This window comes from Rhineura floridana, chromosome 11, assembly GCF_030035675.1.
Source record: "Rhineura floridana isolate rRhiFlo1 chromosome 11, rRhiFlo1.hap2, whole genome shotgun sequence".
In the NCBI taxonomy this organism is placed as follows: domain Eukaryota; kingdom Metazoa; phylum Chordata; class Lepidosauria; order Squamata; family Rhineuridae; genus Rhineura; species Rhineura floridana.
In genome coordinates, this window is record NC_084490.1 from 49,233,125 (window position 1) to 49,305,213 (window position 72,089).

The following is a 72,089-nucleotide window of genomic DNA, read 5'->3' on the forward strand; positions in this document are numbered from 1 at the left end:
AAATGAAAGACTCTCTGCACATGCTCACAGGCACTCAACCCTAGCCACAGAACTTTAGGCAACAAAAGGGGGCAATCAGCTATGAGATGCATCACATCAGCAATGAGTGAGTGCTTTATACCAGTCTTCACACCCTGTTCTGTCAGTTCTGCCCACAATCTCCCTGCCAGGACAGGTGCTAAAGGCAAGTTACACAGCTCAAGCCAGCCATGGATTTGTGCTTTGATTCCTCCACAGAAAATCACTCACTGGCAAGGAAATCCTAGCACACTAAGATGATACACAGGGACCACATTTCTTAAAGGGGCTGCCTGTTCAGAAAGAGCACGAGAAATGCATGGGATCCACTGACACAGAAAAGAAAGTGTCATTTGTCAGATCTGGCAACCTTTTAAGAATAACAGAACATAGCTGTAAGCCTAGGACAAGTCAGAATTTGTTTGGACAAGGCTTTGCAGAGCTTTGCCATTCTCTCTGCTGCTTTATAATTAGAAACCACACTGGGATTTTCTTCCTAACTGTTCTTAGCAACTCCACCATGGAGATAACACTTTCAGCCATAAAGGAACTGGTGGGAGTGTGGGAGAGTGAAATTAAAGGAAGAAAAAGCATCACAAGGCATTCTCCAGAAATGGAGGGTCAGGTATTTTGCTTTATTAGAAAAATATCTGCAAGTTCTTTAGCTGCCCTGTATTCCCAACAGCTGGCCTCATATCAAAGCGTTTTCTAACCATGTTTCCTGATGTGAATGTTTTATACATTGCTTGCCTGGAGAACTGCACTGCAAAATTTGAGATGTGTATATCTTAAAGAACAACTGTATTTCAGTTTGGGTATTGGGTATTGGGTATTGTTCAGACAGCGTGGATTAGATAGGTTCACCTTTAAGTGTGAAGTGCATTGAATTTCTCCCCCATCCCTATGATAGGCAAACTCCCTTGAACCTGACTCAAAATCAGTTCAGTGTTTAGGAGCTTTCTCCAAAAGCTTTCAAGGGGGAAGGGCAGGGGAAGCGCATTTTGTTTTAGAATTCTATCCCAGCTCATAATGTAGGATTGGATTCCTGCACTGAGTAGGGGGTTGGACTCGATGGCCTGATAGGCCCCTTCCAACTCCATGATTCTAGGCTCCAATGTATCATACTGCCATTTAAACAAATTAGACACTCAAAACTTAATCAATCTTCCATCCAAGTCCAGGTCACTAATTAGAGCTTAGGGGCTGATGCAACAGTGCTAGGGTTGCCAGGTGTCCAGTTTTTGCCCGGAGACTCCAGATTTGAGGGGGGGGTCCTCTCTGGGTGAGTCACCTTAATCTCCAGACTCTCAGCTTTCATTAAAAAAAAGTTTATATCTGGTTCATGAGATATACACCAAAACAGCAGCCTCCGCCCCCCACAACTTCTGTTAAATCAGCTCGTAGCAGGCTGCTCTAACCCTGCCCTTTCAGGGTTGTAACCAATAGGTGAAGTCAGGGTTGTGATTTGTTGACCTCCAGGCAGTGCCTAGACCCCATTGCAATGCCAGAAAATGGATGGTTTTTTCTGTTTATCTGAAAGTCTCATAAATTGAGTAAGTATATAGCTTTCAGTTTTTCTCTCTCTTATGTGCAGGAGTCAAACAAGTTTAAATTTTCCTGGGCTGTTGAAGAGGGGCAGTGTTTTGAAAACCTTCCCAATATGAAGCTTTATTCCAGTACTTGCTTTTCTGGGAGTAAAGCTGCAATGCTAATCCCACATACCTGGAGTAAACCCCATTGAATTCAATAGGACTTGCTTTGGAGTAGACATGGTTAGGATTATACTGTAAATTAATGGGACTTTTGAGTGAACATAGCAAAGAATTGTGTTTGTTGTAAATCTTTCTCTTCCCCTCCAATCCTATTTTTTAATGCAATTACGCCAGGCTTAGGTATCACAGTTTTTATTATGTAGGAAACTAATACTGATTTAAAAAAAAACATTCTGCAATGACCAACTGGTTTGACAATAAACTATTACATGGGGTGTATGTATTTTTACATCTGCTGTGTGTATGGAGTCTTTCCAACAACGCTGTGAGGAAAAGTTGGTGATTGGAAAACCAAGGCAGATCACAATAAGAAATAAATCTCTTTAAAATCCAATAACCATAAAAACAAGTATAAATAGTTACAGAACAGGTTAAAGTGGCATAATTCTGAATTTTGGGTTGGGTGAATGAAGTTCCTTATTACTTGAGGTTGCAGTTCTGTGCATGCTTCCCTGTTTGAGTAAGCCCTATTGAATGCATTGGGACTTGCTTCTGAGTAAACAAACATAGGATTGCACTATAAATTTATTTATTATTTATTTATTTAATAAATTTATACCCCGCCTTATGGCCAAAGGGCCCTCAAGGTGGCTTACAAAAACACAAATATAACAACACATCATAATACATCAATACAATAATGCAATTCTCAAAATTAAATAACAAATAACATTATTAAAAGCAAAGAAAAAACATTTAAATGATAAGAGAACTGCATTCAGCCAGGTTTTTTATACTAGATATGCTCTGCTCCGGAGGTAAGACAGTGTCAATTTGAAAGGACACAAATTGGCTCTTCTTCAGTTTTTCAAGACCTGATCTACAGGTTGTGGAAATAATAAACAAATTTGATAGTCATGCTTATATAAATATTTCTTCATACTGTGTCCCAATAAGTATTTGATTTCACACTATGGTTGTAGATTATTTCCTCTACATTTTAAGTGTGCCCTTCTTCCTCGGGGTGGTCATGGTTCCCCTCCGTTATTTTCATCCTGAGGGGCAGATATGCTGTGAGATAGTGAGTAACCCATGGTCACCCAGTACACTTTATAGCTCATTTCCATTTTGAAAAAAATAATTAAAACAATTTACATGCTGGCAAAGTTTATTAAGAAGATCCACACAATACATTTAAAGCACATCCAACTTGCATTTAAAGTGCATGACTTCCCCTAAAGAATCCTGGGACGTGTAGTTTCTCTCTCATGGTTATAGTTCTCACCACCCTTAACAAACTACAATTCCCATGATTCTGTGGTGGGATTCATGTGCTTCAAATGTATGTTGAATGTGCTTTAAGTGCATAGTGTGGATCTGCCCTAGTAAGCTGTGCCCTAGTAAGCTGAATTCACGAATTCAATTAGTGAATTGAAAAGAACAATGTTAAAAGATACTTTTTTAAACAGGGGAAGGGTTGTAGCTCAGTGGTAGGGCATATTCTTTGCATGCTAAGGTCCAAACTTCAATTTCTGGAAAAGGCTATTGCCAGGAATCCTGGAGAGCCATGTCATCAGTACTGAGCTAATGGCCTAAGTCGGTATAAGGCAGATTCCTTTGTTCCTAAAACAGGGAAGAGACTCAAGGACCACAGTGACTCCAAAATTTATTGATATATTTTATTTACAACATATATATACCACGTTATTGTAAAAAATCTCAAAGGGGTTTACAGAAGGAATTAAAACAATAAAATTATTGTCAAAAACAGTTAAATACAGGTATTTTAAAACATTCAAAATAATAAAACCAACAATGAGTTAAAAACATAAAAAAACACAATAGCTTCTACATGCCTGGATAGGCTTACCTAAACAAAAATGATTTCAGGAAATGCTGAAAAGAGTGCAAGGAAGGCATATGCCTAACGTCACAAGGCAGGGGGTTCCAAAGCATAGGTGCTGCCACACTAAAGGACTGATTTCTTACAAGAGCAGAACCATTACTATGTGGGACCCGTAACATGGAAAGCACACCTTGAACTTGGCCTGGTAGCAAATTGCCAACCAGAGCAGAGGCATTATGTGCTGATAGGATGTCACCCACGTGAGCAATCGTGCCGTATCATTCTGCACTAACTTCAGCCCCTGATCAGGCTGTGCTGCATGGAGATTTCTTTGACCTTGGCTGAATGGCTGACAGGATTTTTTTAGTTTTGGTTTTTGGTTAGGGATCCTGACTGGTTGTGGAATGCTGAGGTTTCTGCTTTACTCATAGGAATCTTGGTGTGGTTGGGATGGTATTGCATTTAGGAAATCATCACTGTCTTTTGTTTTTCTTTTCTATTTGTATTTCGTTTACCTTTAACTTCACTCCTTTACATCCATAAAAGCAACAACAGTGGTTCCATGTGCTCAGCTCAACCCCCTTAAACCCACTGACAATGCACCTCATTGGTTGCATGATGGTTTGTTTCTTGCCCAGTAGTGGTAAAAGAGAATTCACATACTGGGCAGTGTGGCTGCAATTGTTGTTGTTCCCAAGCTGCTGCCTGTGAAGGTAGACCAAACCATGTGTGTTTTCTCTCTGTCAATTATTACTCACTGGAATTGGGTTGGCAGTCAAAGTGAGTTTATAGCAGCCCACAGGGTAGACAGAAAAGGTTAGAGAATCTTCTTACTCATTTCTCAAACCTCTTTCTGAAGTCATGGTCAAATTTGTAAAGAGGTTTGGAGCAGCCATGTTAAAATATAAGGGCAGGGCATTCCAGACAGGGGGTTGCCAACCCTGCTTGGTATGGATATCTTTGCAGATGATCCCTAGTCAAGCTTTACAACAGCACAATCCAAACTATATCTACTCAAAAGTAAGTCCTGTGGAGTTCTGTGGGGCTTAGTCCCTTAGCGCGTTTAATACTGCAGCCTTCAGGGGCATCCATCTTTACTCCTGAGTGCTCCCATCTAACATCTCCACAGCACTAGGCTCCTTTCTTCCTACAGTGGCCTTCTGGCGACTGGCCTGGTGACTGAGGGCACTGGAACCCTTCTTGCCAGGCTAGATTAAATATTCCCTACCCAGTAGGCTAGATTAAATATTCTCAACCCAGGCTCCATTTTTAGCTAAGATTTCTATCTTAATTTCCAATTGGAGAAATATTTTTGTTTGAGTGGTATGCTCCAAGCACCTGTGGTTGCTGCTTAATGTATCATGCTTAATGACATCACTCAGGCCCACCCCTGTGACATCACTCAGGCCTGCCCCTGAAATCTCAGGATATGAAATGATTCTGACCTGGCAAACCTATGCAACACCCACATGAGGCAAAGATATGTTTGGGCTTTTTAGTTTTGAAAAAAAAAGAAAAGAAAAGTAAGGGGTGATGACATGCATATAGAGGTGCATAAAATTATGCACGGTGTGGAAAAAATGGACAGAGATAAGTTTTTCTCTGTACAGGCTCTAGTATTATGGCCCATTCAATGAACCTTAATATTGGAAGATTCAGGACAGACAAAAGGAGATACTTCTTCACACAGAACATAGTTAAAGAATGGAATTTGCTATCATAAGAGACGGTGATGTCCACCAATCTGAGTGCCTTTAAAAGGGGATTAGACATGCTCATGGAGGATAAAGCTATCAGTGGTTACTGGTAGGGATGGGCCAGAAATTCAATTCACTTTGCATTTCAAGTTGAATCTATCAAATTCACACTTTCCAAAACAATATGAGAACTGAAACAAAGTTATCCTTCAATATTTGCCCTTACTCGAATTTTGCAATGCAGTTCACCAACCAACCATTGTTTACAAAAATGCATATGTTAGGGGAAATTGTGCATAAAAAATTAATATATGAGTGAAAATCATACAAAATGAATTAGATGAGGAGACATTGCTTGAAAAAATGTGTAAATTAGTCACAACTGCCTACAAAAATGTGTTTATTAGAAGAAATACACACCAAAATGCTGGTGAACTTTCATTAGGATTTTTTAAAAATTGCAAAGTGCTGCAGAAATGTGGAGAACTTAATTTAAGATGGGGAAACTGAGAAACTGAGAGAACAGAACTGACAGATCTTTCCATCCCTAGTTACTAGTCATGTTTCTAGTTATGTTTCCCTGTTGCTGGGATACATGAACGGGAGAGTGATGTTGCCCCCATGCTCTGCTTGTGAGCTCCCCATAGGCCTCTGGTTTCATCCAGGAAGGCCCTTCTTATGTTTTTATGTTCTTCAAAGGATACTTTGCAAAGGTGCCCAAAAACTGAATAAGCCTGAGCTTTGGAAATAAGGGAGCTGGACAATGAACTGACCTAAGATAGGGAAGTTCCCTAACCCAAATGCCCTGAGGTTTAGATATTTTATACTCTCTGTAAGCTCTCCACCTAGCCTCTGTTTCCTTGCTCTTTTTAATGTTACAGTGATACCACAACGTTTCTTCATCAAGGTCTCAGTGTTAGATGTAAATTTGATTATTATTATTTTTTACTACTAGATCTATAGGAAAAGCATCAACTGTAATCAGCAGCCATTATATCAGGCTGTAATAGAGGAGAGAAGAGGAAGGTTGTAGGGTGACTCCATTGGTTCAGCTAAGAGACCAGGAACTTTTGGTACCTCCTCACCTTGAACTTTTCCATCCGAGATGGTCATGAGAAGAACTTGTATCTCTGTTTATTTCCTCCTCCTTTCAAATCCATTTTCCTTTTGTGTTGTATCTGTTTATCCTGTAAGCCTGAGGGACTGTATCATTTGTAGCAATCTGTAAATTGGTCTGGGAGCCTTTTTTTTTTTTTTTTGGCTGAAAATGGAAAATGGAAATTGACTGCCTTCAAGTCAATTCCGACTTATGGCTTAGGGTTTTCATGGTAAGTGGTATTCAGAGGGGGTTTACCATTGCCTTCCTCTGAGGCTGAGAGGCAGTCACTGGCCCAAGGTCACCCAGTGGGCTTCATGGCTGTGTGGGGATTCAAACCCTGGTCTCCCAGGTCATAGTCCAACACCTTAACCACTATACAGAGCCAGATAAAAATTATTTAAACAAACAAACAATGTACATTTAACAGTGAGATCTTGGGGAAGGAAGGAAACGATTGAGGTTGGCTATCCCAGTGACAGAGGAAGGGTACCTGACAGAATACAGACAGACTCCATGTAGAATAAACTACTCTCACAAGGGGCTAAGTTCATAGCATCATAGAATTGTAGAGTTGGAAGGGGCCTATAAGACCATTGAGTCCAGCCCCTGCTCAATGCAGGAATCCAATTTCAAGCATACCCAATAGGTTGCTGTCCAGCTGCCTCTTGAAGGCCTCCAGTGTTGGAGAGCTCACCACCTCCCTAGGCAATTGGTTCCATTTGTGGTACTGCTGTAACGGTTTTTTCTGATGTTCAGTCAAAATCTGGCTTCCTGTAAGTTGAGCCCATTATTCCATGTCCTGCATTCTGGGACAACTGAGAAGAGATCCTGGCCCTCCTCTGTGAGACAACCTTCAAGTACCTTGCCGCCCTGGGCTACTACTGGGAGAAGGGGCGGGTTATAAATCTAATAAATAAATAATAAATAATACTTTATGAGTGCTATCACATCTCCCTTCAGTCTTCTCTTCTCAGGGCTAAACATGCCCAATTCTTTCAGTCTCTCCTCACAGAGCTTTGTTTCCAGTCCCCTGGAACTTGAGTATCCATAACTGCAAGGACCTACAACTACAGGGTGGCTTGCTACCCATCCATCATTTGTATTCGGCACCTGTCACCTCCCCGGTAACCTCAGACATGCACAGGGAGCATGAGAGAAAGGCAGGGACATATTATATTTGCATAGGAAAGGAGAAAACAAGATGGAGCAGATTTGTTCTCTGCTGCTCATATGAGCCAGCTGGTGTCCTGGCCCACCCTGTTGGATTCAGACTCAGACTCACGGGTGTGTTTTTCTCCATTTTGTTTAATGTGAAATCTCAGCTTAGAGCGTTTCATAGATCAGCTTACAGATTATACAGGTCTCTGTGTCTCTGCAGAGCATAACTAGGCACGACTATTCAACCTAAGACATTGTCACAGCAATTAGACAAGCCCCTTGAGACTTGGAGCAGGCCAAAATGCTAGGAGAATTTTTCTAACAATGAGCACTGTTCAACAGTGGAACAAACTCAACAGTGGAACAGAAGTAGTACATTAAAATGCATTATATTCGGGAAATTGCTTACAAAAATGTAAACTTGCATATAAGATTGCGTATATTAGGAGAAATATGCACTAAAACACTAAGAAATTTTCACGAGGACTTCAAAAAAAATACAAGCCAATGTGGAGAACTGAACTTAAGACTAGAAAACTGAAAAACAGAAAGAAGCCAAAAAGGACAGAGTATTCCATCCCTAGAGAGATTGCAGTTGACAAAGATCTCCTGAATTGGTCTAAAGAACTTTTTTTTGTTCCTAAAAGGTTTATATAACCTTCTGTTTTTAAAAGGATTTATAATAGCTTGATAAGTATATATTGTGCTTTGGGGAATTGTGAGTTGTTAAAAAATGCCAAACACAAACATGCACGTTATAAAAGATCATTTAAAAAGGAGCACAAAGGGTTTGTCCCTCAAAGCAAGACGCAGGAAGCCTAGCCCCTTTTCTGGCCTTTGGTGTTGTGTGTGTGATTCAGGCAGTTTTTCTTGCTACTGCAAACAGGTAAACATAACACATTGAGCCAAGGGATTGAAAGAAACCTGAAGCAGACGCTTGGGCTCTTTCAGCTCGGCTCCACCCCTCCCTTGAGTGGCCACACCTCATTGATATAATGCAAAAAGCAACATAAAAAGGAAGAGAGGGAGAGAAAGGGAGGGAGGAAGAAATGAAGAGAACCCTTGGTATGTTGCCGTCGTTCCAAAGAATGACAATCATATTTGCAGGCTAATCAGGGTTTCAGAATTGACCAAGAGGAAGCGCATGTTTTGTGATGACACAGTCCTTGTTGGCATAGTTGTTTAACGTGAGGGAACTCCCACAGGGAAAGGCTTAAAAGCACTTAAGGAGGGCTGAGACGCTTCTCAGACGGTGCCAGGAAATCAAGAGAGAGAGAGAGAGAAAGTTTTTGTGTACATTCAGTCCCTAACAGACGTCAAGATGAGCTCCGGCCAAGGCCTCTACCACTTTTCTTCTGGGTCTCTCAGGGGTGCTGCGGGATGCAGCTTTGCACATGTTGGAGAGCCCTACAGAGCTGCCAGCTTGCATGGAGGAAGTAGCGGTGTGCATCTCCCCATGTCCTTTGGAAGACCCATCTGGATGGCTTCTGATGCAGGGGAAAATTGGGGAGGCTTTGGTGGGAGCCAGGGGGACCTCCTCATGGGGAGGAACGAGAAGCAGGCCATGCAGGAGCTAAATGACCGCCTGGCTGCCTACCTGGAGAAGGTGCGCTCTTTGGAGGAGGCCAACACTCAGCTGGAAGGCTGCATCCGGGAGTGGCACAAGAAGAAATCTCATGGCATCAAGCATGACTTCAAGGATTATGAGCAAAACATCTCAGACATGCATGAGCGGGTAAGTTAGAGGAGATGCAGATTGTTTTACCTTCCTCTCCAGGGGGAATTCATGTACTCATTTAGCTCAGCAGTATAAATCCTTGAAAGACTACCCCAAATGACCGCTTCTGACAGATGTTATGTATATGAAATGTCCTCAAGGAAAGGTGTGGACTCAGAGGGTAGGAAAGGGTGAAGAGTCAGGGGAGGTATCCCTGAAATTAATTTTTTAAAACATGCAGACACACTGAAGCAAATTCTCTTACCTACAATGTTGCTTGGGGGAAAAAAAATCATATTTACATTTTCTTAATTCAACATTTTTATCACATCCCAGTTATTGATGCTGCAGAATGTAGAGACTGAAGAACACAAAATATTAAATTTGGCATGTTAATGCTTATCACTATTTTTTGGATGTTGTATTAATAATTCAATTTTTTTATTATACAAGCTTTTATTATATTATACAAGCTTCTCTAAAACTGTGGGTTTGAGGGGGGTTGATATTCACCATTTAAGATTTAAATGATGCACTGCATTTTCAATATGCATGAAACATGATTTGAATTCTAAACCAAGAAGAGAATGTGCTAGTTTGCTCTTACTTCTAATATACCAAAATTAAAATGATGCCAGCTATTTCTATATACTATATTATACTATACCATACTATTACTGTTTCTATATTTCTGTGTATAGATCTCATGCATATATTTTAAAGCATAATTTTGTATGATCTACTTGTGTGCTGAAGAGCACAGTTGGTTGAAATATTAGTTTTAGGAGTGAATTGTAAATTCCTGCCAAATACCCATTTAGTAGGATTGTCTTTGAGCAAGGTAAATGGATGACACACTCTGACAAAATATGGCTATGGGACAAGCCACCCAATGGATGCAACACATTCAATGATATCCAACTGATATAATGAATATATGCATTTAAATCAATGCAAAAAGGCAATTTAAGTCCATTGATTTCAGTAGGGTTACTCTAAGTATGACTTATTTATTTAATTAATTAAAAGCATGTACAAACCTCTTGATTTAAAAAAAAATAAAGCTCTAAGCAGTAGATATAAAAACAAACAACAGCATTAAAACAAAAATTCATCAAACTAATTAAACAGTAGTATAATAAAAGCATATTAAAACAAATCCATAGGGACTCCAGAGGAATCAAACATATAGGGACATATGAAGCTGCCTTATCCTTAGTCAGACCCTTGGGCCATCTAGCTCAGTGTTGTCTACACTGACTGGCAGCAGCTCTCCAGGGTTTCAGACCAGAGTTTATTCCAGCCCTAACCAGGGATTAGACCCTGAGACTTTCTGCATACAAAGCAGATGCTCTACCACTGAGCTATGGCTCTTGCTCACATAGAAGAGGGTCTGATTTTAAGAGTCAGGGAAAGCCTTGGCAAAAAGATATGACTTCACATGATGTCTGAAGCAGTAGATGGTTACTGCTTCACACATGGCAAACTTAGTTGGATATCATTCAGTACGCTGAACGTGATCTTGAGCAGCAAATAGCTGAGATATGGGAAGTCTCTCTTTATGTTAGCAAGTAGAGTAGCCAACACTGCTGAGGAAAATTAATTCACTAGTTATCGTCATTAGTAAAGATATCCCTGCTTTACAGTCCGCAACTCATTCATCCCCTTGCATTAGCCAAGTTCTCAGGAACAGTAGGCAGAGATAATCCTGAGTCTGGACTATACCACTTCAGAATGGTGGCAGGGGCTCTCCTAACTGAATGCTCTTCCGTTAAAAAAAGAAAGCTCATAGAAAGTTCTGAGATGTCTGAGTGAATGCTTTCCACCCAAGCCATCTCTGTGACATTCTAGCTTTCTAATCATAAGCATCTTGGAGGGGTGCATTCCATCAGATAAGCCCCCAGCTACAGTCTAAAGTAATACCATCCAGACACAGGTTAACTATCTCTTCTGCTACATGTGATAACTAAGCTGCTGTCATAGGAAGGTAGAGATGGGTGAATCTGTCCATTTTGGGTTCTCATTTTTCAATCTTAAGTTCAGTTCTTCACATTTTCACATCAGTTTGCAATCAGGAACATTCAACAGCATTTTCATGTAAATTTCTCATAAATTTTTGTACAGTCGGGCCCCGCTTACCGGCGCTCCGCTTACTGGCGTTCCGCTAATGCGGCGGCTTTCCTCCCCTCTTTTAAAGCCGATTTTGCTGCTTTTGCAGCATTTTCGTGCGACGCACCCCATTAAAGTCAACGGAGTTCCACTTTACGGCAATTTCCGCTTTACGGCGGGGGTCCGGAACAGAACCCGCCGTATAAGCGGGGCCCTTCTGTATGCAATTTTTCCTAACAGACACATGTTTGCAAATCAAATTTTCCCTAATATTTACATTTCCCCACATTTTTGTATGGGATTCTCACCAATATATGCATTGTTAGGCACATTTTATCTTAGTTTATGCATTTTTGTACACATTATTTGGCTGGAGAACTGCATTGCAAAATTTAGGGAAGTGCAAATTTTGAAACATGGCCACATTTTGATTCACATATTGTTCCAGAAAATGAAAAATGAGTGGATTTGTCTTTAAATGTGAACTGAATCAAATTTCTCTCCCAACTTTAATAATTTACCTATATAACACAGAGGGAACCAAACCTGGTATATAGTAACTCCACAATACTTTTTGGTCTATTCTCTTGTCACCGTTATTTGTTCCAGAGCTGCTTCTAAGAGCTGTTTCTGTTATATCATTTCACTACTTATAAATATGTATAGAAAAAAGGCCAAAAAACTGCTGGAGGCATGGATTGGATGAACTGCTGTGGAGAGTTCAGAAAGGCTGCAAGACACATGCCTCTTAGCATGCTTGACTCATTCAGCGCTAAAGATGTAGCCATATCCCAGCTATATGTGTCGTTCCATACTACAAGTTAGGAAACATAACATCAGAACTGGCCAATTTGGCCTGACCTATAAAGTGTAAACCTTGGTCTATGAGTACACAGTGGACAATCAGACAGGAAAATGGGCCAATGTCTCCATGAAGAAGTGGGATGTTAATTGGGACCCACAATAAAGCCCATTTAACTAGGCAATAAACCCTGTGACTAATCACATTAATTACTTTTAACTTCACACTGCCATATAAGGCAAGAAGGCAGGCTTTTCACAATGTTGTGGTTTAGGTTATGAAGAGCATTCTGGTTCGGAGTGAAGTATCTCCCTTAACCTTTGTAAGAGGTTTTCACAAAGAGCTCTGTAAAATGGCATCGAGTGGCACTACTCCAGAGGTTAGACATATATGCAAGCTGTGGTTCCATTGGAGCAGGACTTTGGGTCAGATGATCAGGGTCCCACTCAGCAGAAAGAGCAAGAAGTCCTGGTTTACCTCATAAGTAAGTGAAGTAATACATATTACCATCTCAAAAGCAGCCCCCTGTAAGATCACAGTCAAGATGCTTCATGGGAAATGTAGGAAGTCATTCATAAATGATGATGATGATACCTAACTGTACCGCTGTATGTAAGGTAATGCTGGCCTATGTGGGATTCAAATGTTGTTGGACTACAACTTCCATCATTCATGACTATTGGCCATGTTGGCTGGGGCTGATGGGAGTTGTGGTCCAACATTATCTGAAGGGCGCCATGCTGACTACTCCGGAGCAAGAAGCCTGAACTTGGCAAACATGAAGTTCTCTTGAGCTTACAGATCTCCTCAGCATTTCTCCAACCAGGCTTAGAGTGAAAACACAAAACACATATGAGATCAAGGAAACTTACTGGTTCACGACAGAGTTCTATGAATATGGGTTCTACATTGTTGATATGTTTTATCTTACTGTGAAGGTCTTCATCTCCCCATATGCTCATGGGGATGTCCTTTTCCTGTGGAGCATCATGGATAAGTTCAACAAAAGCCAGACATATTGCAGGATATAATCTCAATAGCACCCATCACACCACCACCTAGTTTTCTTTTGGCGTGACTCTAAATGAGTTTTGTTCAACATTCTCTGCTGTATATGTGTGTTCTCCTGTAACATATGGCTTTGCCCTCTTGCTCAAATTTATCTGGAGATATTTGCTGTGCAGACTCTTTATTTATGGCACTCTCTGTGTTGTATACATGGAGGGAAGGAGAGGAAGAAGCCAACAGGTAGATTAGATAGTCCTTTGATACAATAGTAGTTGGTATGTCATTGTGATTTTCAGCCACACAAAGATTTTGTATGCAACTTTTAGGGTAAGTGACTTTGCCCAATACAATCTGTTATATAGGATGCCTTCAGAATCCTGAGCAGAACTTTTTTTATGGCCCATCAAATTGGGAACTATGAAAATACAGGTCATTAATTCCAAGGCTTCAACCACTGCCTTTTACCTGTTCTACAGTTCAACAACCACACACCTTAGAACTTGGAATGAAAAGTGTGTTAATTGTATTTCTGAACTAGCCTTTCAGGCCTTTTTCATTGCACCTTCCAGCAACACCTGAGGTGTACTCTGCGTGCCCAGGAATGTTCCATCTCACTGTTAATGAATACATTAACAACATGGATCCTCCTGGTTCTGTGATACTAGTGAGGTCTTTCAAGAAAAGGCTGGAGAGGCTACCTGAAGGACAGATTCTGGGTATCTCAAGTTCCTACCCAAAAATTATATTAAATATTATATTATAAAAATTATATTAAAAAACAGTATTTTGCAGAGAGCGACCCTGCAACTAAGGATGAGGGAGAAATTCAGTTCGGTTCACATTTTAATGTGAACGTATATAATTTGCACTCCTCTAAACAATGAGTGAAGTGAAAGTAAGGATATTCCTTATGTAAAGGAATATCACAGTAGCTTTTCAAACTTCCCAGAGCACTTTGAACACTGATATATCTCATGGAACATCTCTGACAGCAGTAGGGATGGGATCCATTGGCCAGTGAAGGTTTGAAAGCATTCTGTCAACCTAACAGGCAGGTATCTGTTGGAGTTCATTCTTTGTCCACTAGCTACTGCTTTTACTGATCCATTTTCCCTCATAAAAATATTGGTATTAATATTGATATTTTTAAAGGAAATATCAATAAAATTATCATTCTTAATATCAGTATTTTAGAGGCAGATTTTTTTTTTAAAATACAGTTTTCAAAAATAGCCATGGAAAAGCAAATTAATTTGGCACCCAGTCCAAACTGGATGGAATTCTAACACACACCTAGACAGCATTCAACAAACAATAGTTTCCCTTACTGGCTGAAGAGGCAAGGTTTTGTCTCTGACCTTTTGTTACCTCTCTGAAACACATAGCACGATGTCAGGGAGACATTTCCTGGTGCTCTCTCCAGCTCTGAGCTTAAAGCTAGGAAGGGGAGGAGAAGAAAACAATTGGCACCCCTCGCAGTTCAAAGCTGGAGAGGGGGCAGAGGCTTTCCAGCCTAGGAGTGCCCCTCAACAGGGGCGTCACTACCGGGGTGCGGAGGGTGCGGACCGCACCCGGGTGACACCCTGAGGGGGGTGACACCCAGAGCTGCCCCTCCCTGCACCGTTGCCCAGCAAAGGAGCTGAGAAGTACTCCGGGTCAGCGCAGCCAACTCCTCCTCGGAGGCGGGCGGGCGGGCGAGATGGAAAGCAGGTGCCCGCTCGCTGGCAGTGAAGCCGGGACGGGCCTTCCACCGCCAGCCTGGAGTGCATGCGCACGCGCGCCGCAGGGCGCACGCCGGAGGTCCACACCCCCCAGCACTCCCGCTAGTGACGCCGCTGCCCCTCAGGCATGGAGTGTCAGTCAGGTGCAGAGGCAAGCCAACATGCCTCCCGCTCCCAGGTCTGAGCTGGGCTTGCCCCGTCTCTGCATCTGATGGGCATTCCTAGTTCCAAGTGCTGAAGCCCACAGCACCTCTACTTCTCCTCACCAGCTCAGAGGCAGAGAAATTGTATGCTTCTGTTCTTGCATCTGGCAAGAACAGGGCCAAAATGAATCCCAGACATCCACTGGGATGGGATTAATTTCCTCTCTCTTCAAGTTTGGAGGAAGCCTCGGACTCATCATCTCACTTGACAGAGCATGGCTCCTCTCTCACAGTGAAGGGGGGCGGCAAATCAATTTATTGTTATTGAACCTTGATCTGTGAGTATGCCTGTTGTAGAGGACTCTAAAGCATATTGTGGGGTGCACATTCAGTTCACATGAGTCACTGTTGGCCCTCACCATCATTTCCCGTGAACAGATAGAGAATGTCTTTTAACACACTCAAAACATCCATCTGTGGCTGAGCATCACAGAGGAAGATCAGTTGTGGTTTGCAAGCTGTCTTTCAGCTGCTGTTATTTTGAACTTCTGACAAGCTTCAAAAGACTCCAGGGTTCCTCTGGAAATGCTTTTAAAATAACTGGTACCTGATATTTGACAGTATATAATGGTTGGCAAGCAATGATGTTTAACATCAGATTGGATTTGGTAGATAACATGCATAAGTATTATTAGCATCTAATAGGATTTGGTAGATAAATAACATGCAAAGGTAATTAGTAGTTGGTAGTTGAAAATTCAGAACTGAAGATAAAATCAAAACGATCCAGAGATGCTGGCTTTTAAGTTAAATATATTGCACTAAAAATGTAAATTTTCTTTTTGAAATGTTGCGTTCAATCATCTGAAGTTCGGAAACATTAGAAAATTTCAAATATTTGCACATGGTAGTTTCAATCTTGTATGAGCATGGGGAAGGTCATACAGAGGTCCCAACCAATCAGGAATCCAGGCTGCAAAAAAACTGAGCAGATCCCAGAACGCCAGGAAACTTATCTCTAACCCTTCTGCTGCTGGGATCATAGAATGATGGATGGTGCCAGCACTTGGCACACTTTTCTTTGAAACATGTGTGATGGTATTCATAGTTTTGCTGGGGAAATATAAATGAATTACCCCCATCTCAGTCCTGTAATGTGCCACAGGGCTGTATGTATTTCCAAATTTAGTGTGCTAAGAATTAAAGCACCACCAACTAAAGATGGAAGGGAAATTTGGTTCTGTTTGCACTTTAATGCAAATTTAGATAATTTGCACTTCCTGAAACAATATGTGAACTGAAATGCAGCCTTCAGAATTCTCACTTTTCCAAATTTTGGAATGCAGTTCTCCATTTTAAAATGTTTACAAAAATGCATATATTTAGGAAGAAGTGTGCATAAAAATGTACGCTTTAGTGGAAAATAACACATAAAAAGCCATCATATTAGAGAAACTGCTTGCAAAAATATACACATTACATGCTAAATGTATAAACTAAAATCTGACCAATATTTTTGAAGACATTTTTTGTTGAAAACTGATGCATAAATTTGATGAGCTTGCATTTTAGACTGAAAAAGTAACAAAATGAGAGAAATGGGAATTGACAGATTTATATATCACTAACACCAGATCATGAGCTTTTCATTCTATGTTTTCAATTAGATTAATTCCTAATCTTTGTTATTTACAGATTGAGACTGGGCGAGTTACCAATGCAACCATCGTTCTAAAGATTGACAATGCTAAAATGGCAACTGAGGACTTCAGGCTCAAGTAAGTGCTTCTTTGAATGCTTCTTGGAAACAGAAATGGGTAAAGGACAGCCTGGTAGCTTTGGGCAATAAAATTGACCTATTGCCCAAGTATATCACCGGTTTTAAGCCTGGCTAAAATATCACCATTAGAGTCACACCATTTATTGTATCCTACTTACTAGGTCATTCCCAGGGTCAGTGGTCGGCAACTATGCTGGCCAGTAGCCCAATCTAGAATAGACAGTGGGGTTGAAGGGATACTTTTCACCCTCCCTCTTACTCCTTTGTGGCTGCCAGCATTGATGTACCTGGTTAAGACTGAAAGCTCCAGGTTGCCTTTTCTGGAGAGTAGAGGAGACCTCAGGAATTACCTAGATGACAGAACTTGTTTACTTTCCATCTTCCTTCCCTCCTGAAGCTAGTTATATTGAGCTAAAGGTCAAACTAACCTCTGATCCATAGATTGGTGCTATTGTGGCTACTAGCTACAATAGCTATGCTGTTCCTCCATGGTGGGAGGCAGCATGCTTCTGAATACCAGTTGCTGTAAACCGCAGGAGGAGAAGTCCTGCTTGTGGGCTTCCCATAGGCATCGCCTTAGCGACTGTGAGAGCAGCATGTGGGAATAGGTGGGCCTTTGGCCTGATCCAGCAGGACTCTTCTTATGTCTTTAAGAGGTTACATTCAGGATGAAACTAGACATGTGTTTATTCAGTGCATACTTACCCATTTACAGAAAAGGTACGGGTAGAGAGGTCTACTTTTCCTCTCCAAATGAGTGTGCATGGAAAGAAAGAGAAAGCTGCCTCTTTCCCACCTAGGGATGGGTGAGAAATTCCATTTCATCTGTGTTCACAGTTGAATTTATCAAATCTGCAGTTCCAGAAACAACATGAGAACTGAAATACTTTGAAATTCATATTTATCAGAATTTTGTGCTGCAGTTTTCCAACTAAGCAATGCTTGCAAAAATGCATGTATTAGAGAAAAGTGTGCATAAAAATGAATATATTAGTGAAAATAATACACACAAATGCATTGCATTTGGAGAAATTGCTTGCAAAAATGTGTACTGAAGTACAAGCTGCATACAAGACTATATTTAATGGAAGAAATTCCTGCTAAAATGCTGGAGAATTTCATCAGGATTCTTTTTAAAAAAACTTTAAACTGCAGCAGAAATGTGGAGAACTGAATTTAAGATTGGAAAAAGGAGAAACGGAGAGAACCGAAATTGACAGACCCTTCCATCCCTATTCCCACCTTACCTTACTCTGCTAGTTGAAGCTGTTTCCCCTCTCCAGCGTCACTCACTTCCAATATGATAGCTGGGCTGTGGAAAAACAACTTAAAACCACTGAAGGGAAATGCCATTTGCTCTTGGGTGCAGTTTTTTCTTTGTAGGTGTGCATGAGTGACCTGGCCCCTCACACCTGCAATTTGCATAAGGGGGGGAGTTTCCATTTGCTCCAGTAGAAACTCCCCCTCCCTTGCCCATGCAGATTGCAGACCTGGGAAAGGGAAGTGATAGAACCTCCAGAAGCATTTCAATCCAGATCAGAGCCCCTGCACTGGCTGTTCCTGTGGGATAAATCATGCCCTCAAGGGCATATGACGTGATGGTTAATGTCACTCGTATCTTGGGCCCAGTTTTGTTGCATGCGAAGTACTAATAGAAAATTCAAGAGCTGGTCAGTTCTCTATGTAATTAACGTACTGCGCTTCACTAAAAGTTGAGAATGCTCTCAAGTGGAAGATTGGTCCATTGTGTATTTCCAAGCTATGTTTTTATGATAGGAGGGTGGGATCTGGAAAAGGCAAAGGACTAGGCTGGGAAAAATCCTAAAAGCTGTACATTCAAACCTCACGTGAGCTTGCTATCTCAACTGTACCACTTTTTGCTCCTTGGCTAAGATATGAGGCAGAGAAGGCTATCCGGCAAAGCGTGCAGGATGATGTTGAGAACATTCGCAAGGAACTTGACAACATGACAATCATAATAACTGACCTGGAAATGGAGATTGAAGCTCTCAGAGAAGATCACATCCTCAAGAAGAAAGAACATGAGGAGGTAGGATAAACTTCCAGATTTGCTAAAATAAAGTGCATTAAGTTGACTGTCATGGATTTCAGTGAACCCTTAACGCTTTTCTAAAGAACTAATCCTCCAATCAAATCCTCTTCAACTTATCCTCTGTTTGAAAATTGAGGTTTTGATAAGTCATATCATATTTAGTTTGACTTTGTTTGGACCTTGTATACATAAGCAACAATTATCAATGCACTGTTATGTACACAGAAAGCCAGTTGTTTTCATTGCATTTTATAATCATGTTATCTTTTACATTGTTGTGATGGGGAAGGGCTGTGGCTCAGTGGTGGAACATCTGCTTTGTACGCACAAGGTCCCAGGTTCTCCAGGTAGGGCTGGGAGGGACTCCCTGTGTGAAACCCTAGAGCGCTGCTGCCAGTCAGCGTAGATAAAATTGAGCTAGATGGACTATTGGGCTGACAATACAAGGCAGCTTCTATGTTCCTGTGATCTGCTCCAGGGCAGGATGTAAATTTTATAAACAAACACATTTCTGTCCCAAGTCAACCTACTGGCATGGGTTGGTCCTACTCTATCCATATTACACTCCATAAGGAGCAATCCTGTGTTCCTTGAGAGGGCAGCTGAAGGGCTAGAGGATGCGGCAGATTTTCCTCTCCTGCAGGCAGGCACAGAGGGAGGTTCGCAGGAGGAAGCTTCCCTGGTGTTGTGGGGAAAAGCTTTGCCACTGTTGATCTTCTGCTGGTGATGCCTGTAGGTGGTGAGTCCAGAAACAGGGCATGGTGGAGCACATTAGGGGACACTGAAGATCCAGAGGATCCTAAGTCCCCATATTCCTCCAACATGCCCCCGAGAAGGGAAAACATTATGACAGCCCTGGAGCTGGTGTAGTTATTTTCCCTCTCGTTGATGTCAATGGTAGGGGATTTTTTTTAAAAAAATGGAGGAGAGAATGGGGGGGGGGAAGCTTCTAGCTTGACCAGAGGGAGCTGGCAGGGCTTAAGAAGCCGTGGTTTTCCTGCCATAGAATCTCCCCCTGCCCACTTTAGGATTCCTCTGTTAATGTATGAAGTATCTATTAGTGGCTCATGAACCCCCAACATTTTATCCTAAAGCTGCACTCATAAGCCCTGTGGTGTAGTTGTCCAGCATCTTGGGGGATCTTAGACCCCTTAATTTTTCTGAAGCAGTGTCCCAGCCAGGTCTCTATGTCGCCAGTGACCTACAAGCCAATCAGCATGACAGGGGAGTGTGTTAGCCACTGAGAAGAATTTTCTAACAGGCTTCTTTGGAGCCAATCAGAGTAAAAGACGTGAGTCAGGGACCAAGAAGACTCTTTTCAGCAGCTAACACACTCTCCTTTCATGCTAATTGGCTCATATGGACGTCCATCTGGTACTGTGGGAGAAGGCACATGCGGGAAGGACTAGAGAGTGTGGAGATGACAACGGAGAACAAGTGAACAAGTGAGGGGACGTGACTGTGAGGGGCCATGGCGTGTAGGGACCCTGCACTTCTGATTTTGCCACTACACTACTACATAATCCACTGAATAATTCTCAGTGGAGCACCTGGGATGATGCTGATGTTAGTTTGAGGGAATCCAGTCAACAAACATTGCTTTTCCTTGTTGGGACCAAAAAAAGTGCCACTGCAGTTTTGGGGATTGGTCTTATTAAGCCATTTCAAATGCAATCGGGTCAGAAACGACCCAAAAAATGTTTGCCTCAATCTCCAAGAAGCAGAACCACTTACCTTTGTAAAACTCTTTAACCACAGCTGAGCAAACAATCTCTGTTAAAAACTGACACTCTGGACTTTCACCCTGCTGATATGGTCTGGCACAGCACTCCTTTAGTACAGCGCCTTGCTATTCACTGGCACTACATCACCAGTTTTACCCATACTCAGATGCAGAGTTGTACCACAGTTAGTGATCGTGGGCTGCATTTAGCGCAAACTGTTTGTGGGGTGAGGATGGAACCTGTTTTGCATAAAACTCAGATTGTTATAATTTTTATTCCATTTTAACTGTCAGGCATTTGGGTAATTTAAAAACATTTATAGCCTGCTCTTCCAAAACTATAATAAAAATGCAATCAAGATATAATTAAACACTAAACACCATTAAATCATATGAACAGTGGTAAAAACAGTGGTCACAGGATATGGTCTTAGGGCACATGGGACCACCACCTTGCTTATGCCAGGTAGGTCTGGGTCTGGTCAGTGCCTGGATGGGAGACTGCCTGGGAGATACATGTATGCTGCCTTGGGTTCTATGATGAAAGAAAGGCAGGATATAAATGTAATAAATAAATAAATCATAAAAACACATCGACTAACATCAGTAACAACTGAAGTCCTTCCGAAAAGTCCATCAAGGGAAGGGGCGAGGGAGATCTCTCTGGGCAGGGAATTCCAAAGTCTAGATGCAGCCACTGAAAATACCATCTCCTAGTCAATTGTGATTTTGGACCTCTCTTGGTGATCTTAATATTTGGACAGGTTCAGATTAGAGAAGGTGCATCTGGTCCCAAACAGTATATAGGTTTAAAGGTGATGACCCACACTTTGAATTGGACCTGAAAAGCAACTGAGAGCCGGTGCAGCTGTTTCAACAATGGTGTAACATACTTCCAATATCCAGCTCCAGTTTATAGCCTAGCTGCCGCATTTTGAGGAAGGTGACATTTCCAAGCCCTCTTCAGGGGCAGCTTCACATAAAGCCCATCACAGTTGTCAAGACGTGATATGACTAAGGCCAGTTTCACGACAACCAGGCCTCCAGCAGTGGGCATCATTGGTGCAGTAGCCTAAGCTGGGCAAAAGCATCTCTGGTCACGGCTATCAGCTGGGTACCTGAGGCCAAGGTCCAGAAACACTGCCAGACTACCTTGACCCAATTCAGTAGAGCACACACATATACACAGGGGCATGGCTATCCCATAATCAATTGAGAGTAAGACAGCACAGGGGATTCTGTGCATTTCAGAAATATTCTCTAGCTAGCAATTAATACTTGGAAGAATGCGTCTCAATGCCCAAAGTTTAGATCTGTCTTCAATATCCTTTTAACACTGGATGCTCAGGAACTATTACTTAATTTTCTCATGGTAACCAGGAAGGGGGGATAACTTAATTCAGTTCTTATTGAAAGATGAACCTACCTAATTCTCATTTCCCAAACCACTGTCAAACCGAAATACAGCTATCAAAATTCACACTTCTCTGAATTTTATATCGCAGTTCTCCAATCCAAAAATACATTACCAAAAAAATATATATTAGGAAGAAGTGTGCACAAAAATGTGTATATTAGCGGTGGCACAATGAATTTAAATTAGAAACAACTGCTTGCAAAAAATCTGTACATTAGGGAAAATGCACATAAAATGCATGCAAGGTTTCATGCAGCCTTTTTTTTTACAAAAACGTTTGCAGCCTGAAGCACAAATAAGGCAAGTTGAATTTAAGATTGGAAAAAATGAGAAACTGAAACAGACAGATTTGTCTATCTCTGGAGGTAACAATATCTAATTTCAGCTGCCAGAGATAAAACCGAACTTTGTTGTAGTGTTAAGAGTTTCTAGTGGTAGATCCCACAGTTAAGTATCAAAGGGGCCACAGTTAAATAAATGCAGAACAAGAGAAATCAGCATGAAATAGTGTCCCATTGGCTGATGTCATTTTGCGCTTAGAAAATCATTTTGGAAAGATGTATGGCAGGTGTCATCTGTAACCAAAGCAATCAGCACAAAGTATTGCAGCTTTCATGCACTCTGAATACTGGCTGGTTTTAACAACATCATCTTGGCTTCCCAAGGGCACTATATGTATGTAAACCACAGGATGAAGGGAACTTTACCAAACCTGTTCGGCCTGTCTAATAATTAGGTTGTTTACATAGTAATTATGTGTTTTCATTCAGCTGCTCCTGTGGTAATTACAAAGAATCTTTATAGCTTTTGCATGGAGACACGGTCATGTATATATACAGTTTTATAAAAGTATTATTACATGAAAAGCACTCAGGTTTAGAAGAGGAAGTCTCCCCCACCTCCCAAAAAAGTTTCAAGTTCTGTTTAAGTAAGGATCCAGGATTTCTAAAGCCCAATTTAATTGTGCTTCAGGCTTTAAATATTCTACAATATGGCCCAGCCCTGGAATTCTTTAAAATACAGAAGTTCATCTACCAGAAGGTCATACACTTGCCATCTGTACTTTATCTCCTATTTTAAACAAGCCCTCCAGATTTTCTTGCACAGGTAATTCCTCAGTGGTAGGTCACATGATTGGTACATAATCCCTGGGCTATTTCAGGCATCTCATTAATGGGCAAGTGTGGATGATCACGTCTCAACTAAATTGCTTATGATGAGCTACCTGTAAGAGAAAGAAATCGTCAACACCTAGGAATGTATTTTAATTGTTCTGGCATTCTGGTTCAAAGTTGTCTTGAGAACTCTGTTAAAGGGCGGGATGTAAGTACTTAAAATAAATCATAAATGATAATCAAGAAGCAACCACCTACAATCACCCTGTCATACAGATCAGCAGAAACAAGAGAATGTGCATTGGCCGTGAAGGATAAGCAAATTAAATTAGAACACTTTGAATTTCTTGTGGAAGAAATAAAAGAGGAATGCTGAAGCTGTGGCTATCCAGATCTTGTTGGGCTACAACATCCGTCATCCCTGACCACTGGTCCCATGCTGGGAGCTGGGGCCCAACAACCTCTGAAGAGCCACAGGTTCCTCATTCCTGAAATACATGAAATTATTTTTTTTAAAAAAATTACGGTGGTGGGAGGGGAGAGCCAAAGGAATAATTAAGGGAGTATTCGTACCCTTAGCTAGGCCCTGACCCAATTTCTCTTCCCTTGGAGCGAAGCTAAGTCAGCTCCTGTTGAAAATACAAATATGGGGAAATCTTGTTTCCTTCAAATGAGATTTAGGGATCCTGTTCTACCAGCGTTGGCCTCCCAGGGCTAAAATCGGTTGTTGGGTTTCTCTCCAGGCTAAGATTCTGGGTTTTCTTAATTACTTTTTAATAGCAAGGTATGTGAGCCAGAGATGCAGGTGTGAGTTATGCTGAACCACTCCAGCTCCACCTCATCTGCTTCTCCTTTGCAACCCAACTGTTTATTTGCTAACCAACAATGGTGCCTCCTCCAAACTTTGCCTTATTTAACTGTATATGAGGAGCCCTTTGGGAAGAAGCTACACCACTCTTAGACTGTGTAGAAGGGCCAGTGCACTGTCGGCACTAAAGCGGAGGAGGAAAGAGTGGCAGGCAGCACAAACAATGGAGACATTTGGGAGGGTACAGTCCCATCACTCCAGTTTGAGAGCTCTCCCTTCCATTAAACTGCACCCCAGTGTGTTCTGTGTGGATACAACTAGATGATCATGCAAACTCTTGGAGAGCAGGAGGGGTTAGAGGAGCACCTCCAGTCAATGGACCACTGGAATATCTTTTAGAGCTTACAAAATCATTTCTACATCTTTGGGTGGGGTGCACGTGGAAAAATCTATAAAGTCCCTGATGGATCCATAACGAGCTTTCCCTCCATGCTCTTCCAAAACCCTCTGAGAAATCTAGGACGCTTGAGATCCTAAAAATACATGGAAGAGTGCAATGCATCAGACTCTTGATAGATCTCAAGCTAGGTGGTTTTGCCAATCCCATTTCTGCTTGCCTTCCAGGTTTATATTCTGTCCATGTCCCCATGTCTTGGTTTTTCCAACTAGCAAAGGACCATGTACAGTGCTTTTCTCCTTGCCAATTGTCCTGAGAGCTTCCCCTAATCCAAGGGACTTTCCCTTATACTGTATGTTCGTTTTTTTGTAGCAAGAACCTGATTTGCAGCTGACAGTATCTCATTCTCACTCCATCACCATGTAATTTTCCAAGTTTGCCATAAGTAGGCATGTTCGGGGCTTGCACATATTCATTTAAATAAACTGGAGGCATGCCTACAGTAGTTATTTTCTCCAAAGGGGGATAAACAGGAAAGGGCTATTGCCTTCATGTCCTGCTTGTCATCTTCCCAGAGGCATCTGGTTGGCCACTGTGAGAAACAGCATGCTGGATTTGATTGGCTTCTGGTCTGATCCAGCAGGGCTCTTCTGAGGTGAAGCTGTATCCTACTTTATTAGATAATAACATTGTTTAGAAAATTTCAGTGAAGAAGAAACTGCTCAGAACAAAGGCAAAGTTCAGATATCAGATTTTACAAACAACAAGAGGGAAGTCGGTTGTCCTTGAAATCATTTTTGCCTCCCACCCAATTATAGAGAATAAATGAATTAATGGAAAATTCAGTACCAAATCCAAACTGGGCAGAATTCTAGTACATCTCTAGCTCACATCCTCCTTTTTTGCCATCTTGTATAGGATATGCAAGCACACGGCTCTTCCAAGGACTTCAAGGTGAATGTGAAGGTGAATGCAACTCCACAAGAAGATCTGGCCAGGATCCTGGCAGGAATAAGAGCAGATTATGAAGCGATTATTGAAAAGAACCGTCAAAGTCTTGATGCCTGGTTCCAGCAACAGGTACCTTTAAAACAAGTGAGACAGATAAAAACTCTTGGGCTAAAAAAGACCATGGGCACTTTTGGAATGTTTAAAAAAGTGTTGTGGGTGTGTGAGCACAAAATGGCTGCTGTGGTGGTATGGCTGGTCATAAAATATTGGAAACCCTCCCCTGTGTGTATGTTCTCTCTCTCTCTCTCTCTCTCTCGTGTGCGTCTGTGTTTTCTTCAACAAAGGAAAAACACACACATATAAAAGCACAGAGGGGGAACACATACAACTCCCATCATTCACCAGTAGTTCAGTTTCTCCATTGAATTGAATAAAGGGGAGGAGTTGCACTTCCAGAAATGACTGGGGAAGGGGAAGCCCTGTTTCTGCAACAGGGGGAAGATCTCCCTCCCACCAGCCATGTTTTGGATGGTGCAGCTTCTCCATCCCCTCTGCAAGTCAGTGGAGACATTGCACCATTGACTTGCAGAGGCCTCAAGAGCATAATAGACACTGTGGCATGGCCTTATTTGGGGATGCTAGGACTACAGTTTTGACATGTTGTTCATCTACAAATTAGGAACTGGCCTCGGGGTACTGTGAGGGCATGCTGCTTTAATCCTATTCCAAGAACTTAGACCATATCAGGGAGTTCTTTCATACCCATTGTCCCTGCAGTCACAGTAAACTCACTTCCAGACAGGCACAGTGCCTGGGTAGGTGTGAATAGTTAAGAAACATCACCTCCTGATCTGAGGTAATGTTGTTACTTGAGTGACTTTTCTAATGCCCACACCTTGAAGGACCAGCTTCAAAGCTAACTTCCTCCTTGTCTGGGCACAAATTGCCAAGTGACAACATGCCAGCCTCCATACCTGATTTATGCTATCTCGAGAAGTGTTATTTTGAAAAACCAACAGAGGTGACATGGAGGGGGTAGAAATCTTCTAGCGCAAGGATGGCTAAACCCTAGGGCAGGGCCTGATCTGCCCCCCATCCCAAGCAAATATTTCTCCTTTGATGGAGGTGGCAAAAAGAGGGGGGGAAATAAAGTAGACATGGCCCAGCCAAATGCCCCATCATGTCAATCATTTGATGAGTGGGTAGGAAGTAGTGTGTATATGTGTATCCTGTCGATGTGTCTGCATGCGAGAGTGTGTGTGCAAGAGTGTGGGGTGGTCACAGCCCCTGAAGGGCTGGCTAATGGTGAATGCAGACTTCAGGCCAAACAGAGTTAGCCACCCCTGCTCTAAGGAAGGCTGTCCGCCAGTTTGATAGTAGGATATATATGCTGATTCTTTTCTAGTAACTTTTTGAAGTCTTAGGGGCAGTTTTACCCAATCACACCAATGCCAAGCCAAGGTAGAGAAGTCAAAATAATGTATAACTGTTGCTTCCCCCCATCATTTATTAGTTTTCCCTCTCTCCATTTTACCAAACTACTTTTTTTTTTAGTTATGAGTTCTAGATTAGTATAATTCTACAAGCTCAGCATAACCCTGTGTACTGAGATGCCAAGCTAGTATTACTGCCCTGAAGAGGAGTGGGTATTGGATGAGGTTGGGAAGGCAACAGACAAGTACGCAATTGGGGTAATAGACCCTCCAGCCTCTGTGTGCCCTCTTTGGTTATCCATCCGCGTGGATTGGGAAAGGGATGGCTGTTTAGGGCAGGGCTGGGGAATCTTTCTCAGCACAAAGGCCACACTCCCTTCTGGGTAACCTTCTAAGGGACACATGCTAGTGATGGGCAGGTCGGCAGCCAGAGGCAAAATTAAACATTACCTTTGTATGGGAGGCTAGTTTCGCAAACACTCACACACCCCTCTATCCTTCATCCAGGCTAGCAAAAGGCATGATCAAAAACACTACTCAAGAAGGGAGCAAAGCAGAGCCAGAGGAGGTGTGGCTGGATAGGGTGTATGGCCTGTGGAGAATCCCGAGGACCAGTCAGAGAGACTTGTAGGGCCGCATTCGGCCCCCAGGCCTGAGGTTGACCACCTCTGGTTTAGAGAAATTAATCTAAGTTCTTTAAGAACTATGATGAAGTTGTTAGTTAGAACTCGCAAGACCCTGTAAAAAGGGTGTGCTCAAAACACACTCAGGTAAGTCTGTTCATGGCAACAAGTACAAACAAAAGACTTATCTGTTTTTGTCCCACAGATTGCAGGTGAATCTCTAGAAGAAAGCCCCAGCCAGGAAGAACTACAAAGCAGCCGGAAAGAAATCACTGAGCTGAATCGCACGCTGCAGACCCTGGAAATCGATCTGCAGACGCAACTAAACAAGGTAACTAAAGACATAGGAAGGCATCATGGCTGGTCCCTTTTCTGACCTCTAATACATTCTTCTATGATTCTTCTCTTTTTTAAAAAATGTGAGCCCATGGCTTATTCGGCCAGTGGAACATAGAGGTGAATGTCAGCAGTATTTGGCTCCAGTCGAGAATGCCAGGTTTGCCTCCAGTTCCTCATGAATGTGCTTGGCTGCGTCATGAATTTATGACATGTCCCTCTGTGCCCTCTCATTAACTTTCTTTTTTCTTTTTAATGATCTGTGGTTATATACAAATAAAGATTGGCTTCCTGGATCAGACCCAGGTCTATCTGGTGAAGGGTGGATAATAAATTTAACAATAGAAACAACTTGGAGAGTTTGTCCTTGTGAAAGTGGCTCAGTTGAAACATTAGTGCATGTTCTTCTATACTGTAATCTTTATAGGGATTGTTGTTGTTGTTGTTAGTAGTAGTAGTAGTAGTAGTATTATAGTTATTAGTTGCTTGTTATCTGAAGGGCCTCAACAAAAATAATTATTCATTTCCTACAACATTTATAAATCATTAACATACATATAACACATTTTTTTTAAAAAAGCAAAAACCAGCCATCCCATAACAGCCACAGGAAACTTTGAAAGCACAACAGTAGAACAATTTGTCCCAATTTATCTCCCCAGTACTTTCTTGGGGAACTCAGATGAATTTTATGTTTCAATCTTAATGGCAGACTTCATCCCTAAGATTACAAATAATATAGCCATGTTCCTTGCTGTAGCCATCAAAACTTGGATATCATATTCACAGCATACATTTAAAGCACATGGCTTCCCCCAAAGAATCCTGGGAACTGTAGTCAGCTACAATTCCCAGCACCCTTAACATACTACTTGATAATCCTATACTGTGCTGTAGGTGATGTTTATGGTGTGTAGACCAAATAAACTAAACTGCTGTTTAAAAGAACAATGGGGAACCTATGGCTCTATAGATATTGGAGTTGAACTTCCATCATCCCCAGCCAGCATGACCAATGACCAGGGACTATGAGAGTTGTAGTCTAACAACATCAGGAAGGCCACAAGTTCCTTGTCCCCAACTCTAACATTTTGTAGACTTCCAGAAGTTCTCAAACGGAACATGAAGGTGTCACTGTTCCTCTGTTTTTCCCCACCACTGGTTACATAGAGGTATACTGCCTTTCAACACAGAAAGTCGTTTAGCTGTTGCAGCTAATGGCCAGTGATAAAATTATACTCCATGAATTTGACTTCTGAAGGTTTAGCTCATAAAATTCTCCAAGCCAAGCATCATCATAGTGGAGAATAAATTGAGAGCAACTGTTTGTATGCAGAAGGTCCTTGGTTCAAGCCCTGGCATCTCCAGGTAGGGTTGGAAGAGACCTCTGCCTAAAGCCTTGGAGAGCCTCTGCCAGTCAGCATAGACAACACTGAGCTAGATGGACCAACAATCAGACTCATTATAAGGCAGCTTCCTGTGTTCAATGTTGCTGTGTTCCACCAGGCTAGCCCACAGGGGGCAAAATTTAAGTGAGAGGGCCAGTGTTCTAACAGCTCTTTGAATGGCAAAGGATCTATATGCATTAATATTTGGGAGGGATCCATATTAAGACTGCAGTCCTAAAGACATTTGCCTGGGAGAAAGTCCCACTGAATTCAATTAATTCTGAGTGGACAGATTTAGGATTGCTGTCTAAATTTATTGCACATAGTTCCCATTTAAATCAATGGGACTTAAGTGCAACTAACTTAGTCTGGGTCCAATCCACTGTAATCATCATCATCATCATCTAGAACAGCTAGCAAAAAAACCCACAAAAGATCAGTTTACAGAGAGAAGTCTCACTGGAAGCACTCCTACCACTGTAGGGCTCATATTCCTCTTTTAACAATTTTGAATTGAATCCATTTTGGTTATTACTGTAAAAAAGGTATTAGTTTCTAAAGAGAGACAGGTTAAGGTTTAAGCCTGCCTGGAAGCTGGGCCCCATGTAACCAGAAACATTGACTCCCCAGTCCTAAATGCATAAAAGCTGGTTAATAATAATCATTGGTGAGGGACAAGGAACTCTGCACATGGTCATAGCTGCTCTTGTCACTATTTTTCACCTATTTCCGTGTTGAATCCTGGGGCAGGGAAGGCTCCTGCCTTGAGCACCCTACATTCTTAAATGAGATGGAGGGGGCAAGGAAAAAGGCAACAGAAGGAGAATGTAGTTATTACTCACCCCCACCCTGCAGCCATATAATATGACAATAGGCATATTAAAGACGTAATACCTACAGCTGCTGCTAGGCAGATGCTGTAATCTACAAATCCTCAAGTAAATAACTGCTTTCTTGGATTTCTCTGTTATCACCATGCATATTTTGCAGAAGATAACATCACTGGAATTTTTTGCACTTTCAGAAGCTTGCCCTCGAAAAAAGCTTGGATGAAACCAAGTCTCACTACGCTTTCCAGCTTCAGAGCATCCAAAACTTAATCTCCAAATGTGAAGAACAGCTCAGCCAGTTTCGCCATGACATCAAGTGTCAAAATAACCAATACAAGGTCCTCCTTGGAATAAAAACCCGCCTGGAGAAGGAGATTTCTACTTATCGCCAGCTTCTGGATGGAAAGCTTGATGGGTGAGGCAAAGTTATTCTGAGACAGGAGGGGGAAAGAGGAAACCTGTACTTGGAATCTATGTATTATGGGTACTTTTTTACGCAGGTGCAGTAGCAAAACTGGGGAATGAACAAGCTTGAAAGCAGGCCTACAATTCCCAGACTGGTTTAACAGTCAGTCCCTCTTCAGAGAACGCTGGGAACTGTAGCTCCTTGAGGGGAATAGAGGTCTCCTGACAACTCTCGGCACCTTTCACAAACTACACTTCCCAGGATTCTTTGGGGAAAGCTATGACTTAATGTGGAATAAATGTATAGTGTGAATGTGACAAAAGTGAAAGTAGTGGAACCTTTTTATGAGGTTCTGGGTGTTTGCGGTATCTGCATCCATATGTTAGTATGGGCAGTAGGGTGGAGGAATGAATATTCAGTACCCATGAATTTGCTGCAAAAGTTCCTTATTAGCTGTGACATACCTCCATGTTACTCCCCTACATATATACATGTGTACACTGTATGCTGAAGCAAATTAAGTGTGAGGCTGGCTTGAGTCACTAGGTAGTGTGCGTGACAAGAGACCCAAAACAGAATCTGCTTTTTTTAAAAAAAAGAAATGCCCACTGTGACCTACATGTCCAATTTATATAACACATAGAAACATGAGGTGCTGCCATCTAGATACAGTATATATGCAAAAATCAAGGCTTTCTGAACTTTTTATTCATGCAGCACTAACTTTTTGGGCTTGAAAACCAACTGTCAATCCAAGACACAGCTTACAAGAAATCCCCTTGGCTTCTTGCATCATGCTGTCTACACAGTGCCCACCTCTAGCACCAGCAGCTGGTGCACTAGTAAGCAACCACCTTAGAAATATAATCAAATATAAATGTGCACTGAGCATATTAATTTATGTTGTCTTTTACTGTTATCATTTCACAGGATGACAGGCTCCAGTTCAAGATCTAGAGGTAAAAGTCTTGATTTTCTTTTGGGTTTTGTTTATGGTTACAGCTGGGTAAAATTGATTTCTATGGGGAAAGCCCATACAAGTATGTGGGCAGCATGCTCATCTTCTAGATCAATGTTCTTCAACCTTGGGTCCCTAGATGTTGTTCAACTACAACTCCCACCATCTACTGCCAGCTTAGCCAATGGTCAGAGATGATAGGAGTTGTAGTCCAGCAATATTTGGGGATCCAAGACTGAAGAACAGTGCTCTAGATGAGGGGTGGGCAGCCTCAGGCCTGAGGACCAAATGCAACCCCCCAAGCCTTCCATGTGGCACTGGATTCTCCCTAGGCCAGGACCTCACATCCATTGCTCCACCTACTTTTGCTTCTGCCACCAGCATGCAGCCCCTGGAACATTCCTTATTTCACTTCAGGGTGAAAAGGGTTCCCAAAGCCTCCTCTGACTAGAACTGAGCATCCTCTGGTTCTGAATATGAGATAGGTGAGCGGGTGTTCTAGCTAGGGATGGGAAAGCTGTATGATTCAATTCACATTTCAAGCTAAAACTATCAAATTTGCACTTTCTGAAATAATATGTGAATCGAAACACAGCCATCCTTCAAATTTTGCACCTATCCAAATTTTGCAATGCAGTTCATCAACCAAACAATGTTTACAAAGATACACATATTAGGGGAAAGTGTGCATAAAAATGAATATATGAGTGAAAATAACATACAAAATACATTATATGATGAGAAATGGCTTGCAAAAATATGTACATTAGTCAAAACTGCCTACAAATTGTGTTTATTAGGAGAAATTCACACAAAAATGCTGGAGAATTTTATGAGGATTTTTTAAAAAATAATTTGCAAATTGCTGCAGAAATGTGGAGAACTGAATTTAAGATAGGGAAAATGGGAAACAGAGAACCAAAATTGACAGAACTTTCCACCTCTAGTTCTAGCCCACTTATGTTACTTTTGTGAGAGAGGTCTCACATTGGCAACATATCCTATTTGAGGAAAAATTCCAGTGTATGTCCTTTGTGGTTGGGTAAACAGACATTAAAGGGGTGAACCTGAAGGGGAGGAAAGACCCCCTCAACCACTCATAAAATGTCATAAGATAAGCAGAAATCACCACCCCACAAAATGGCAGAAAAAGCAGCATCTCTTTCATGAGAAGCAACAGCTTCCAGAAAACTAGAGGGTGGGTTCACAACAGGGGCAGTGTGAAGAATAACACTCCCACAACAACGCAGCACACTGTTCCATATATGGCTTGGCTTGTTCAGTGCCAGAATGTTTATGAGGTAAACGCCATATTTACCTTCTGGGCAAACCTCTGGAGCAGCCTTTCCCAACCAGTGTGCCTCCAGATGTTGTTGGACCACAATTCCCATCTTTCCTGACCATTGGCAATGCTGGCTGAGGCTGATGGGAGTTGTGGTCCAACAACATCTGGAGGCACACTGGTTGGGAAAGGCTGCTCTGGAGGCTACAAGCCAGAGGCAAAGCAAGTCATAGCAATAAATGTACATTTGACTTTTGTACAGTAGGGTAGTTTTTACACATACGTTCACACACACCTCTCTATTCTCCGACCAGGCAAGCAAGAGGTAATAACACATTTCAAGGACACATTCCAGCCTGGCAGAAACTCTTGGGGTGAGAAGCAGAGCCAGTGAAAGGTGTGGCCTGAGGAGAGGGGGTGTGGCTTTGGAAGAATTCCAAGGACCAGATAAGAGAGGCCTGGAGGGCCGCCTTTACCTCTTGGGCCTGAGGTTTCGCACCCCTCTGTTAGATGTCAGCATGTCCTGTCTGCAGATTTTCTAATACAACGCTTAGGAGTGTGCGTACCAATTTCACATTTATCTGACATATGGAACTAGTGTGACAATTTTGATAGTCTGGTTAGGCAGTCACTCAGTCCCAAACATCTTTATCTATATAATCAACCATTATTATAAATCATTGCATAAATAAATCATTGCATAATAATGTGTCCCCACATTTATTCCAGAAGACAGATCCTCCAGCCAAAATCTAACAAAAATCGTGCAGGACAGTGTGGATGGACAGGTGGTTGCCACACATACTGCTGAGATCAAACGACAGATGTAACTTTAGCACTTTGAAGAAAAGAAGCACTTCTATACCGAAAAACCCATGGATGTTCAAGTATCTAATAAAAAGAGTTTGGTTCCTTGTTTGGTACTATACATCACTTTAGGAGCCTTGAATCTGTTTTCATCCTTCTGACATTTACTTGTTGTCACCCAAACAGATTGGAATTTTATTTAATATGAATGTGAATAACTTACTATCTTCTCTAGGCTCCTACTTCTTTAAAGACCACAAGATCAATAAATTTTAAAAGTCATGGAGTTACTGTTGTTCCTGGTAACTGGAGTTTAAGCCTGGCAACCGATCACTGAATAAGCTTGCTGGTCCCAAGAGCTCTTAAAATGTGCACTGCTCTGGTTTGGTTTGGCTTTCAAACAGTTTGGTCTCAAGAAAACGAAGAGAGACAACAACACAGGCTGGTCAATGGTATAGGATTTGCATTAAAAAACTAGAAGGGATTTATCCAAAGAAATATCAGCAGGAAGATAGCCACTAGATGTGTCCCACAAACACTTGGGTTTACTCATGGAAAGCTCCAGTGCACAGAGTGTAACAGCTCTTCCATGCACAAAAAATCTCTTTCTGCGTCTGTTAATAATTGTTTGGAAGGTGTCTTGTCAAAAGTAATGTTTTAAAATAAACTCATATATAAAGTCCCCCTGACTTGTATGAGGCAGCTGCTGAAACCTGATGGAAAATCAGGTCTTCTTAGATTGTTCTTCCCTTGTCTGGTGCCTCATCAGCTGTACCCAGCCTGGCCAGTGGCACTCAGGGATGATGGGAGCCAGAAGTCCAGCAACATCTGGAGGGTACCAGGTTTGGCAAGATTGCAGGGAAAGGCTGTAGTTCAGTGGTAGAGCATCTGCCTTGCACGCCGAAGGTCCCAGATTCAATCTCCAGGTAGGGCTGGGAGAGAAACCTGCCTGAAACTCTGCAGAGCCTCTGCCAGCCAGTGTAGACAATACTAAGCTAGATGGACCAATGGCCCGACTCAGTATAAGGTAGTTTCTTATGTTCCTATGTCTTGGATATAGGTGTAAGAAATGTTCATCTCTGTTTGAAATTGCTGAAATTGGCAGACTGGAGAATTTATGTGAGAACTTTCTCCTGTAACATCCTATCCAGCACTTCTTAGGTTACTGAAACACCCACAAAAACCACTAGCTCTTCTTCTCATCAAGTAGGGCTTATCAGTTACCCATACTGGTCTTTCAGAAAAATGGAACTTGACACGGGGCTTCAAAACCGCATCCAGCACCTCGACTATTTTCAATGGTATGTCAAAAGCCAAATGTTGCCCATGACAAAGGAAGAATGTGTGCAAGTGGTTTACAATGGACTGAATGATCTGAGAACTAGTATGGGCAAGACTTTAATTGTAACCCTATGCACTAAATGGTGGGGATAAAGTAACAATTCTTAGGGCCCTGTGCCCAAAGAACAAGAAAACCTTTCAGAAAAATTTAGCTTTTGAAAAAGTTCAGGAAAATTACCAAGTGTCTCTTTCCCTCATTGCTTGCCCTGGTTTCATTATATGTCACTCAGCAGCTCAATCAATGCGGTCTGGCACTGGAAGGAAACTACAGGCAAGCAATGAAGTAATTAAGGACATTTTGTACACGCAATGCATGAATATATTCTCCACCTTTCCAAGCTGGACACTTTACAGCAATATAAAAGCAGAACATTTCAAAACAAAAACAGCAGCAAGATGGAACTATAAACCAAGAAAATGCAATCCTTTAAAACAAGTGCAGGGAACACCATAGATAAACATAAGAACTTACCTCCTCCCTGCCCAGGCCTATCAAAAAAGGAAGGCTTTTGGCTTCGTTCTAGAAGAAGCACCTGGCCTCACTTGCCTTATAGGAGAGAGCATTCCACAGGTTCCCTGCTCCTGGTGGATGCCAGCCTGGTTTCAGAGCAGGGGTTACTTCTACCTGAAGTTCCAAATGTACAGTCAGGGAGACACATGGGAGGATACCAAACCAGCAGAAATCCCTTGCATATCACAAGACTGTGTTAAGTTTTAGGTTCAACAATTCAGGGAAAGGGCTGCAGCTCAGTGAACATCTGCGTTGTGTGCAGAAGATCCCAGGTTCAATCCCCGGCATTTCCTAAGTAAGGCTGGGGGGAAATCTCCTTGCCTGAACCCCTGAGGAGTTGGTGCCAGTCAGGGCAGACCACACTGAGCTAGATGGACCAATGGTCTGACTCAGTATAAAGCAGCTTCCTATGTTGGCCCTGCAACAAATGTTGCAGTGTGGAGTGCTGCTGTTCAGGATTCCAGACCATTCCATGCCTCTCCCTCCTCCCCGATCAGTCAGCTTCTACTGTACATCTACTAAGCACATTCAATCTTTGTTGGCCTGTTTTAGGAAGCCCCTCCACCCACCCTTAGGTTTCCCCCCCTAAAGGTTCACTATATTCATCCAGTCCTGCTGATACCACCCTCTTGTGCACGGGTGGCACCATTTTGGCTACATGAGCAACAACACTTACAGTGGGAGTGGTTAGTGTTCTAAACGGAAGGGATTTTTTTTAAAAAAGATCACAACATAGTTGTGATGGCAAATCACCAAGACTATTCCCTCCTCCCCCTGGCTGAGAGCCTACCCCACTTTGAAAAGGAGTGCACTTTCCCAAAGACCAGAACCCCTCTGCTCTTCCTTTTCCCCCAGCTTCAATACTAAGGTCACATCCATACCACACATTTAAAGCACATGGCTTCCCTCAAAGAATCCTGGGAACTGTAGTTTACCCCTCACAGAGCTGCAATTCCCAGCATCCTTAACAAACTACAGTTCCCAGGATTTGGGGGGGTAAGCCATGTGCTTTAAATTTATGGTGTGGATGTGACCTAAGCCTACTTATGTCAAGAGTTACCATGAACTGGCAGCAGACACGGTGCATGAGTTGATCTGTGGGGAGGCAGGCATGGAGACAGCCCAGCTTCACAAGACAGGTTTGACTAAAATTGTCATTTCAGTTTCTTTTAAGCTTTATGGCTCAGTGAAGTGAAATCACTCGAATGCCCATGGGTAATTTGGGAGGGAGCGCCAGAATTCAGTGAATGCATATGTGGCAGTTGCCCATAACAGCTTGTATGCCAAATCCATTTCCATGAGCCAAATCTTTCTGTGAGCATGTCAAGACCAGTTCATGACCACAACCCTGGTTGCATAAGGAAGATTCCAAAAGACCTTGAGTGGATTACCTAATGTTTTCTGGATAGAACGGGTAATACCAGATAGATGGCTCTGGGCTAACTGACATATTCTTTCAGCTTTAAACCAAACATCAACCCAGCCAGCTCAATCTGGTACTTAATGCTCCTGGGTAAATAAGAATAGGCAGGCTTTATAATGCTATCACTTTATTTACACACACATCCGTTGGACCATCCTATTAAATCCTTCAACGGATGTAGAAAAAAGAGCAAGCAAAATGATCAGAGGGTTGAATCACCTACCATATGAAGGAATCATAGTGTTTTATACAATGTTTGTCCTACTCAGAGTAGACCCACTGAAATTAATGAATATAAGGTAGTCATGAACGCCAACTTCAGTGGGTCTACTGTGAGTAGACCTAGCACTAGATACAACCCACAGAGTTGGGCTTGTAGGACATTGGATCAAGGCAGGAAATTCAGAGCTATAATAGCTAGGGAAGGGGGAGACATTCAATTCAGTTCACATTTAAAGGCGAACTTACCTAATTCATACTTTCTGAAACACCCAAACCAAAATCTTTCAAAATTCGCACTTCTCTGAATTTTGCAGCACAGTTCTTCAGCCAGATAATGTGTACTAACATGCACATACTAGGGTAAAGTGTGGATAAAATGCATATATTGGTGAAAATAGCATACAAATAGGCATTATGTTAGGGACCATTGCTTTGCAAAATGTATATATTTGGAGTCATATGTACGAAGATGCTGATGAATTTTCTTAACAGTTTTTTTTAAATTGCAAACTGATGTGGAAGTGTGGAGAACTGAACTTAAAATGGAAAAAATGAGAAACTGAGAGAAACTGAAATTGGCAGATTCACCTATCTCTAATAGGACCCCCAGCCTCTTCTTGAAGACCCTCTTCAATTGGCTCTATTGTCAACTGCTCTTCCTGTCAAGACATTTCTCCTAATGCAGGAATGGGGAGCCTCTATCGCTCCAGATGTTGATCAACTCCAATTCCCATCAGCCCTAGCCAGCATGGCCCAATAGCCAGGGATGATGGGAGTTGCAGTCCCCATCCCTGTCTTAATGTTGAAGTTGCACTCAGAAGGAGAGAGGACTTGGGACAAAACTAGAAGCAACATGGGAGTTTGTTTGTTTGTTTATTAAATGTATATCTCGTTCTTCCTCCCAAAAGGGGTTCAGGGAGGTAAATAACAAGTGATAAAACAATAAAAAACATCATAAAACTTTTTAAAAACAAAGCATCTTTAAAAAGTCTTAAAACAAAACATCTTAAAACCAGTTCCAATATGGATGCAGACTAGGATAAAGTTATCTACTTAAAAGGCTTGTTGAAAGAGGAAGGTCTTCAGTAGGTGCCAAAAAGATAACACAGATGGTGCCTGTCTAATATTTAAGGCGAGGGAATTCCAAAGTGTCGGTGCTCTAACACTAATGGTCCACTTCCTACATTGTGTGGAACTGATCTCCTGATGAGAAGGAGGCCCTCCCCTCTGTGACTATAGCCCCCAACGTCTTTTTCATGTACAAAAAGTAGTTCCAAGGGGGGATGTCGCAAGGGGAGGGCTTCTTAATTTTTATTTATTTTATTTATTTCATTAAACTTATAGACCGCCCCATAGCCAAAGCTCTCTGGGCGGTTCACAAGACAAGAAACATAAAAAATACAATAAACGTGTAGCAATATAAACACATTAAAAGTTTAAAATGTTAAAAAATTAAAAACAATATCAGCGCATACAAACATGTTAAAAAGCCTGGGTGAAGAGAAAAGTTTTAACCTGGCGCCGGAAAGATAGTAACGTTGGTGCCAGGCGTATCTCCTCTGGGAGATCGTTCCACAGTTAACCCCTTGCCCCCCTGCATTGATTCCCCAATGCACATGTTAGGTCCAAACCCAACACGCAAGTCGTCCTGTCAACCCCAACTCGCTTATTACACCCGGGAAGAGTGCGGAGCTGAGTGCAAATGAAACCCACTATCAGAGATCAAGTAACACGAGACAAAACCTTTGCAAAGGGGACCCAATACTTACAAGCCGAAGCAGGCCAGCATGGGAACCTCGTTTATTGGTGTTCAAGGGTTTATATAGGCTTACCCCGAAGTTTACAATATTGGGTTCACGTCATAAAATACAAAGAAAACAATTGCCAACTATCATAGCTTTGGGGCATGTGTGAGGAGGTAAAGGGGTACAGGGGGAAGGACAAAGTGGAAACATCAAGACTATCTCTTAGACTCTATGTCTGCATATTTCGCATGTCCTTGAGATAAGCACTATGCAAGAGCAGACAAAGGCAACTATTGAGGGGAGGCCCAGCTGCAACCGGGCGCCCCCTAAACCAGAGACAGGCATGACATTATTCTGCTCACATATCAAAAGGAGTAGTATAAGTCAAGGATATGAGGGGCATTGGGATAGCAATTGACAGTTCTATGCAATGCATGTTTGTAACAATAAGCAAGGCCATAAGCATAAATGTGATACAGAAAATGCATAGTAGGGAAGTTTCCAGCTTAAACCGGCTTTTATTATGCGAGCCACTGGAATGTAGGTAAGGGTCAGGTCACCAGGAAATAAACCGACATTTTATATCAAAAGTCAAATAAAGGCCACTTTGGTTCTATTTCCCATGAAGCCCAAGCTGGTTTGGATAGGACAAGTGAACTATAGTTTTACAAGCATTGGGGATTTTAATTTATCCTTAACACACACATGCATCCAAGTTGCTATTGGTCATACAAACATAATATTAATGTTTATATGTTTTCCCATCTGTGGCAAATGTCAGGAGGTTTTTGAAGGGTGTATTAAGGAATCAGTATGGAGTCAAATTAGGTTTTTTTAAAAAAAAGCTTCCCTCCTTGCGGTCGCCCCAGTTGAAAACCCCACCAATATAGTAACATAGGAAGCTGCCTTATACCTAACCAGACCTTTAATTTATCTAGATCAATATTGTGTACCCTGACTGGCAACAGCAATCCAGGATTTCAGATGGGACACATTCCCAGACCTATCTGTAGTTGCTGGGAATTGAACCCAGGACCAGCGCTTGGAAAAGTTACTTTTTTGAACTACAACTCCCATCAGCCCCAGCCAGCATGGCCACTGGATTAGGCTGTTGGGAGTTGTAGTTCAAAAAAGTAACTTTTCCAAGCTCTGCCCAGGACCTTCTGCTTCCTGAGCAGATGATCTGTCACTAACCTACAGACAGGTCTTTACCACCTTTTGGGATAAGGAAAAGATGTCAGTAGCTCCATTCACTGGGAGACCCATCTGTGGTGCTAGGAAACCACGAGGTGCACCTTGTGCCTCGGCAGCCAAGCAGACCAAAGAAGCTCCTGCATCATGTCTAATGTGACCCTGAGCAGAAGGCATGCGGAAGATTTATGAAATGGTAGATAAGCTGAAATTAACCATTTCTCAACGCGCTACAGACTTTATGTCATCCAATGAAATGGATTGGCAGCAGGATCAGGATGAACCAAAGAAAGCACTTCCTCATGGGACAGGACACATAATGAGAACCTGTGGAATTCATTGCCACAGGATGCTGTGATGACCAGGGTCAGAGATGGCTTTGAAAAAGTACTTTAAACAGTGTGGGGAGGATGTCTAATATTAGATGTGATCGTATCTATAGTCAGAGGAAGCATACCTCTAATTGACAGAGCAGGTGGTGGTGTCATGTTAAGCCTGAAAATGAGGAGGGAGAGAGAGAAACTACATTCTACCACAGGAGAAATGCAAGAACAGGCATATCTTCCATTATGTTTTAATGAAAATCTTATTTTCTTTCATGAACTGATATCAATCTTTCCTCTGTGTAGAAGCAAGGCACATTGACAGATGTCAAACTTGCACAAGCTACCCAGAGCTCTTTCATAATGCCACTTGAGAAAGAAGATCAAAGGTGTCCCTAATGAATTTTCACGTGTGATGTTTTGCCTACACAACGTCAGTTTCATGTTCTTGGAATACCCAGCTGTCAGATCATGCATTTCAAAACTCTCAGCCTCTTAACTGGCAACTTTGGGAAACGTGGAAATGAAAAAACACTTTTGTTCCTTCTTTTCCAAGCAAAGGGATATTCAGGGAAGCTTGTTTTTCATGGGAACATCTTGTAGTTGGGATGCCTTGGGTTACCCAATGTGGTCTGGGGACCACTGTTGGTCCACAAGCTTCATTCAGGTGGTCCACAGTGTGTCTGTGGATCTGTGATTGGACACGGGAGATTGCACATCCACTGCATTAAATATTTATATTGATTTAAATGGTATTTTTACTTCTTATATTGTAATACAATAAAATACAACATATTAAAAATCATACAGCATCTAGCACAGCACATTACAATTGTTACAGCAGGAAGAAAAATCATTAAGTGGTCCACCAAGACCCTCAGCAGTTTTCAAGTGGACCATGGCAAATATATATATTTGGGAACCACTGCCCTGAAAGAAGGCAAACAGCCAGCTCAAATGGTTGATCCAACACAGAATTAGACCGTTGGAATTCAACAAGCTCTGTGAACCCCAGGCTGCTTCAGTCAAGTCCACCATCCAATACAACCAGTCTGCAAAAAGTCACCCACATATAGGGATGTGATAGAATTCCACCCAATTCAACTTTGGTACCAAATTTTTCATTAATTTGTTTATTCATTGCAGATCAGATTTTTATGAAGCATTTTTTATGGCTGTTTTTGAACACTTCTTTAAAAAAAATAAAAAGCTGCCTCTAGTAGATGTAAAGAATGATAATTTTATTGATATTTCCTTTCATTTATTGATATTTCTTTTCAACACATGAATATTTCAAAATGGATATTTTCTTTAGAATCATCTATATTAAGATCAATTTTTTTTTTTTTTGCAAGGGAAAAAAACCCGGATTGGTAAAAGTAGTGGCTAGTGGACAAAGAACAAACTGAAACTGATACTAACCTGTAAGGTCAAGGGAATGCTTTCAAACTGGTACCAGCCAAGAGATCCCATCCCTACATACACACCCAAATTCACACCTTAAGACCTATCCATATCAATAGTAAACAACTAAGTGTTGCTTGTGCTTGAACAGCCAAACAGGTCAAAAGGCTCCTTGACCTCCAGTCTGTAGCCTATGACCGGTTATCACCTGCTGCGCTGTCAAGCAGGAGTGGGCAGATGGTAGATCAGAATCTACTGGCAGGTTTTGGGTTGATTGGAAGTAGATAACTGGGGATTTCTGATTCCTCCTTGTTTAGCAATGGCAACAACATTCTCCCTGTCCCCTGCCCCCAAATTATACTGCTCAAATGATGAAAGCTGCTGGCAGACTGCTATCAAACAGATTTTTGTGTGGAAAGACTGTAAGCTCAGTTCAGTTTTGGTTAGCGGCAGCTGGTGTCTCCACATCAGTGGAGCAGTGGAATCCACTCCAGGTTTTAATTTGAACTTTCAAGGAGCTGTCCAGCGTGCTAATACCCTGTCGGTGGTGCTGCTGGGTGCTGCGTGACTGGCACTGTCCCACCATGACACAACAGATTAGATCTCAAAAAAGGAAATGGAAAATGGATCGCTTTGTGGAAGATTGAAGGCCAGTAATCATATGTGGAAATCATACCTATGAACTGGCACCCATGGAAGCATTGATCCGGGGAGGGGAAGGGGAGACATAGCAGACCTGACCCCTCTGCTGGTCAGTGTGGGTGATGCTTCACAAATGGCTTTCCTATAGGAAAACTGCTTGCAGAGCATTACCTGCACACTGCAGAATCGACCCCTTCACTGAACAGCTGTTGAGCGGAGGGAGTGACTCTGTGCAGGTGATGCTCAGCAAGGCACATTCCTTTAGGAAAGCCACTTGCAGAGCATCACCCACACCTTGCATAATCACCCCTCAGATCAATGTGGGGGAGGCATCAGGCAGGCAGCAGAGTGTCAGGCAGGAAGGAAGCCAAGCCTACCTTCTCCTGGAAGACACAGCTAGCAATCTGGAGTAGGCCTTGGCCTTTTCATGGGGTTTCCCCACCCTGCCTAGTTGTCCTTTTTGTCTGATGCCCAGCTCCCTGGCAGCCATGGATTGCTCTGGGTCATCTGACCCAAAGCAATCCATAGCTGTCTGAACCAAACTCATCCAACTCCCAAGTCCCTCAGAAATAGACCTGATTTGGCTCAGGCCTCAGTTGAATCCGGTGCACAGCCCTAGTCAACACTGTGATGCAGCAGCACCTCAAGCCAGTGCTATTCTAGGCATTATCAACAAAACATTGCCTGGTATGGGTACATCTGGGCTCCTCTGTGAAATTCACGAACAACATTGACAAATGGAAAAGGATAGCACAAAGAATTTGACTTCTGGGTTGATATAAATGTGAGGAGAAGCTTCCTAACTATATAAAGAGCTTAGCAACAGGATGGTAGGTGGAAGCTGTGCAATCTTCTTCCTTGCAAGTGCTCTGACAAAGGTTGAAAATGTACCTACCACAGTTGCATGGAATGCAGGCTATCTTGTCCTGAAATGGATGGTTAGGCTTATGCATCACATATGGTTTCAGGTTGGATCCCTGACATCTCCCGTTAAAAGGTGCTGAGAAAAACATCTCTGCTCATTACTGCTGAAAGACAATGTTTCAGTAGTCAGCACTGTGCTAATGGACCAATGGTCTGACTCAGTATTACGTGTGTTCATCTGTTCCTTCCAAAGTTGTGATTCAGTTCTATTATGTCATCATTGTTAGGTAGTCCCTATGACAGAATTGACATCCCAAATGCATCAACTTTCTCAAAGCCACCCAGAATGTCTATGGTTTCCTGGGATTTGATGGGCAATTCAAATTCTTTAAGTACTTAACAAAGTACAAAAGACTGCACTAGGGTTATCAGACCTCCAGCTTTCAGCTAGAGTCTCCAGTTTTGGGGGGTCCTCTCTGGATGACTCACCTTAATCTCTGGACTTTCAGCTTTCATTTTAAAAAAATATTAAGTTTCTAGGTAGTCTGGTTCCCAAGATATACACCAAAACGTCAGCCACCCCCCCACACACAACTTCAGTTAACTCATTCATAGTTTCCTGCTGTAATTCTGCCCTTTCAGGTTTGTAGCCAATTAGTGAAGTCAGGGTTGTGATTGACAAGCAATATCTATAAAGAGTTTTGCAAGTCAATAAACTTGCTTTTTCCTTGCAACTCAGAAAACTTGCTTTTTCCTGCTTTTCTGAAAATCTCACAAATTGAGTAAGTATATAGGTTTCAGTCTTTTTCTCTCTTGTACGTAGGAGTCAGACAGGTTTAAATTTTGAAGAGGTCAATGTTTTGAAAACCTTCCCAATATGAAGCTTTAATCCAGTACTTTTCTGGGAGCAAAGCAGAAATGCTAATCCCACATACCCAGAGTAAACCCCATTGAATTCAATAGGACTTCCTTTTGAGTAGACATGGTTAGGATTGTGCTGTAAATTGATGGGACTTTTGAGTGAACATAGCAAAGAATTGTGTTTGTGTTGTAAATCTTTCTCTTCCTCTCCAATCCTATTTCTAAAGCAATTAGGCAGGGCTTGCATAGGTATCACTGCTTTTATTATGTACTAATTATATAAAACTAATACTGATTTTTTTAATGTTCTACAATGATCAACTGGTTTTGACAATAAACTATTATGTGGAGGGTATGTATTTTTACATCTCCAGTGTGTGTATCTATATGGGAATCTTTCCAACAGTGCTGTGAGGTAGGGTTGCAGTCTGGAAACCAAGGCAGCTCACAATAAGAAATAAATCCCTTTATAATCCAATAACCATAAAATCAAGTATAAACAGTTGCAAAACAACTTAAAGTGGCATGATTCTGAATTTTGGGTTGCATGAATGTAGTTTCTTATCACTTGAGGTTGCAGTTCTGTCCCTGTTTGAGTAAGCCCCACTGAATACATTGGGACTTGCTCCTGAGTAAATAAATGTAGGGTTGCACTATAAATATCTTTAAAGGTTGTGTAAATAATAAACATATATGCAGAGCTTGGAAAAGTTACTTTTTTGAACTACAACTCCCATCAGCCCAGTCCAGTGGCCATGCTGGCTGGGGCTGATGGGAATTATAGTTTAAAAAAGTAACTTTTCCAAGCTCTGCATATGACAGTCATGCTTATATAAATATTTCTTCATACTATGTCCCAATAAGTATCTGATTTCACACTGTGGTTGTACAATAAGTGTGCCCTTCTTTCTTGGGGTGGTCATGGTTCTTCTCTGTTGCTTTCATCCTGAGGAGCAGATTAAGCTGAGAGATGGTGAGTAGCCCATAGTCACTCAGTAAACTTTATAGCTCATTTCCATTTTAAAAATTAATTAAAACAATTTACATGCAGGCAAAGTTGATTAAGTAGATCCACACAATACATTTAAAGCACATCCAACTTGCATTGAAAGCACATGACTTCCCCTAAAGAATCCTGGGAAGTGTAGTTTCCCCTTCACAGTTATAGTTCCTCTCACCCTTAACAAACTACAGTTCACATTAGTCTGTGGTGTGTGAGTCATGTGCTTCAAATGTGTACTGAATGTGCTTTAAATGAATGGGGTGGAACCGCCCCAGGTATGATGTGCATTCATTAGTAAATTGAAAAGAACAATTGTAAAAGATTTTTTTTAACCAGGGGAAGGGTTGTAGCTCAGTGATAGGGTATGCAAAGGTCCAAAATTCAATTTCTGGAAAAGACTATTGCCTGGAATCCTGGAGAGCCAATGCTAGTCCATGTCATCAGTACTCAGCTAGATGGCACCAAATGGCATCAGCGGTATAAGGCAGATTCCTTTGTTCTTAAAAATGGAAAGAGACAGTGACTCTAAAATTTATTGATGTATTTTAATTACAACATTTATATACCACTTTATTGTAAAAAATCTCAAAAGGGTTTACAGAAGGAATTAAAACAATAAAATTATTGGCAAAATCAGTTAAATACAGGCATTTAAAAACATATAAAACCAACAATGAGTTAAAAACAGATAAAAAAAACACAATCGCTTCTACATGCCTGGATAGGCTTGCCTAAACAAAAACAAATTAGAAGGTACCAAAAAGAGTACAATGAAGGCACCTGCTAATATCAATAGGCAGGGAGTTCCAAAGTGTAGGTGCTGCCACACTAAAGGATCGGTTTCTTACGTGAGCAGAACAAGTACTATGTGGCACCCATAACATGAAAGGCACACCTTGAATTTAGCCTGGTAGCAAATCAGCAACCATTACAGATTTCAGAGCACAGGTATTATGTGCTGATAGGGTCTCACTCATGTCAGCAATCGTGCTGTATCATTTTGCACTAACTGCAGCCCCCGGGTCGGGTTGTGCTACATGGAGATTTCTGTGACCTTGGCTGACTGGCTTCCAGGATTTTTTTAGTTTGGTTTTTGGTTGGGAATCCTGACTGGTTGTAGGATGCTTAGTTTTCTGCTTTACTCACAGGAATCTGGTTGTGGTTAGTATGGTATTGCCTTTAAGAAATCATCACTGTCTTTTGTTTTTGTTTTTCTATTTGCATTTCATTTACCTTTATCCTCACTCCCTTTCATCCATAGAAGCAACAACAGTGGTTCCATGCACTCCGCTCAACCTTCTTAAACCCACTGATGATGCACCTTGTTGTTTGTTTCTTGCCCAATAGTGGTAAAAGAGAATTCACGTACTGGGCAGTGTGGTTGCAATTGTTGTTGTTCCCAAGTTGCTGCCTATGAAGGTAGACCAAATCATGTGTGCTTTCTCTCTGTCAATTATAGTCACTGGAATTGGGTGGCTGATGAAGTGAGTTTATAGCATCCCACAGAGGAGATAGAAAAGGGTAGAGAATCTTCTTTCTCATTTCTCAGACCTCTTTCTGGAGTGAAGGGTCAAATCTGTTAAAAAAAAAATGGATGTTAAAAGGTAGGGGCAGGGCATTCCAGGCAGGCGGTTGCCAACCCTGCTTCGATATGGATATCTTTGCAGAGAATCCCTAGTCAAGCTTTGCCAACAACACAATCCAAACCATATCTACTGAGAAGTAAGTCCTACTGAGTTCTATGGGGCTTACTCCCTTAATATGTGTGTTTAGAATTGCAGCCCTTCGTGGGCATCCATCTTTACTCCTGAGTGCTCCCATCTAACATCTCCACAACACTAGGCTCCTTTCTTCCTACAATGGCCTTCTGGTGACTGGCACAGTATATTGTAAAAGAGGAGGTATATGCCATTTATCGATGTCTTTCCATACTTTTGGGTAATATCACAAGTTCTAGATATATGAGATGCCTGAAACACTAGTGCAGACATCTCTTATACTAGGGTCAGGAATTGGCAACTTCTAGGCCAGATGTGGACTTCTGAATGGTGCCATCCAGTTCTGCACTTGCCAATTCAATGGCAAAAAGGATATGCGGAGGAAGCAACAACTGTAACTATGGGCGTTTCCAACAGAGTACTTGACAAGGGATGATATGGCCTTTGTCACCTTCCAGCCCCTAGTTAGTCACAAATCAGGATTCTACAGAATGCTGCGTTAGATGGACCATTTATCTCACAAAGTGTGATAAAAGATTATATCTTGAAAACCAGATTATAGCAGTTGGGTAGATTATGTTTCCACCTTGCTAAAGGTCATAATAGATGGCAGGTAATTTCTGCATCCTTCACGTCTTGTTATCTTTGGAAACTAATTGTGATGTGGGAGTTCCATGACTGGAACTACTGATAGCTTTTTATTCTACATAAAAGTAGCTGTGAGCCCCCTCCCCTTGCACACACAATTTGAATAAGGGTTCCAGTATTAGAGATGGGAGCCACTTGTTGCAAATCTGCTTGGATTCCTGCAAAACTGGAAAGCTGTTCCATCATGTGTTATTTTTGTTTCCATTATCTTCTGCATTTATCCAGTTCTGTTTCTTTCCAACTGGTAAGGTTGGAAAGAAATGTAAAGGGTTAATACCATAGAATTCAAAAGGCAAGCACAGAAGGTCTCCTCAGCTAGGCTCAATGCCCATGTTAAAGATATTCTCTAGGCTTGTCTCCTAATCTCTGCAGTATTAACCTCTTAAATGTCCTCCAGCAGAAGAATGGAAGGAGTAAAAGGAAAGAGTGGCTCCAAGCCGGGCTAGATTGCAGAGGAGAAGGAGGAAGAGGAGGTGTCCTATCCCTTGTGGTCTAGTGGGGGGCAGTGGCAGTGGCTCAGCAGCAGCAGCGGGCGCTCCAGAACCATAGCAGGAGCACGCCCAACATGCTCACAGGCCTGCAGGCAGAGGTTTAGGACTCCTCTCTCTCCTGATTCCTCTGTTGCCCCAGTCTTCCAGATCACTTTCCTTTCCTTCCGACCCTCTCTGCTTTCTCTCCTACTTCCTTGGTTGCTTCGTTTTCTGTTCAGTTGCTCGAGTGCCACTTTGAGCTTAGAAAAGCACACTGTGCTCCTTCAGCTCTAGGTACATATCGGGAGGGGGGAGGTAACTCACCTTGCCATATCATAATGAAGAGGGCAGTGAGGGGAACTGTGGCAGAATTCATGCCCAATGCAAATCTGATGTTAAGGAAAAGACACTGAGTTCAGAGCAAGCATGCTCGCTCTGCTGAGTGAGCAAGCAAACAATTGTAAAATCTGGTGTCAAAATCTGACTCGTGGAATTCTCACCCATTTCTATGAAGAGAGGGATCTAGCTAGAGATGTGAAGGGGAAAATGGGAAAAGATGGGGGGAATGTTTTTTTCCTAATTTTTTTTCCGGGCCCTCACATCTCTAGAGGTAACCCTCTTCCCATGCACCATGACCCCAGTCCCAGTTCCCTCCAAAGCTGCTTTAGCTGCAGAGGGGAGAACATACAGCCTCAGTTTCCTCTCTATAGCTAGTAGCAGCTGGCGCATGTGTGTGTGCAGTTTGGACCCCCCCCCCATGGTGCAAGGGCAAAGGGACAGATCTCCCTTCCCCACACTGCATGCCCAACCCAAATATTCCCTTACTATTTGCTTTTGATATAATAAAAATACAGGTCAGAATCACAAATCTGTGTCACAAATAGTTTGACCAATAAGTAAACAGAAGGTTGAAATATTAACAGATTCATAAAGCTGTCTTTCTTCCTACTACAAAAGTCTAGGTTTTTGGACTGGATATAGTTTCATTCTTTCCTGGGACTGGTTTATCATTCCAGGCCATTGTGAAGTGTCTTCCTGTGTCAACAGGTTGTGTGGGGAGGAAGCAGAGGCGGTCCAATTAAAGACACATTGCCTCAGTCTCACAGTGCTAAGCAACTCATGGAAGTGTAAGCTGCCTCTACCCACAGAAAACAATGCCACAATTAATCCCTTGGGGACCATTAACCACATTATCACATAGCAAACATTCCCCAGTCTGAAGATTAACCTTTACTGTCACCTGCAAAGTCTCTTTAAAGAAAAGGCACAGAGGGAGAGAACTTTGTCTTCCCACATGAATGACAACATGCCCTAGGGCATGTGAGGGCAGACTTCAGGCATATATAATCTACTTTGTTTTTTACTAGAACCCCAAGGTCCATTAATCAGAGCCAGGTACAACATTGTGTGGGGTGGGGAGGGTCAACAGAGTCCGTTGCCTACTATGTCCCTTGAGTCACTGACTGTACAAGTTCACATCTGAGTTATTTTAGGTCAGAGATTCTCACTGAAATATCTCAAAATGTCCAGTAAAGATTCCCAAAGACCTAAACCTGTGCCTGGCATTGGAATTTATGTTTGCTTTACTTTATATTATGTTTGTGATTCTGTGGATAAAATCAATTTAAAAAGAGCAACCTATTAATACTCATATTTTACAGATAAGAAACACTGAGGCTAAGAGATTAGTGATTAGCATAAGGCTGACAATCATGGCAGAGGTGCATTTTTTAAAAAAACTTATTTTGCTACTGTTAAAATTTTGCCATCAAAAATTCTTGCCAATCTACTATAAATCTCCCAGAGATTTACCAGCATATCCTGATCTTAACCTTCTGTGTGCTCCAGTGACCTAGAGAGAACACGAAGAATCCCTCTCTTGCAGGAATACATTCAAAGGGAAGATGAGTAGTGATGAGCAAACCATCTTGCCAGGACATTAATCTGCAGTTATCAATCTTCTTGATGAGGAATCCCTGTCATCTTCTGAAGAACCCCAGGATTTCCCAGAATAGAGTTTGAAAACCTCCAATGAAATCTACAAAGCATGGATGGGGAACCCGTGGCCCCCAGATATTGCTGAACTCCAATTCCCATCATTCCAACCAGCATGGCCAGTGGTCTGGGGGATAATGGGAGTTGCAATTCAACATCTGGAGGTTCCCCATCCTTGCAATAAAAGGATATTAATTCAGTCTAGAAGAAAGGTGATTGAAATAATGACATCTGGAGAGAAGATAACTCTCTGGATAGATTTTTAAGAATATTAGAATAAACTCTGGTAGGAACAAATGGACTCAAGAAACATCTAGCTCTAATCATAGCTGTGATGCTCTGTGATCTGGGGTTGGCTCTATCCAGGCAAAATGAAAACGCTCATTCTTCAGACATTTTGCATGTTGCAGGCTCCTTTGCTATTCCAGTGTCAAGCTTGGTGGTTTATAAAGGAGAATAAAATACACTGAGCTAGAAGCAGTATTGTGGGAAATAATTACCAGATCCTTAGTCATCTCATGATTCTTTGAAGTTCTACATCATAAGTAGCAATATTTATGTATTGCCATCTCCAGCAACTGGTCACTGTAATCCCCTGGAAAATGTATGGCCTGCAGTGTACTTGTGTAAATATTTATGTGAATTCAATCACATTTAATGAGGACAGTGACTGTTATGCTGCCACATGTATCAGATCTTTTCTAAAGATGAGCATAGGGTAGCCCTGTACTATATCTGCATATATTAAGATATTTATTATATGCTCTTTGGACTAAGCTCTCAGAGCAGCTTTGAATACTTTTTGTGTGCCACAAAGCCACAGATGTCTGTTTTCATCAGAAAACCAACGGACACTGTCCAACAGTTTCCCCTGACAATCATACAGTGATGCTACATACAGCAGTCTCTATGGCCATATCTGTACCAGATGGAGACCAACATCCCACCAACATTCATTACAAATGTGTTTCCTCCGCTTTCTCTCCCATATGATGAACGACCAGACATTCACATACAGAAGATGTTCATTGCCAATTTAAACTTCGTATGTGAAAATGCTCTCAGGAGAAGGTTATGTTACCACTTGTGCATTTAACAGTTCGTGTAAGTCAGGAGGAGAGGACCTTTTCAGTTGTGGCTCCCCACCTGTGGAATGTGCTCCCCAGTGAGGTCCTCCTGGCCAGCAGCGTCACTAGCAGGAGTGCGGGGGGGGTGCAGACCTCCGCCGCACGCCCTCCCAGGGGCATGGATGAGGTGGTTCGGCTTGCGTGCGCGTGCATGCCCACACACTCGAGGCCAGCCACTCCGTCCATGCCCCTGGGAGGGCACGCACTGGAGGGGCACCCAGCCGGAGAAGGCCTGGGAATGCCGGCGCACCATACCACCCATACCACCTGTATCGGAAGGGGGTGTTAGGGCGAATAATGCTGAAGGCTTGGGCAGGCTGGTGCCCAGTCACACCTGGTGCTGGCCTTGATTGTTTGGTTGAAGAATTCTTATCACAAAATTCGGAGAAATGTTAATTTAGAAGGATGGCTGTGTTTTGCTTCTCATAGAGTTTCGGAAAGTACAAATACGATAGATTCCACTTTAAACTGAATTGAATTTCTCTGAATTGAATTTCTCCCTATCCCTACCTGCAACATTCTCCAAGTTACTTCTCTCATTACGCTGTGCAAACAATGGCTAAAGGCGAAGAGCCCTGTGTACCCTCCCCTCCCCAAACAAAAGAGTTACCATATGCCATTATTTCTTTTTTTTTAATCATCTGTACAAACCAGAGCTTGGAAAATTACTTTTAAAAAAGTAGTAAAAGACAGTTACAATTACATGGTCCAAAAAGTAGTAATTACAGTTACAATTACAATTGCTCTGAAAGTAACTGATTGCTTTACTTTTTCTCAAAAGTAATCACTACAATTACATTTCAGTTACTTTTTAAAAAAAGAAACCCCTACAAGGTGCTGGCCTTGGCTACTGCACATCTAAGTAGCCTAAAACAACATTAAAAATAAACACACACATACAGAGGTGGTAGAATAATTCTTTTTATCCATAAGATAGCAATGGTGGTCTCTCTGCTGGTAAGGGAGGTGGGGAGGGAAGCAGAGGTCACTACTCAGATCTTTGCACGGCAAAGCAAGTGCAACACACACACACCCCAGCCAACAAGCATAATCTGTCTCACTTATCCACCTTTCGGACCCTGCCCTGCCACCAACTGAGGGACACTCACCCAAGCAAACATTTTCCCCTGAGAAGCAAAAAAGTTAAAATACTGCAAATGTAGCACAGTAGACAGAGAGGGTGGTGGAGGCCAGTTTGTGTGCCAAGTGCAAACACAGTATACACACACACACACTGTCATCTTTCACCTCCACAGTTCTTCATCTCCATTCTGCTGCTCCCTCCTTCTTCTCCTTTATCCATCTTTTGTGTTGTGCACCGCCCAGAGAGCTTCGACTATGGGGCGGTATAGAAATTTAATAAAATAAATAAATCTTCTTGCCCTCCGGCTCCTTTTCCCTCTACTCCATTCTTCACCACCACCATCCATTTTTTTAAACAATTGTTTTCTCCACTCCACCCCATCTCACTCTCCACCTCCTCCCTTGTCGCCTCCTACCCACCCACAGAGCATGAGGGAAGAGCGACACTGCACAGAAGTCCAGTTTGAGGCACATGATTTTCATGCACAAATCAGAGGAGCAGAATAGTTCCCCTGCTTCCCCCCCCAAGTAATGCCCAAACGTAATGCTGGAAACATTATAATTACTCAACAAAAGTAATAAAATTAATCCTAGCTCTATTACAATCAAAGTGTAAAGGAATTACCCACTCAAAAAAGAAATGAATTAGAAGTAATTCGTTACTTGTAATGAATTACTCCCAAGCTCTGCTTTAGGACGTAAGCCCTACTGAGCACAGCAGGAATTACTTTTTTTTAGTAGGGTTCGGCTAATCTGTCCATTTTTGTTTCTCTCAGCACCTCATTTTTCCAATGTGAGTTCAGTTCTCCTTATTTCCACATCAATTTGCCATTCTTTTTTTAAAAAACTATAAAAAACATAAGCATTTAGTTCAAATTTCTCCTAACAGACTAACATATGCATTTTTGCAAAACATATTTTCCTAATATTTTTATTGTTCCCAACATAATGTATATCTCAATGTTATTTTTGCTAATTTATTCATTTGTATGTACACTTTTCCCAAATGCATGCATTTTGGTACATAATATGTAGAAGAAGAACTGCACTGCAAAATTTGGAGAAGTGTATATTTCAAAGGATGTCCTGCTTTCGGTGTGCATATTGTTTCAGAAACTGCAAATTTGGTTCACCTTTAACTGTGAACTGAATCAAATTCCTCTCCCATTCCTACTTCTGAGTAAGCATGCATAGGATTGCACTTTCACAGGTGAAACCTCCTGCTGAAATTAATCTTGACTTTGTGTGTTTTTGCTGTACTGTTGGTAGCTTAGGTCATCCCTGGTAGCCCGTTGTCTTGCTCCCGGACAATGTAAAGTCCACTAGCATTCTTTCAGAAGGATAACCTGTTTGCTGCTGGAGACAGGGTAGTGTGTAAGATTCAGGCAGATAATCAGGTTAAAGAAGGATGAAAACAAATGTCAAGAAATGGCAGAGATTTCCAATGCTGTGAGGTGGAGGTTTCATAATATGACAGGAACTGATTTTCTTTTTAAAAAACCTTAAAAACCTGTTTATAATATGCCTTTCCATATATTACTTGGTTTGTATTTTGTTTTACTATGATTTTAAAAAAAAAAAAATAGTAGGCTGTTCTGATTAACACAAATGCACCAGAAGGGCATGTTGTAAATGTTTGAATAAATGAGTGTGTGAATGAAGGAATAAAAACCATCATCGGTGTTCCCCTGCTTGAGTTTTACCAATGGAGGAGAGCTCAGCTTCTCATTTAAAAAAAAAACTTTGACAAGTTCACAAGTGCCACAGGCATTGGAAGAGGGGAATTATCATGTTTCTTACCAGTGACCTCACAGATATTAATAGATCATCCTTCACCAATTTGGCGACCTCTGGATGTTCTGTCTGGATTATAACCCCCATCAGCGTGCTGGCTGGACTGATGGGAGTTGTAGTTCAAAGGCTACAACATTTGCAGAATACTTTTGAAATACACAGTGAGCCATGAGGTGGTAAGCTATAGTCTCTTATGGCTTCATTGCGAGCGAGTGCAAGAGAGTGGGGGTGGGGACAGTTGGACGACTGAGGGAGTGTGCAAGCAGAGGCAAGAGAGTGGGGGTGGGGGCATTAGGATGAGTGAGCGAGTGAGCGAGTGGGGGGACTGAGTGAGCAGGAGCAAGAGAGCAGGGTTGCGCCTTAGGATGAGTGAGGGTGTGTGAGAGGGGGTGGCTGAGTGAGCAGTGGAAGAGAGGGGGTGGTGGGGTGGTAGGACGATTGAGGGAGTGTGCAAGAGGGGATGGCCGAGTGAGCAGGGGCAAGAGCGTGGAGTGGGGTGGTAGGACAAGTGAGAGAGTGTGTGAGCGGGGATGGCTGAGTGACCAGGGACAAGAGAGCGGGGTGGGGTGGTAGGATGAGTGAGGGGGTGGCTGAGCGAGCAGGGGTAAGAGAGCGGGGATGGGGGCAGTAGGACAAATGAGGGAATGTGCAAGAGGGGCAAGAGAGCAGGGGTGGGGTGGTAGGATGAATGGGAGTGTGCAAGAGGGGGTGGCTGAGCAAGCAGGGGCAAGAGAGCAAGGGTGGGGTGGTAGGACGAGTGAGGGAGTGTGCGAGCGGGGGCAAGAGAGCAGGGGTGGGGGTGGTAGGACAAGTGAGAGAGTGAGTGAGCAGGGGTGGCCGAGCGAGTGGGGGCAACAGAGTGGGGTGAGGGCAGTAGGATGAGTGAGGGAGTGAGAGAACGGGGGTAGGGCCAGTGTGCTAGCAGGCAGGTGGTGGAGGGAGGGCAAGTGACATTTAGAGTGAGTCCAGATATCACCCCTGAAAGCCGGAAAGGTCTGGTAACCCTAACACACACATACACAGAGCTCCTCACCTCCATTCTGATGCTGCCTCCTCCTCCTTCATCCTTGCCTCAGGCTTTCTCCCTCCACTCCTTCCTTCTCCATCACCATCCATTCTTGAAACAATTTTTTCTCTCTCTCTCCACTCCACACCGTCTGGCTCTCCACCTCCTCCCTTGTGGCCTCCTAACATACAGCACAAGGGAAGGGCAATGCTGTGCAGAAGCCCAGTATGAGGCACATGTTTTTTGTCCACCAATCACAGCAGCAGAAGACTTCCCCTGCTTCCCCCCTCCCAAGTAACGTCCAAAAGTAACACTGGAAACATTACAGTTGCAGGTGAAAAGTAATGAAATTACCACTCGTTCTGTTACAAGCAAAATGTAACAAAGTTACCCACTCGTTACTCAAAAAAGTTACTCATTATTTGTAATGAGTTACTTCCAAGCTCTGGTATGATGAAGGTTCAACTCCTAGAAATATATTTGGCTGTGGCGTGTCAAACAGGAGACTTTACTGGTATTGTACAAGGGAGTAAAGCTAAATATTTATTAATAAAGACATTGCAAGGCCTCTGCACCTCTTTCCCAGTGACAGCAGGGTCAGCACATAAAAATGTGCTATATAGATTTGACCGCTTTTGTAGTGACATGGATGTTAAAACTCCAGTGCCATGGAGTGGGGGCAGGGGATAGGTGCTCAGATGTTAGACAACGGATGACTATGTGCAAAAGGGATGCAAAGGGTGTGCCTGTATATGTGGGGGTGGATGGAGACTGCAAGAACAGAACAATTGTTGAGTTCTTTAATGAGAAGTAAATATATGCTACAGGAAGCAGTCAAGCTAGAATTATAGAAACAAAAATAATAATCGAGAGAGATAGAGTTTCCCCACCTTGGTTTCATGTGTAGCTAATGAGTCACATGAGAGTCTTCCTTTAAAAAAAAGTTCACTGGATGCAACATATTAAAGCAATTTCCCTTGAAGCTTTTATTCCCAGCATAATGTTTGGCTTACTGTCATTACTCATGGGTTTCACATTCCCAGCCTAAAATGTGCTGCTGTCAAGAGTGTCTCTTACCTGATCTGCCACAAACTTCTCCTAATCTGTGTGGGTGACACAAAGTTCTCTGGATTACTCACCGGGAAGACGTTAGGATTTGTAAACCGGAAAGCATGAAAATCAAACCTTGGAAACACATACATATGCAAAACCCATATATTCTCGATAAGCAACACTATTGGCTCAATTCTTTCATAGCTTGGGACAGGCATCCACAGTCTGGTGACTTCCAAAAGTTTTGGACCACAGTTCCCATAGTCTCTGATCATTGACCATGTTGGCTGGGGCTGATGGGAGTTATAGTCCAAAAGAACTGGAGGACACCGGGTTGAGGAAGGCTAAATAGTAATTCAGCAGTAAGGCGTCCTTACTGGTCACAGAGTTCATTCTCTTTAGTATTCTTCGTCAGGAGACAAACAATAGTTTCCAAGAGAGTGGAATGTGACATGGAAAGGCCATTTTTTCCCAGGGTGTACCCATATTTCTTTTGTGCTACTATTCATCTGGTTAAACAGGTTCTGCGGAAAAGAAAAAAAAGCCTGCAAAGTGCGAGACTATATTAGGATGCGTATACACCACAAGTTACGATTATTACATCACATCACTGCCAGTCCTCTAAGACACCTGACTGTCCTCAGCCTTTTTTTCTTTATAAGGAAATCGTGTTGTAAAAAGCAGCAGAGTTCAGTTCAACTCATCATTCAGCTTCCACTTGAGACTTGTTTGCTTCTCACAGTTGCAGGCAACCCCCAAGGTTACACTGAAGTGTAAATATTGATCTAGGCTTCTTTTGGTGAAAAGCCAATTCAGCAAAAGGCATAAAACAGCCCTTCATTGGGGAACAAGCTATCCCTGGCCTCAAAAACAAAAATGATTACTTAGAAGCAAATTCCACTGAACAGGTGAGCTTGGTTTCAAGAGAAGGATGAACCCCTATTTGGAGGGGTAAGCCCCTATTCGGGCATTCACTCGATTAATAATTCTGTAGGAGGGAAGAGCAAGGCTGTCTACAAGTAGAGAGTTCCGTAAGAGGAAATTGTCTGTACGTGGCTAGACATCCCCCCCCGTGACTTGGACTCCTGTGCAAGTCCAAAATCAGAGGGTCATTCTATGAGTGTGCAACAGGTTCTCCAATACAAACAAGCCCCCCATACGTGAATGGGAGGGTCTGGGGCTTGCAAGGATATGGACCAAGGGTGTCACCAAGGCATGGAAGGATCTGTCCATTTCCATTGCTCAGTTTTCTAGTCTTAAATTCAGTCCTCCACCTTTCTGCAGCACTTTGTGAATTTTTTTTAATCCTCATGAAAACTCTTCAGCATTTTAGTGTGGATTTCTTCTAACAAACACATTTTTCTATGCCATTTTGATGAAAGTACAATTTCCCCAGACGGAATGCGTTTTTGTATGTTATTTTCACTAGTGCACTCATTTTTATGCACACTTTCCCCTAATATATGCGTTTTTATAAACATTGGCCGAGCGGAGAACTGCATTGCAAAATTTGTGCAAGTGTGAAGACTGGCTGTGCTTTGGTCCTCATATTGTTTTGGAAAGTGCGGATTTCATTGCTTTGGCTTTAAACACAAACTGAATTGAATCCCCCCCCCCATCCTTAGTGTCATCCCACCTTCCCCCTCCACCTGATTGCTAGTCATGTAAGGGGCACCACCCAAAGAGGGCTATTATATCTTTTATATGCAATGATGTCTATAAATCTTCTTTAAGGTTCTGCACTGGTTCATTGTCTCTCTGTGTCAGCCTCAAGCAGATCCCCTGATCCAGCTGGAAACAAAGTAACCATAGCTTCTCTTGTCCATTCCTGTCTTTGGGTCCTCTTACCTCTTTTTGCCCAGTAGTCCTACTCATTGCAGAATGTGGGAAAAGAGGATAGATGACCAGACTGGGAAATGGTTAAGACTGTCCACAGCTTTCATGCCTCCAACTCCATCGGGATTTTGAAGGGACAACATGCACATTCTCTAGGTTGTGGCTTAGCAACTCTAATACCGTGTGATGGTTGGACCTGGCTACAATTTGAATTGGATGTCCGCAGCATAATTATTAAATGGGTGGGGAACCTTTCTCAGCCTGAGCGCCATATTGCGTTCTGGGCAACCTTCTGGGGGTGGGTGGGGCCAGGTGACAAAAATGGACAGAGTAATGGATGTGAATTGTATCTCATTTCTGCACAGCCTTGCCCTCCTCCCTCTATCCTCCATGGAGGCAAACAAGAGGCATGATCAGAATTCAAGAACTCATCCCAGCCAAGGGCAAAAGCTCAAGGAGGTTACAAGCAAGGCTGGTGTGGCTTGCTTGTACATGGCCTGGGGAGAGGCTCAGGGCCAAAGAGAGAAGCTCAAGGAGTGCATTTGGCCCGTGGGCCTGAAGTTCCCTGTCCCTGGCAAAATACATACGTAAAAAATGAGTTTCCAATTGCAAATGAGACACTTCTGCGCCATTCAGGCACGGTCTCTAGCAGACTGCAGTTATTTTGTAATTTCTAAATAGGAAGGTGCCAGGATTTGAGCCTGCTGAGAATCCACTCTGCTTGAGCTGGAACTGGCAGCGGTGACTCAAAGCGAGTGGAAATGTACAATTTATTTATTTATTTATTTATTTTCATTTCTAGACCGCCCATAGCTAATAGCTCTCTGGGCGGTGTACAAACAGGATTAAAATACAATATAGAATAAAATCAGTAACAGAGAAACACATTAAACTAAAAACATTAAACATAAAGCATTAAACATTAAAATGCCTGGGAGTACAGGCAGGTCTTAACCTGGTGCCTAAAAGAAAGAACCGTAGGCGCCAGGCGTATTTCCTCCGGTAAGCTGTTCCACAATTCGGGGAATGTCACATTGCATGGTCCTTACATGGTACAATATGTATGTTAAGAAGTGACAAAAAACAGACATAACACTTCCTTAACTACCAATGCTTTCCTCACATCAAACACCAAGGGCCCGTCCATACAACTGTATAATCTGCAATGTTATTGCTTTGGGTCCTCATTAATTCACCATCATCCATATGACCTTGCAAGCTAGTACAGATTTTCATGTTCACAAATCCGCATTAGAAATACCACTGAAAAATCTATATGCTTTCCTGTATCAATAATCGATCACATGAACGTCCGTGCTCTCAAATGCAATGCCGCAGACTTTCCTGAAATAGGCGGTCCATGGGTGTTCCTCCATCATGCGCCAACCCCCTTGTCTCCTTCCCACCCAACAGAATATCCACAAACCTGTGCATACATGGGAATCTATACGTTTCTGCTCTCTTCTGAAAAAGCAAATGACCGTTATGAACCAATCACCAAAAGGGGTGGAGTTAGGGGAGTGGCCAATGCTAGCGAAATTTAGATCGAAAAAAAGCCCACATGTATGGAAGCTTGTTAATCAGGTTTTCACATTAATTCAACCACAAACAGGACATGTATGGATCTCGAGGCGACCAACTGAAAATAGAAAACGTGGATTTTGCGGTTAAGTATGGATGAGCCCCAAGAAAAAGAGCTTAGTGAAAGAATCAAGATCAAGATCAATTGATGCTGCAGGTACAGCAACAGCTAAGCAGGTACAAACCTGAACTGTCCCTTGGATGGGAACCTCATTTCAGACCAGGGTATAAATATCTACTATTGATTTTGGAAAGCTGTATGTTACACTATGCATTTGGACTCTTAACGTATCATAACCAAATTTGGCATTATGGTTTCTGTGATTAAGGAACACGTTTTCTTCTATAATTTGGATACAATTGGATGCCATTTTGATTGAAGATGGCAGACTGAACCTTTCAAAACAGCCCTGATTTTAACCAAATTTTGCATGATTTTTCCTGAGAACGAGGACCAGGTTTTCATCTGTGTTTGGATACAGTTGGATACCATTTTGAATCAAGATGGAGGACTGAACCATTCCAAACTGCATTGATTTTAACCACTGATTTCAAAACTGCACTAATTTGGGGGTTTCTTGGAATTCTTGAGCAACACTGAGTATGAAACTGCTAGTAATTATTATTATTTTTTTTTAAAGCAAGGAGAAATATGACAGGATTCTTGGGGAAAACAGAGAGTAGGAGTAAAAGTGCAGAACTGGCACTTTTACAAGTGTCTTATAATGCTTGTTCCACACTTGTGAGGAATTGATCTCTCAGTGTGGCAGGATTTACTCTCTGGAACTCCCTGCCTATTGATATCAGGCAAGCACCTCCACTGCGCTGTTTTCAATGCCTGCTTTAAAAAGAAAAAGTTTGGGCAAGCCTACCCAGACATGTCATTTTATTTACTGTATCAATAAGATCAACAGACTTTAAAAACAAGTAGACATAACAAAATGATCAAATATAGATAAAATCAATAGTTTTCATTGATTTTATCTATATTTGATCATTTTGTTATGTCTACTTGTTTTTAAAGTCTGTTGATTTTATTGATATTTTCTTATGAATATTTTATATCATTTTATGTAAACCACTTAGACGGCTGTTGTTGTTTTAATTAAGCATTTTTAATTAAGTATATAAATCTTGTTAACTAAGTAATGGAGCACACACACCATATCAGTCAGCCAACCAGCCATCTGATCAGTCATGGGGTCTCATCAACACATGGTGCATGAGAAATCAGGCTCCAGTCTTGGGACCTGGACTTCCCCAGGCAAGGAGAGGAAAGGCATTACCCTTCCCTTGCCTTTAGGAATCTTTGCTTCCCGTTAAGTGTTTTCACACAAGGTTTTAAAGCAGCAGCTCTTGTTTCACTAATGCAAATGAAAAGTCCCCAGTGGCCAAAAGGTCCTTACCTCATCTTGCACCTTGTCCCCCATTCTCCCACAATGAGAGGAAGCAAGCCAGTGTTTTGTTTCATGTGGGCCAATAAAGAGGGGCCAGCAGCCTCCCTTAAAGGGCAGCCCCATCACTCCTTAGCTGCCTTTTTGCCAAAGCATCAACCTTACCATCCACCTAGCCTCTTGGGCATTCAGTGTGGGACTAGGCAGTCACTGAGCTATAAATGGTGGTTCTCATTACTGGTTGCAGGGAACCTCTTTCTTCCTCTACTACACACTGTCAAGATGTAGCAATGGCCACCAATTTGGGTGGCTTTAAAAGGGAGTTAGATAAATTCATGGAGGCCGAGGCTATCAATGGATGCTAGCCTTGATGGCTGTGTGCTACCCCAATACTGGAGGTGATATGCCTCTGTCTACCAGATGCTGGAAATCCCCAGCAGGGAAAGCATTACTGTGCTCAAGTCCTGCTGGTGGGCTTCCCATAGGCATCCAGTTGGCCACTGTGTGAACAGGACGAACAAAATGGGCCCTTGATCTGATCCAAGAGCTCTTCACAGAAGGAGGTTCAGTGTGGACTGGAAGGAAATGAGGCATAGGCTACGTCGATAAGCACCTGATGGCCTCTTAATGGTGAAGGTTTCCTGACCAATCCATCTCTCGTAGCTGTCTGGTGCTATGGCAAGTGAGCTGCCCTTGGGCTGTAGCAGCATCCTCCCATCTAAAGCTCTCCAGCTGTCAGGCATCATTGAAGGTGAGCAGGAAAAGAAAGGCACCAATCGCTGAATGAACTAGGCCAGTGCTTAGAGCCTGGGTGGTGTCACTCCTTTTAAGGGAGAGAGTTTGGAGAGTGCCCTCCTAGCTCTGACCTTAATATTAGGACGCCTGCTTTCCTAGGCGCATGAGGGTTTGCACTGGTGACTCTGTGAGCATCCCCACCCTTAGCCAACATCTTTTAAGCTTGCAGCAGTTGTGCACTGAATGTTAAGGTTATGTTTGTGTTTTACTTTCACATACATGCAATGTGAATGATGATGATGATAAATAAATAAAAGGAAGCCTGCACGCACGGAGGTCAGTTTAATGTGTGAAAGAATTGACGGCTTGTTGCAGATCCCTGTCTTCTTATAATAAAGTTGTCTTCCTTCATTAATCCATAAACTGCCGTGTGTCTTCATTCGGGAGGGGGAAGTGTGCAGATTTGCATTTCCAATCTTTCTCCACTTTTGTTTTGGTTAGAGATTAACATAAACAGCAAGCAAGCAATGAGCCCTGTGCCGGCAACTTGTAGCCAGGTGGCGACCTCTAGTGAGAAAGGAACTCATATATTATGCTGAAAAGGAAGGCAGTGCTGCTTTGAGGAACTATCAATAGGAAGGGCACATCTATGTGAGGGATCGACAGAATAGTCCTTTTCCCTTTCAGGTCAGCTTTGAATGCGTGCAGTTGTAAACTCTATGCATCCTGTTTTCGGGGAGGGGGGTTAAGTGTGAGAAATTTGCATTTAAATAGTATATACTTTCCCTAATATGCATATTTTGGTATGCACTTTCCCCTAAAGCACACATTTTGTGTACATTTCCCCTCCTAAAATAATACTTTGCTTTGCTTTTATGCGCATTTCCCCATAAAATATGCATTTTGTATGCATTTCCCTATAACTTTGTTTTCCCTCCCATAAAATATACCTTTTTGAATGCATTTTTAAACTGAAACCACATCATAAAATTTGGAGGTGTGCAGTCTCATTGATAACTGCATTCTGATCTGCATATAACTCAGGGAAGTGCAAATTAGATCAGACTTCAGACTGAACTAAATTCTCTTCCATTCCCATGTAGCCTGTGTTGAAGGCTTGAGATGTGCATTTTCAGTGCATGGGATCCACACACAGGACACGTAGACTGAGAGAACTATTTCACTGCCGTTTGAGGCGTTCCCTCACTAACAACCTTGCCTTAAAAGTCTACATTCTGTCTGGAAAGGAACTAGCAAACTAGGATAAAGTGCACTTGAAAGTGCCTCCTGAAACCCTCTGTTGGGAAATGATAGGCAGCAGCCACACCCTATTACCGGGCGTGAGGAATCTGTGGCTCTTGGCCATGCTGGCTGGACATGATGAGAGTTGGAGTCCAATGACCATTGGAGGGCCACAGGTTCCCTGTCCCTGCACTATACGCTAGCTTGGGACCTATTATTATTATTATTATTATTATTATTATTATTATTATTATTATTACCTGCCTTTCACCCAAAGGTCCCAGGGTGGATTACAGCAATTTTAAAACACATAATTAAAAACAGTTAAAAACAACCTAAACAACATCACAGAAAATAGGGTGGGTCTGAAAAATATACATCTCAGGTGTCGAAGGCCAGGGTATGTCTTCAGCATTCGCTGAAAATTGTACAGTGAGGTTGCCAGACACACCTCAGTGGGGAGGCAATTCCACAGCTTAGGGGCTGCCACAGAGAATGCCCTGTCCTGGGTCACCACCACCCCAAACCTCCAAGGGTGGTGGAACTACCAAAAGGGCCCCCTCTGCCAACCTTTCAACCAATATACAATATCCAACTTTCCTCTGGTTCTTACCCCTAATCAATTTCCAGAGGGGCAGAGCAATCCCTCTGTATCTCTCACTAGGTTTTCATTTCCTAATACAGTTCCCTTCTCCTGTTCCCTTCTCAGAAGCCAAGCAATTGCAGTGCGGCCTCTGCATCTGACAATCATCTCACTACTCACCTTCTCTCCATCTCTGCAACAGCCTTCTATACTTGTTAATCTTTCTCTTAGCATGTGTTTTTAAATTGCTTTTTAAAAATGTGTTTTTTAAATTTGTATATTTGTTTTTAATGTTTTAATTGTTGTAAACCGCCCAGAGAGCTTCGGCTATGGGGTGGTATATAAATGCAATGAATAAATTAATTACATAAATAAATACAATCCCATTTCCTCTCTGATGGTCCCCAACTACTTTATGAGGGCAATGCACTACCTGGACCAGGAATGAGGAACATGTGGCCCTCCCAGATGTTCCCAGAGATCATCCCTGGCCATAAGTCACACTGGCTGACGCTGCTGAGAGCTGGAGTCCAACATCTGGAAGGCACCATGTTCCCCATCCCTGACTAGGGACAGTGAAGAAATTCAGTTTCGTTTGCATTTAAATATAAGCCTACCTAATTTGCACTTACTGAAACAGTGTGAGAACCATAACACAGCCATCTTTCAAAATTTGCACCTCTCCAAATTTTGTGACTCAGTTCTCCAACCAAACAGTGTTTACAAATTATTAGGGGAAAGTATGCATTAAATATTAGGGGAAAGTGTGCATAAAAATGAATGAGGATAGCATGCAAAGTTCATTATATTAGGGAAATTTCCTTGCATAAATGTGTAGATTAGTGAAAACTGCATACCAATATGTGTTTATTAGGATAAATTTGCACTGAAAATGTTGACAATTTTTCATGAGGCTTTTTTTAATCGCATATTGCTGCAGAAATGTGGAGAACTGAATTTAAAACTGGAAAAATGAGAAACTAAGAAGCAAAACTGACAAATCTTTTCATCCCGTTCCCTGTACTAGACTAAATGATCTGAAGTTACTCACGCTGTGTTCCTTTGTGTTTGGAAACTCTGATAGTGCCTGGAAGTATGACCGGCCAACTAGAATCATTGTGGGGCTGAGTGAAGGCTTGCAGTTGTATTGGTGACTTCCATTTTGTGTGTAAGATTGAACAACTAGGCAGAAAGCTATTTTGCCAGGGTTGCAAGCCCATTGCTATTGGGGAGGGAGGGTCTGTGGAACTGATGCTAAATTGTTGATCATGCTTGATGAAATTATGTCCCTGTGGCTATATAAGGTGACAAGATGGAACCAGCCAGAACCAGTGTTGGAACAGAATAAGCAACAAACTGAAAAGTGTTCTGTGGGGTCTCAAACCAGGGATGCCAACAGCTTTACCTCCTGAGCCACCGGTGCTCTTGTCCTGCAGCAGACCAGGTAGATGACTCTCAGTAGACTAAGGGCACCCTCTAGGCTGCAGTTCCAACCCTCATACTGTCAGCTGACCCATACACCAAAGGGGGGCACACCAGACTGTACAATAAAGCCCTCATGGTCCCACCTGCTGCTCAGGTTGAGCAACTTCTCTCATCAAGTAGTAAAGCTGGGCCAAAGTAGCAGCCCTGCCTGCCCACTGCTAAAAGGGTGGTTCAGAGACCCAGTGAGGACAATGCCAAAATGAGATAGCTGGGTCAGGCTGGTGAGGGGCCCTTCTGAGTACTGGGGCTGAGGGATTTCATAGATCTATGGGACGGACCATTGCTAGTCATCCTAGGCACCCCTTCCGTGATCACCTTCTTTGAAGATAAGGAGGGCTAGACAGTTCACACCAAGCGGTCCCTGATCTGCAATACCCAAACTCCTGACTTTGATCTCAGGAAGCAGATAAGAGATAACAGATAAGGCTCAGCTGCATCTTCTTGACATTAGCAATTTGCAGATGCCTGGCACTAAAACACTTGGATTTCCTCCCACAGAGTATCCCGGAGGTCTTTCAACAAATCCCCCAGAATTCCCTCCGGTTGAGCCATTTTAGCTTGACCAAACTTAGCCCAAACTTAGCTATTCTTGGCAGTGAGTAGCCACCATGGATGGAAGCTGACTCCCAATGGTGTACCCACACTACACCCACGGATGGGGGACCAGTTCACGTGGACCAGTGGCAGCTGGTGGCTCCATGAGAGTGGGGCAGTTTTAGTCTGAACGTTCAAGAAGCTATCCAGGGTGCTGGAGCCTTGAAGTGACATGGAGCCACAGCCACCATTGGTGTGAACTGCTTCTCGCAGCTTCTGATTGAGTGCCAGCAAAGCCACAATGGATGGAACAAGCTGCTCAACCCATTTCTGCTCCACACCAACCTTGATCTAACACCAGCAATAGTTAATAGGACTGCTGAACTTTGTACAAGGTGGGATTTTTGCTCTTCTTCTTCTTCTTTCATGTACTTTAAAATAGAAGCAGCACATGAGAGTTTGTGCACAGAAGGAGGTGTTTCCCTTGCACCTTAATGGTTTTTAAAGTAAATGCTTGAGTTAACCCCAATGGCATGCACAACTCCACACACTCCTTGGTGAGTCACCAACGTATTGCCTCTATAAATATACCTTCACCTTTGTCATGATGCTGAAAGTGCTGCAGGGAAAAAATCAAATGCTCACTCCCTGTGTTGTTTTACCAAACACAAACCTTGTCATCTCTGTAGCTTGCCTTTCTCTGAAAGGTATAGCTATTTTGAAAGGTTGCTATCTGAACAATTTCCTTTCTTAGGAAGGATGGTGTAAATGCATACATCATTTTTAGACATGCTGGAGGAATTCAGTTTTTGCAGATTTCGATATGAACTGACGTGATCTGTACTTTCCAGATCAGAACATAATTATCCTTCGGATTTCACACTTCTCTGAATTTTGTGGTGCAGTTCTTGGCTCAAAAATATCTCAGCTCAATCACTGAGATCATTTGGAGGAGTGCTTTTAGTTGTTGCCAATGTCACAGAGGCTCCACCGGCCTCAACTTGAAGTCAGGCATTTAGCGTTGCCAGTCCCATGCTGTGGAACACTCTTCCAGCAGAGATTCAGCAGGCATCTTCACTTTTGGCTTTTGAGCATCTCTTGAAGCCTTTTTTTTTTATGCCAACAGGCTTATGAAGCTATTTAAAACGTTTTGATTAAGCAGTAGCTTTAATTGTTATTTTTTACTGTTTTTAATGGTGTTTTATTGTACACACCGTGGTACTGCTAAACCACTGAGAGAACAATTCCTGCATCAAGATTTTATTAATCAAAGTGAATCTAGCAAACAAACTTCCATCCTAATTAAAAACACCCACTTGCTAGAGGACCCACTGCAACAGGCAACCGCACAGCAAACGGATTTGATCTCTTTTGACAATGGGCTCCTCCACACTCATTTAGTCTGTGTCTGGTACTACTTGCATTCCCTTGTAATTTGCATGGTTCACATGATGTCGCAGGCAAGACGCTATAATGCAATTTCCCCCTTTAAATCCATATTAACCCAATCCAATTATAATGCGAAAAGGAAAGGAAAAACCGTCTCAGCTGCGCAGCACTCCTCCTTTTAGGTGCTTTGCTTTGATTTTTTTTTAGTGAGCTGGCTCTCTTTTAATGCCCCATCACCCGCTCCCTCTTTCTCTGCCGCCCACAAAATCTACCGCAGCCACCACCTACTTTGCCTTTTCACTCAGTCCCAGGCCAGAACTTCTCTATGGCTGCCTGAAAGAGGCAGTAGTGAGACCACTCCTGAAGAGGCCCTCCCTGGACCCAGAAAACCTTAATAACTATAGGCCAGTAGCAAATGTTCCATTCCTGGGCAAGGTCCTGGAACGAGTGGTTGCGGGCCAGCTCCAGACACTCTTGGATGAGACCGATTATCTGGATCCATTTCAGACAGGTTTCAGGCCTGGTTTTGGCACAGAAACAGCCTTGGTCACCCTGTATGATGACCTTTGTTGGGAGAGAGACAGGGGGAGTGTGACTCTGTTGATTCTCCTTGATCTCTCAGCGGCTTTTGATACCATCAACCATGGTATCCTTCTGGGGAGACTAGCTGAGTTGGGAGTGGGAGGTACTGCATTGTGGTGGTTCCACTCCTACTTGGCAGGTCGCCTCCAGAAGGTGGTGCTTGGGGAACATTACTCGGCACCCAGGACTCTCCAGTATGGGGTTCCGCAGGGGTCACTTCTGTCCCCCATGCTATTCAACATTTATGTGAAACCGTTGGGTGCGGTCATCCAGAGCTTTGGAGTGCGTTGCCATCAGTATGCTGATGACACGCAGCTCTATTTCTCCTTTTCATCTTCTTCAGGTGAGGCTGTCAATGTGCTGAACTGGTGCCTGGCTGCAACAATGGACTGGATGAGGGCTAATGAACTGAGGCTCAATCCAGACAAGACTGAGATGCTGGGTGGTTCTTCTGACCGGATGGTGGATGTCCAACCTGTCCTGGATGGGGTTGCACTCCCCCTGAAGGAGCAGGTTCATAGCTTGGGGGTTCTCCTAGAATCATCTCTGTCACTTGAGGCTCAGGTAGCCTCAGTGGCACGGAGTGCCTTCTATGAACTTCAGTTGGTGGCCCAACTACGTCCCTATCTGGACAGGGATAACCTGGCTTCAGTTGTCCATGCTCTGGTAACCTCCAAATTAGATTACTGCAATGCACTCTACGTGGGGCTGCCTTTGAAGACGGTTCGGAAACTGCAGCTTGTGCAAAATGCAGTGGCCAGATTGGTAACAGGGACCAGACAGTCCAAACATATAAAACCGATTCTGGACCGCTTGCACTGGCTGTCTGTATGTTTCCGAGCTCAATTCAAGGTGCTGGTTTTAACCTATAAAGCCTTACACGGCTTGGGACCACAATACCTGATGGAACGCCTCTCCCGATACGAACCCACCCATACACTACGTTCAAGATCAAAGGCCCTCCTCCGGGTGCCTACTCCAAGGGAAGCTTGGAGGGTGGCAACAAGGGAGAGGGCCTTCTCTGTGGTGGCCCCCAAATTATGGAATGATCTTCCTGACGAGGTGTGCCTGGCGCCAACACTGTTATCTTTTTGGCACCAGGTCAAGACTTTCCTCTTCTCCCAGGCATTTTAGCATGTGTTTTAAATTGTTTTTATATTGTTTTACATTTTAAAATTGTGTTTAAAATTGTTTTTAAAATATGTGTCTTAAATTGTATATTTGTTTTAATGTTTTTGATTGATGTAAACCGCCCAGAGAGCTTCGGCAATGGGGTGGTATACAAGTGCAATAAATAAATAAATAAATAAATAAATATGTGCCCAAAGGAGCTCTGCTTTAAATGGATATTTTCAGGCCAAACAAGGCATCGCAGTAATTCCTTGGAGGACTGAGTCCATGATGGAGCTTTCAACAGAGCACTCTGACTGACTTTTAAACTCTTACAAAAATTTCTGTGTCCTTTCCTGGAACATTGCTGGGTGGAAGAAGAAGGAGAAGGAGGAGAAGGAGAAGGAGAAGGAGAAGGAGAAGGAGAAGGAGAAGGAGAAGGAGAAGGAGAAGAAGAAGAAGAAGAAGAAGAAGAAGAAGAAGAAGAAGAAGAAGAAGAAGAAGAAGAAGAAGAAGAAGAAGAAGAAGAAGAAGAAGAAGAAGAAGAAGAAGAAATATGATAAAAACCCACAAAGTTTGGTGGATGGCAACCCTTCACTAGGGAATTTTTGACACTCTAGTATTTTCTTAAAGATTTCTCAATTTACACAGTTATAGTAACAAGCCTGCAGTTATTTGTAAACATAGCTCCGACATGCCTAAGGTCACTCGCTAGTAGAATCCTAAGATTTGCAACGGCATGAAGCTGACATTCTAACTGCCAAGTAGGTACAGTTGGCATAACTTTGCCATGTCCATCCTGAGCCTGCCCTTAGACATTTCTCATGGTAGGCTCTTGAGTAACAACTGGTTCACAACTCAGTAAAAGCTGCCTCTTTACAACCTGCTATGCCGAAGCTGGGAAAATGATCTAAATCAAAGGACCTCGCCCATTTTCTCTTCCACTCCTACCAAACACCAAGGCTTATTAATAAACAAATAAGAAAGATACTGCTTAGCTTTCTATAGTTCTTATCTAAGAGATTTGACTATCATACCTTGAACTTCTGCTCTCATGAATTGCCTTATTGCTTTTATGCTAACTACACCCACAGCAAACAGAAAACTCCTGCTCCAGGAATTGAGCCAATTCCACCAATGCTAGTGTAAAAAGTTTTTACAGACATTCACTGATGAAGCTTTCAGTGTATCCCTCCAGGCAAGCTATTCCGTTGTTCCACCACCTTCACTCACAGGAATGTCTTACCAATGTCCGGTCTACATATTTTTGGTGATCTAAGAACAATTGATGCTCAAGGCAACCCTGCATGTATCCAGTGGGGGATGGCGGCTACAATGTCAGTGGGGCAGTGGAATCCATTCTGAACACCTTGGACAGCTCCTTGAAAGTTCTGACTAAAACCCGGAGTGGATTAAATTGCCCCACTGACATCAGAGCCACCAGCCACCACTGCATGTATCTGAAGTCTTAGCAGATCACCTCTGTGACTTGTTTTTGCTAAGCTAAACAAACCTAGCCATGTTCTCGCTAGACTACCTCTATACATATTTGCAATGACCCCATCATGACAATGCTTGTATACCCCAGCTTTGACATTGCACACAGATGTGGAACTTGCACAAACTTATCTTCAGTGGCCACTTGAAAGTGCACACTAAATCTGTCGTATCTGCATGCAGTCGATTCCTTTCTATTAATACAAATTTATTTCTGTTCTGAAACCAGGTTCTCAAAAGCTACAGCACAATCAAGAGCTTTCTGAATAACAAGGTCTTAACAATTCCATTGCCCCAAGCTCTTAACACCAGATGCTGTGACCTACAGCTAACTCTCTGTGCATTGTTGAGTGGCACATCTCAGGACAGGTGCAGCATTAAAATGCAACCAGTTATAATTGCAGTGCCCTGAAGCACTTCAGCTATAGATTACACATTTGCCATCCATGCTTTGATCACGCTTTCCAAACCTATATCTGCCCAAGGTTTATGTTGTAATATTTTTGTTATGCGTTTGTTATGTACTAATTGGATGACTATGTTCCTTTAATGGGAAACCCCCTACTATGTTGTCCAATATTCCACAGATGAAAATAAGGACGCTGTTGTACATGGTGGTAGGATTAGGGGCAAAGGCTGGCAGCTCAGCAGCATAGCCTGGAGGACAATGGCAGGGCTCATCCAGATTCAAACAGAAACTAAAGCAGGGGTCTCTAACTTTTTTCAGTCAATGCGTATGTCTGGAATTTTGAGAAAATGCCATTGGCACCAATCACAAAATGGCTGCCATAGGAATATAGCATAACACAAAATGGCTGCTACATCTAAAAAGGCAGAAAAAGAGACAGGACCATAAAACGGGGTGGCACCTGCATCAGCCACCGCTGCACTCACTCACAGAGAGAAGGTCTTTGCGCTTTTCCTCTGTTCAGAACAGAAGGGAGGGAGGGTCCCCAGTCCTGGCACACAATGAAATGTTCACATATTAAAGGGAGTGTAGTACAAGCAGAAACTGAGCAAGAAGAGCAAACAGTCTCTTGTGTGCTGTGGAGTTTTGAAGGAACATTTACTGAGACCTTTTACAGACACCAGTGGAAATACTGGTGGGCGTACTGGTGCCCGCAGGAATCGTGTTAGGAACCCTTGAAGTAGAGGCTAAAAGTGCATGCATACCAAGGGCTCTAGATGACAAAAGCAACGAGGCAACCTTCAGATTGCAAGACAAGGTAGGGACTATATTAGCCTTGCAAATAATAAACCTACAAAGGTTATTAACATGCAGTGCCCCCAGCCCCTAAAAAAAAACCCTGCTGGTCCACTGGGGGCTGGCAGAAGAGTGGTGTTCTGTCTCCTCCTCCTCCAGTAGCCCACTGCATTATTGTGATGGGTGCAGAGAAAGAGGTGCCCTCCCTTCTCTGCCAGCCAGTTTAGTTTGTATGCTGGGATGGAGTGATCCATTCCTCCTACATCAGCCCACTTACTCACCTGCGTGGAATTACTTGTCACCAATGGCTACCAGGAGAGTGTTTAAATGCAAGGCTGGCCTACCATATGAACATTGCTCAGTTTCATGTGCATTTACATCTGATGGATAATTGATCAACTGGTCTGCATCCTTGTGGAAATGCCCCTTGCCAGAACCATAGTCACTCTGGATTCACCATGTTAATAGTACTCAGTCCTCTTTTTCTTTTTTTGCAGATAAAGAAGGGGGAGTCACCTATTCAGGAGACTCCATTTGTATGGATGGTGTAGTGGTTAAGGTGTTGGACTATGACCTGGGAGACCAGGGTTCGAATCCCCACATAGCCATGAAGCTCATTGGGTGACCTTGGGCCAGTCACTGCCTCTCAGACTTATGAAAACCCTATTCATAGGGTTGCCATAAGTTGGAATAGACTTGAAGGCAGTACATTTACATTTATTTAAAGTGTCAAATTAAGGATGGATTCAGGCAGGAGTTCACCATATTCAAACTACTTTTTTCTGTAGATGTGCACGAGAGTAGCTTTCAGCCTTCCAGTGCACTGACACTTCCCTTTTGTTAGTTTATCCACAGGGAGGGAGGACATATTGCACAGACCCTGGCAGGCTACAGAGACAGATACGGTGTGATGAATCATGCAAAAGGGTGTGCCTTTGCTCTAAAATAATCACAAAGAAACCCGGATCTCTTGTGGACTTTGCACTGAAGTACAGGTGAATTGTTGATTAAATGTTGGGTTGTTGGTGGGTAAAGGCCTCTTTTATTACTGAATGATGGGATGGGGCAAAATGGTGAGAATGCCCATGCCACCTTAACAGACTATCAGCAGAGGTGGAGTTTAACACTGTCAAGCCTCCTTTTTTGACACCAAGTA

General features: G+C 42.5%; 1 protein-coding gene across 2 annotated transcripts; it reads left to right on the forward strand.

Annotated features, from left to right (window-relative positions):
• Positions 1–8,441: 8,441 nt before the first annotated feature.
• Positions 8,442–33,619, forward strand: KRT23 (keratin 23). 2 transcript variants are annotated; one of them, XM_061589297.1, is made up of 8 exons: positions 8,442–9,265; positions 16,726–16,808; positions 18,704–18,860; positions 25,242–25,418; positions 27,536–27,661; positions 30,079–30,299; positions 31,221–31,249; positions 33,260–33,619. In XM_061589297.1, exons 1-8 carry the CDS (start codon positions 8,852–8,854, stop codon positions 33,358–33,360), a joined length of 1,308 nt encoding a protein of 435 aa, XP_061445281.1. In that variant the 5' UTR covers positions 8,442–8,851; the 3' UTR covers positions 33,361–33,619. The 2 variants fall into 2 exon arrangements, with proteins under 2 accessions (XP_061445281.1, XP_061445282.1); XM_061589298.1 differs by having other exon boundaries at positions 8,448–9,265; positions 25,242–25,403.
• The last annotated feature ends 38,470 nt before the right edge of the window (positions 33,620–72,089 follow it).

Coding starts and splice junctions, on each gene's coding strand:
- KRT23 (XM_061589297.1), top strand. CDS start 8,852: ATGAGCTCCGGCCAAGGCCTCTACCACTTTTCTTCTGGGTCTCTCAGG. Junction 18,861..25,241: donor AGAAGAAAGAACATGAGGAG/GTAGGATAAACT, acceptor CATCTTGTATAG/GATATGCAAGCACACGGCTC. Junction 27,662..30,078: donor TGCAGACGCAACTAAACAAG/GTAACTAAAGAC, acceptor TTGCACTTTCAG/AAGCTTGCCCTCGAAAAAAG.